General features: G+C 40.4%; 1 protein-coding gene across 2 annotated transcripts; it reads left to right on the top strand.

Annotated features, from left to right (window-relative positions):
- Positions 1-30,811: 30,811 nt before the first annotated feature.
- On the top strand, positions 30,812-54,491 carry angpt2b (angiopoietin 2b). Of its 2 annotated transcripts, XM_022194093.2 has the most exons (9): positions 30,813-31,682; positions 36,896-37,051; positions 37,760-37,881; positions 39,928-40,160; positions 40,474-40,598; positions 44,957-45,058; positions 50,070-50,236; positions 53,030-53,160; positions 53,395-54,491. In XM_022194093.2, the coding sequence occupies exons 1-9, from the start codon at positions 31,371-31,373 to the stop codon at positions 53,553-53,555; spliced, it is 1,509 nt and encodes a 502-aa protein (XP_022049785.1). In that variant the 5' UTR covers positions 30,813-31,370; the 3' UTR covers positions 53,556-54,491. The 2 variants fall into 2 exon arrangements, with proteins under 2 accessions (XP_051812037.1, XP_022049785.1); XM_051956077.1 differs by lacking the exon at positions 53,030-53,160 and having other exon boundaries at positions 30,812-31,682; positions 53,395-53,598.
- Positions 54,492-70,563: the final 16,072 nt, after the last annotated feature.

The following is a 70,563-nucleotide window of genomic DNA, read 5'->3' as shown; positions in this document are numbered from 1 at the left end:
TTGTTGTCTTTCTCATTATAAATGATTCCCCAGCCTCCTCAAACTTTGAAAACAGACAAGGAAAACATTGGCCTCTCATGATTCTCTCAGTCCCTCAAAATCGCTCTCTCTCTTTTCCTCTGCCTCCTTCTCCCTGCTCATGTTTAAAATCTCAGCGGACTATGGCTTAACTCTTATTTTTCTAAAAGCAAGCAATCACCACAATCTTGCTTTCCATGACTTCTAGCTTACGGAGACATGTGTGCCACCCATATTCAACCAGTTCTCACCTCAAGACAACCAAACTGTCATCATCTGGCTTCCACGCACATGAACAACTATGCACGTTTACACACACATGCATTTAAGCAGCACCTAATTGAAATATTATGAGTGGCCAGGGAGGTTTTTGGTTCTGGCTGATATTCAGTTCTCTGCTCTCACTTTTCCTGAGAAAATATCTGTTTTCACACAGGCAGGGCATGTCCGCTCCCCTCTCTAATAAGACGCCTGAGAGAATGGTATTCATCATTTCAGTCCCATGCAAAGACAGCAGGACACATACAAGCACACAACCGCAGCGTGATGATGACAGACAGGGTAAATATTATTCTAGAGTGCAGGTGTGAGGAGTTGCGGTGACGTGATAACAGAGGAGGTCATTAGGAGCTCCGGCAGGATTTGAGGCCGACCCTGAAGTCTTTAAGTGTTTCTGGCCCTCCATTAGAAAGGCATAGTTTACAGACAGGGACGAGACAGGCTGATGATACACAGGCAGAGGATGTTAGTTTATCTGCTAGGAAACATATTCATTTGGGTCATTCTCTCAAAGAACGCTCCAATCAGGCAGAGGTCAAAACTTCCCTGACATGTAAATTAATTGAGGAACTGAGCAGATGAAGGGATTTCGCTGTGGACAGTCAGTCGAGAAGCTGAGCGTTCAGTTCATTTGAAGATGTGTGAGAAAGAGATAAACGTCCGCATACGATCAGACTTTCTCGCCTCTTGAAAAGTCCTTATCTGCCTTCCCACTGCAAAAACCACTTTCAAAGCACCCATCCTGAAGTGTGTTTGCAGAGTGCACTGTCAGTAAAAGGTGAGATCTGGCTTCTCAACCGAGTCTGGTACCTGAGTTGAACCTGATGTAGTGGCAAGACCCAGCTCTACTGCAAGGACTGGCCCAGAGTCACGGGCTTGACAAAGCGATGACTGCTGCAGAGATTAAAAAAAACACACCGCTTAGCAGCCGCTGACCCCAGGCTGAGCTGGGCGAGGGGGTTTCCAGGCAACAAAGCATGGCACACATCGGACCAAAGCCCAGAACTGCACACCAGCCACTAAAGATAAGGGATAAGAGGCATCAAAGAGAGTCTCATGCAGCAGATTCTCACTGTTGCTTTTATAATGTTTGCATTGGCTTGCACATAGAAATAATTCATGACATGACATTATTATGGTAGCTTGATATTACCGTTGTATCCTCCACACTTTTCCCAGCCTCTTGCGTATTTGATTTAAGCATTTGGGCGATGCAATGCCGTTTTCAGCGGACGTAATTGGTGGAATATACTGGCCTGTGGAGGTGGTCTGGCATGAAGCGATGCGGTCTTTAAATCCTATTTCAGCTGGTGTGAGATTTCCAAACTTCAAACATCATAAATAAAAACCAGTAAATCCAGGTTATCGCAATAAATGTGTTGCAGATGTAAACTGGAAACAAGCAGATGATGCTTATTTAAGGGTTTTAGGCTTTTAAGGGATTATTCTGGAACATGTGTTGCACATTTTGTGATGCTGCACTTTGACACTTTGAGAAATGTTCTTGCTCATTTTATAGCCAGTAGACTGATATGGCTCTAACACAGTCTCATAGCTAGCTTTTCAATTGCTTACAAATTTCAGCACCTTTGAAGCTCACTAATTAACACTTTTTAGAGGTGCAGCTACTGTAGGTATATTTTTATCCGTGGGCAGATCAAAGCTGGCTGTTTTCTCCTGCCCTCAGACTTTTTGCATGTAGCGTCATATTTCTTATGTAGATATGATAATGAACTATCTCTTGGCAAAAAATGTTGCACTCATTCACTTAACTCGAAAGAACTATTATCTGATCACATTTTTTTGAAGTAATGTTGCTCAGTGTGTTTCCTTTTCTTTGCCCTTGCACATCCAACATTGTTTTGTCAAAGCTCAGGATTCGAAATGTGAAATAATTTATCAGGCGTCTGTTTGCCTTACATATATGTGTTACTTTATTGGAGAGAATCTAAATTCAGTAACAGTAAGCTGACCTAAACTCTCCTCTGCCCTGCTTCTGGCATGAAGGAGCACTAACACCCCGCTGCTCAACGTCTACACCATTTCCTACAGTCCATCCAAAAACAAGTCCGGGGATACAGGTTGGGGGGCTATTTGGAGCTGCTGTGCTCCCCCTTGGAGAAATGAATGAAGAATGTTGTGTTAGGCTGACAACTGTGCACCACAGAAGCAGTCATTTCATTTATGGAATGCAAAATAAATCAAAATAAATCCACAATGGAGCGCTGGCCAATATTTTCTCACAAAGTCCTGCACCCAAAATGAGCCAAGACAGCCGAACAATGGTCATATATAGTCTAGCTCTGTGCCCCTTGGATGATCCAAGAGAATAACTTAAAGGGATGTATCAGGATTCAGCTGCATCTGCTCACTTTCAAAAATTATGCATGAGGCGCAGAAAGGGGGCATTGTGTTGTCCCGCACAGCTGGTGCATTTTTCTTTCATTTGACATTTGGCGTGTATTGTCTTTATTTATAACAATATTCTGTAAAGCTGTTTAAATGGGAGAATTAATTGTTGTGCAGATGGTGATTAATGCAATGTTAATGTGGTAATGTGGTGATGTGACACAAAGTTAACCTCCCACATTTGGGCTCTGAGAAAGTTTTCGTGTGGTAACTTGGCATATTTTTTTACAAAGGCACCTTACATCTGTCATTTCATTTCTGTCTCACTTGCTCATACACACATTTGTATGCACGCACATGCACAGATAAAATCACGGAGAAGTACATAAATAAGCAGCAAAGTAAAAGAAGCAGTAAAAACAAAGGAGAAGAAAAGAAAAAAAGCTCCTTTCCACCAACTTTAAAATGATTTTAAGCCGCTTTTGCTTCTGAAATGAGACCACTTTATTCAAATAATTAGTCCACGGAGGAAAGCGACAGAGTTGTGTGACAATCGGTGTACATTTGTCTTTCTGTTATTCTGTGAATCTTTCTGTTTGTTTGTGCACAACATTACTCAAAAATGGACAAATGGATTTGGATGAAATTTTCAGGGATGGTCAGAAATGACACAGAGACCACCTTATTAGATTTTGGCAGTGATGCGGCTTATAGGCTTGATCCATGGATTTGTTAAAGATTTCTGTATCATTGCGAGATGGTACGGCGTCACTGTAACTATGACAAGTGAACAGTATGTCCGAATATTAAGATCACAAGATTCAGTATCCGTACATAACGTACACATGGACAATACACGCTTGTGCCAAAGTGTTCAAGGTCATTTTTTTATTGAAGATTTCATCCATCCGAAATGATAAAAAGACTGAGCAGCTTTGGAGGAGTACTGTGCTTTCTGTGTTTTTCTTGTTAAAGCTGCACTAAACAATATTGGTATGTAAACAGTGGAGAATTGATATGTGTAATTGCTTGGTGTCACTTGTTGTGACACATCCACAAAAACAAACAAACAAACAAATAAATAAATCAACTAATTTTGCAATCTGCTCTGCTTGGAGGCATTTTTGCATATTTTAGAACTTGTTTTTGGTTTTATGGACTGCAGCTTTCCTGTTTTGGTTTGATTTCTACGGAGCCCCCTAGGGGACATCCTTCATGTTGTATTTTCTCTCCTTCGTGTTTGTGTATTATTCCTCCGCGTTTATTTTTTAAGGAACACTTTTGTCATTTTTGCTGTTGACAAGTTGTTTTTCAAACACGGACTTCGTCTTTGGCCCGAGCAGGCCTGGCAGACCGGCTGATCATCACCCTGGAACATTACACGCCAAACGGTAAAAGGAGCGCTCGTTTTTGTTCAGTGGGACCGCGCGCGGGGCGGTGCACTTTTTATACAATCAGAGAAACAGTCGTGGTTTGGTCAGTAGAAACGGTGAACAAAAACGAGTGCTCCTTTTAGTAATGCTAGCCCATGCAACGTGTGGTAGCTTCATGCTAGAGTGCAATCCGAAGCAGTCCAACTGCTATAAATACAGAAAGGGCTAATGTGGCTTCAGAGCAATAGACGAAGCACTGTGGTATTCATTAAAATAATTATTTACCGTTTGGCGTGTAATGTTCCAGGGTGATGATCAGCCGGTCTGCCAGGCCTGCTCGGGCCAAAGACGAAGTCCGTGTTTGAACACAAAGTCCGTGTCTAAAGACGAAGTCCGTGTTTGAACACAAAGCCCGTGTTTAAAGACGAAGTCCGTGTTTGAACATGAAGTCCGTGTTTGAAAAACAACTTTTCAACAGCAAAAATGACAAAAGTGTTCCTTAAAAAATAAACGTGGAGGAATAAAACACAAACACGAAGGAGAGAAAATACAACATGAAGGATGTCCCCTAGGGGCTCCGTAGATTTCACAATTTGCATCAATCTCATTTACAGATGTTTTCAAAAGAAAAAGTTAGTTACCAGCTAGTGGACATAAAGGATTACTCAGCTGCTACAAACCTTTAGGATTCTCAAGAGCTGTTACAGGACAACCCAGAGCTAAGAGAATGTGTACATGGCTTGCATTTTCTTTCTAAACTAACATTTATGTTGCTCTATGTTTCTTGGATGAAATGAGCTACTGTTTGCCAACTTAGTTGTAAAACTAAAAAGATCATAACATAAGAATATGTTGTGGATTGTTGTGGATCACTGCCCCCAACTGAGGGAGCTGCTCAGTGCAGCTGTAAACTGGTGGTACACAAAACATGTCATTGTGAATGTAATGGGATCAATTTTACATCTATGAAAGCGGAGAAAGGGGGACAAACAGAAAAGCAAAACAGGCCAGATCCACTGCGAGCCTGTTAGTCCACACATAAATAAATAAATAAAAAATTACTGATTTGAGCAGGAAACTCTTCTATAAAGCTCTGTAAATGTATCACTGCTTCATATAATGTGACGAATCACACATAAAATAAACTACAAACAAGTGTTGGTTTCTGCGTTAAAGTTGTAGAATATAAACTTGTCAAATAGTCAAGATATATCACACTTACACTTATTATTACATCTGGCTGCCATGCACATGCAGATTATTACCAATTTAAGCAGTTAAAGAGAGCTGTAATTAAATCTTAACGTTGCTGTGACATTCCCACATCAACTCTGAATTGCATTAGGCAAAGAATAAAGGAGAATGTTTTTTTCATGCAGCAGATGCAATCTGTCATTCTCCCTTTGGCATTTATCTTCACTTTTTTTATATATGTTGCTACGACAAAACAAGTTAAAGATGGAAGTTGCGTGATGTGCTTGGAGTGACAGGTATAAACCTAGATACCAAAACATAATTTGGAGGACACACAGAACACTTGACAAGAAAATATGTTTATTATCACTTTGAAGCCAACCCTGACACAATGAATATATAATCCCTGCTAAGTTTCAGGACCTCAGCTGAGCTCTGGGCTCCCTGCATCATTCAATTCCCTCAACCCCCAACCTCTAACAGAACATGCATCTTTAATCCAAGCACATTTGCTGCAACAAGAAATGACTCAACTATATTTCAACTGCGCTAATAAATATTTTACGATGGATCAAATCATTATGTGTGATGCAAAACAGGTTGCACGTAAAGACAAACCCACAGGGAATTTTCAGCTCACTCTGCATTTCCTCTCTGCCCTGTGTTTAGCATCTTTCAGCTAAAAGATCTGGTTTCGTGCCCCACAGCTTCACGATTTCGGTTTACTCTGTCAGCTCTCGACAACTTAGTTTCTTTCTGCAACTGTTGACAATTGACAGGCGACATGAAAAGTCTTGTTATCCACCACATGCTGTCTGCCTAGCAATAAGTTGGAGAGACCTAATGCAGGTGGCCTTGGGCTGCACGATTATGGATGAAATGATAATCACGAATAATTTAATAAATATGATCAACATCACAATTATTTATCATGATTATTCAATAATGTTAATAGCACTTTCACATTAAAAAAAACAGAGCACTACTTTCAATCACTGAATGTGCTACGTTCCTTCTAATTGTAGCCCACCTATCCTTATGTTATATAGGAAAGGGCTCTGAGATCTTTTCAGTTATACTCTTGTATGAACAGTCTTACCTGACTCTCTTGGATCTATGTAGCAATCACAACACTTCAATTCCTAAGCTAAAACATTCAGTGCAATGTGCAGAATAAACTAGTTTATGGACCATTTTATGGTCCATAAAATAATCCCTGTGGGTTTTATTTTTATAGTTTATGGACCATGGGGCGGCATGGCTCAGTGGGTAGAGTGGCCGTCTTGCAACCGAAGGGTTGCCGGTTCGATCCTCGCCCCGTCGTGTTCGAGGTGTCCCTGAGCAAGACACCTAACCCTGAATTGCTCCTGATGGGGTCGTGGTTAGCACCTTGCATGGCAGCTTCCACCCTCAGTGTGTGAATGTGTGTGTGAATGGGTGAATGTGATGTATCATGTAAAGCGCTTTGGGTACCTTGCAGGTATAGTAAAGCGCTATATAAATACAGACCATTTACCATTTAAATCAATAACTGTAGCAGAAATAGTCAAACTACAACAAATCCCACTTTAATTAAACCCAGAGTCATGGGAATGAATGCAAACAAAGCCACAATTCAGCTTCACATCAACCCAACTTCATCATAATAATGCCAATACTGAAAGAATCAGAATAACATTTTTTTTCTTTCTCTCTCACTGCCTGTGTCACTTCCCCATTCACAGTTCAAAGGTCACAGGTCAAAGAACAAACAAGATCACAACTAAATATTTTAAATATGAAATAAAATATTCACAATCAAACATTTTAACCATGAACTTCATAATGTTAGTCACAATGAAATGTATGGATTTTAACAACTGTTTACTAAACTATTTATTGTTGACTATTTAATATTTATTTATTCAAATGTACTTCTTATCCCTAATTTTATTAAGCCTTATTCCAACACTACTACACCATAAAGTTTGAAATTTTTAGCCTGGCTACATAATGTACAGCATTTTTCGTCAAAATATGACTTAAAAGTGTATTTTTTCAACCCGAAATTAGTGCATTTTTCAACAGGCTAATGAAATTATTACTAAAATACCTCACTTGCATATTCAGACTCTATATCTGCCTCTACATATCTCACATGGAGGCTATTTTAGATGCTAAGTGAGTGTGCACAGAGAAGCCTCAAGTTTCCACACCAAGTTACTGCAGTGCCATCTATACTAGAAGAGTGAAAAAAAGGTGTTCTAATGTAAGATTTACCCAATCTGAAACCAAGTAATTCTCTCTACATGTACAATTTTCTGAGTGGAGTTTTGTATAAGTGGAGAATGTTTTTTTTAAACATCAATGTCACAGTCAATTTTGTTCATTAAACTTTTTGAAGCATGAAAAGGAAAATCGTAATTAAGATTTGATTGATTGTGCAGCCCTAGGTGGCCAAAAACATAACTCCAAATGAGTGTTAAAGTTGTTATGTGTTAGCTAGGTGTATAAAGAGGCAACTTTTTGTCAGTGGTTGCTTATAAGGTGGCACCAGTTAAGTGTTAAGCTCTTCTTTTAAATTATATTTATAACCTCCCTCTAGTCTGCAATATTCAGTAAATGCAGTTTTGAATTGATGTTAACAGTTAAGTTGAATTGAATGAACAACTTAGCATGCTGTTGTTAATGGTTTTGTTGGATTCTAAACCATGGAGAGAAGTCCTAAAAAAGGCCATACACAAATCTAAAAGCTCATAAAATGATTTTTTTTGGTCCATATTCAGTTCCATTTTTGTTAACTGTCTGAAAACATCAGGAAAGGATCAAATTACCTGTAAGCCTAAATGTGAATAGATGTTTAAGGCAACCTGGCCAATGACCTACGCACTCCCCTCAACCAGAATAAGGACAGAAGGTTCTGGTTTAGTCTCTTGGACCCGCTACAACTACTCTGGTGCGTTCGATCCAACTCATAAATTAAAAGCGATTACTTTGTGATGCGTGATATAAAGCACCGCTGACAAATAGGGCACAGTTGGAGAACATCAATTTCAAAAATCAAATATTACGCATTGAACTTACAAGCACCTATGCACGCACATTTTCACACACACACACACACACACACACACACACACACACACACACACACACACACACACACACACACACACACACACACACACACACACACACACAAAGCACACCTGGTTAAAGACATAAATTCACCTTCAGACTTTCAATGAGTTGAAACAGAACCCATGCTGGCATTGTCTGACATTTAATTTCTAAGCAGACGCATTAAAACTGGATAGCAACCAACATTTCCCAAACACACACACACACACACACACACACACACATACACGTTTGTACTTCTATCTTAGTGAGGACATCCATAGGCATAATGCATTTCCTAGAGCCTTACCCTAACCTTAACTATCACAACTGATTGCCTAAACTTAATCCTTGCCCTAATCCTAACCAAACCTCAATTCATACCTGTTCTCTAAAAACAAGTCTTCACCCTCAAACATGGCTGTTTCAAAGTGAGGACCGGCCAAAATGTCCTCACTCTGTAAAACTGTCCTCGTTTTGATAGTTAAATGTAGAAAATGGTACTCACCATTTAGCAAGTACAAGAACACACACACACACACGCACACACACAAATGCACACACACAAATGTCATTTGTGGGGACCCAAATGAGGTCCCCCACAAATGACATTTCTTTTGGTTTTCCTATGGTTGTGGGGACATTAGGTCCCCACAACAATAGCAGCACCTGATCTCACACACACACAGACACACACACACACACACACACTCTCTACAGCAATTTGCATTCAGCTTCTTGAGTGACACCAGATGCTACATGACCAGCTTAATATCAAGCAGTATTTAAGTTTTTGATGAGTTTTTTCCTGGGGTTTAAGTTAATGAAAGCTCCAACATGCTCCACACAAATTGAGCAAAGGGTCATCTCAGGCAACACATAACTTGTTCCTTGTTGTTATTGTTTCGATCCAAACCACTGTAGAGTATTAATAAGAAGAGCTGACTGGTTTAACTTTTAAAAGCATGTAGGATGTCTTTCTGTAGGAACACAGTGAGTTAGGATGAACATATGGCTTGCTGCATCTTCTCTGTTTTTCATCTATCTCTCCTTGCCTATCTCTATGAAACAGCCCAGCTGCAAAGTTCCCACCATCTTTCCCTCCTCCTCCGCTCATCCAGACTCCACTGTGAAAGATTCTCCCCTCATCCCTCAGGCTGATCTTGTACGATAAGACTTCTTAGTTTCAAGCTTTAACCGTAACCTATGACTTTGTGTCCTCTCATACCCCGAGCAACTTCTTCTTCTTCTTCCTTTGGACTCAGTGAACTCTTCCTCTCTCCATTCCTACTTTTCTTCATTTGTGTTATCTCCCCTCTTCTGCCTCATGTCCAGCTTCATCCATCTCTATATCTTCCACTCTTTCATTCCTTGTCACTCCTCCCTCCTCTCCCAATAACGCGCAGCCTTCAGAGCTCTCACACTGCACATTTGTCAATGACATTTTTTGACAGAGTTGCCATGTCTTTCCCTCTCGTACTGCATGGTTGATTGAAACCCTCTGTGGCCAGTGATCCATATTGCTGACAACGTTTTACTTCAACACCTCCACCTGAGTTGATATTTCCTCCATATAACCTGGGTGGCCAAGAATGCAGCAGTAAAGTCCTGCTGTATGTGGGTCAGTGGACCCAGCATTGCATAATGAGGGTAAAGTAATCAAAAGTTGTGTAATGAAGTCAAAAGGCTTTCTGAATTAACAAAGTATGGAAAGCAGCTGAGACAAAGGTAAAACTGTGAGCCACGGCAGTGTGAAAATACAATTTCCTTGTGTGCTTGATAGCAAACAACCACAAAATTGTAACATGAATTTTTCTTCAAACAAAAAAACCCCAAGCTTTACTTGCTTGGGGGATTTCCAAAGGAGGATTTCCATAGAATAAAAAATGTTTAATATGATGGAGGCAAAATCAATATTGAATCAGTGCTGATAAGAGACAAGACAGTTAATAACACGTTTGATAGAAGAGCAGGGGGCAATTTCATGGCACAGGCCATAATGAGCTGGAATTAGCGGACACATTTATGCGTAATTGCATATTTCAGCGTACCATTACTTGCTTTAAAAGGAAATTTTATCTCCTTTTATTTATCTACCGCTAAATGTGAACCGACTTGGATTCAACCTGTGACCAGTAATCGTATTCAGTGGCTGGAGCTAAAATTGCCGGTTTGGATCATGCAAGTCTGAACAGCCCAGCGTTGTGTTTTAATATTGTTTGGTTCCTCCACCTGATGTCAAGGGCACTATTCAGAGCCACTATTGTACCAGGAGACCATCCGAGGAATAAATGAAGAGGGAAAAAAAGAAAAGCTTAAAAAACGCAGAACCACACACAGCCCCCATTTTGTCAGTCAGCGCAGTCGTGAGTGGTTATCAGTATTGGAGGGATCTCAAGCCCTCCCTCATCACCATCAATCTGTCTAAATGACTCCTCTCTCTGCTCCGTCTCTCTTCCACCACTGCCGTGCTGCTGCTCGTCCATTTTATCCTCACATTTTATCTCCCTCCAGGTCATATCAGCATCCCCCTCCCTTTCTTTAATCCCTTCGTTTACAACCACTTATCTGCATGCTTTTTCCCATTTTCTTCACCCTTTTGCCACTCCGTCACTTCTCTCAACCCTTTTTTTTTTTTTGCTGTATCCCTCTACTTTTTCATGTTTCATGTTCATGCCTTCCCCCTCACCCTCTCCCCTCCTCCTTTGATGAAACCCCATGACTAAGTGAGCGCCGGCGTGATGGATAGCCTAATGGGAACAGATGAAACATTAAAAACCATAATTCACGGTGGGCATAATGTTCCGAAAGATTTCAGCGAGATCCGCTTGAGATGGTGCTGCATGTGTGTCTGTGTCAGATTGTGAGATTATGTCTATGCACTCAGCTATGAAAGGGGTTTCAGTCTCCGCTAAGTGTTTATTTGTATGTGCAGACACGTTGGTTTCTTAATACCGTGTGAAAATCTCACCTATATGCTTTCTTTGGAGATTTGGTTCAGCCCGCCTTTGAAAAATTGCATATTGACGATCATCATTTTCTCTTTCACAAATGCTTTTGGATGTAGCACAGCAGTAAACGCTCCATCTCAGTGAGGCGGAAATTTGCCATCCTGCACCTCTCACCGTATCTCATTACATTTAGATAAAGTGTGATATATGTTTTGTTTTCTACCTGTCTCACAGGCTGTCTGGCTCTGGTCTCCAAGCACTTACCATTTTAATAGAAGTGAACAATGTCAAGCAACAGATAGATGAGCATGTAGCCGCAGTTATCCTTAGTTAAACTACATGTCCTTCCCTTTTTCAGCTAATATTTGTCTCGGAAAAAACATCACTTCTGATTAACCAGCATTGTTGTACTGCAGTTTGTCATCCCGCACAACTGAATGAAGCTGCTGGAGTTGTTCTGCTGAAAGGTGATCAGCTTTACAGATAGCTATAATCATGAGCACCTGGTTTCAAATGGGGCGGGAAATTTCTAAAGACACATATTTGTATTTCAAACATTTTCCCCCTCATTTTTACACATTTAACCTCTTGGATTAGGTAAAAGCAGCCACAAAAAGGCTCATAGCATCCCTGATACCATAGCAATCCACTCCTGCCTGCAGGTGCAAAAGAGCTGCTGACTGAGTTTACTCTGAGCAGCAGGCATGGAAATAAATTACTATACGACCGATTTGTGGATCTTTGCCACTTCTCTCAGTTGGTCTGATTCACTGCTGTGCTGTTTTCCTGTCTTGTCTGTCCATGTGCTCTCAGTATTCGCTCTTTGTGCCACAGTGTTTTCAGTTATGAATTATTTTTTCACCTTGTGATGTTGTAGTATTCTACTTGATTAGCAAATAAAAGTTAGGAGGGCAGGTTGGCAATGTTAGCTGACTTAGGCTCACAAATTGGTTGGGCACTTTAGAGATAGTGCAGCTTTAGTTAATGTAAAGTTTGCTTGGAAATAGCTGACCAAGGAGGTTCATTCAGCATACATTAACCTGTGTTTGTGAATTGTCTGTTTTCAGTTAGTAGTCACAGTTTTGCTGAATGACATGTTTCTGACCCTTCTAAATAATCATTGTCTTTGTGTCGACCGACACAGGATAATATTTTTGACAGGTTCAACAGGTCCTTGCAGTCTGTATTAGTAAACATTTTACCATTTTTTCCGCAAAAAATCTAAGATTTTTTCATTCTTATTTTTGACGGAAAAATGGTAAAATGTTTACTAATACAGACTGCAAGGATTGTATAATGCTACACTCAATTTTCGAATAGATAGATAGATAGATAGATAGATAGATATGGATGTTTTTCTTCTTTATATTAAATTACAGCTATGCCCAGCCATTTTTTGCACTGGGGAAGCAAGTCATTTTACACAATGTAAATATAAATATTACGTCATAGATTTTTCAGCGTCATTCAATTTTTGCACAGTCCATTTTTTGTACAATATATATTTATATTTTGCACATTCTCTAAGTCTTTAGTCCTGCAAAACGTTTTTGTTTAATTTTAGTTTAATAACTCTACATGTCATTTTTAAATGGCTGAGAGTTGTTTCAGCATTCTGTTGACATAATGTATATATTTCATTCCAGCAAATTTTAAGGTAAGATAATCAGCCTGTCAGATATGTTATACAGTCAAGCTTGCAATGCTGAAAAAAACTTTATTTTTTCTCAACTTCACTTGCGGTACAATATGCAACATCTAACAGCAAAGCAAAGGCAAACTCACAAATTCACATTAACATGCCCACACAGAAATACCTCTATCATTTTCAGTTATCTGAAAAGTTTCACACTAATGAGCTCCAATTAGTGACTATGTTCCCACCTCCATAACCGGACACTAGCAGCCTAAACTAAGTGTGCACATGTCCATGTACACACACACACACACACACACACACACACACACACACAAACTCAAAAAACACGAGAGTTACCCCCAGGGTGAAAAAGAGCAAAGTGGAAAACTGCACCCAGGTGCCGGTTGTCAGGAAAAGGAAACGGACTACTGAGTGTGTGCGGGGTCAGAGGTCATATTATGTGTTCCATGTGAAACATAATGTAAGTACATACATGCAAAGCCATATGTAGGGTTTGTTAGACTGTTGACATGTTTCTCTGCCTTTCTCTCAAACACACGCAGACATTAATACCGATCATATTACAAAGAACATGTGTGCTCTCCTGCAGTATCTTGACACTGCGGCCATCCTGAAACAAGTCACTTTTAATAACACTCAAAGCACACAAACCGATTGAAGCCTGCATACCTGTGAGTAGATATTTTTCTTTAGCTTAGAAGGTAGCAACAATTGGGCTATTGGGCACCAGGGTGGACTTCCTGATCGTCAGCACACAACAAAAAGCAGCATGAAAACAGCTAGAGAAAAGCAGCTGCTTCCAATATGTGTTTCATCCATAAAATGTTCTGTATTACCTAATCTCACTGCAAAACAAGAGAGGTGCCTCCTAATCATGCACACACTCTACCCTGCTCACCCACTGCAGTCTGAATTCACATATGAAGCACATTACAGGCCTTTATAGTAGAATCATGTGTGGAATTGCTGCAGCTTGTCTAACTGGAGGGGAGGGGTGGGGGGGTAAAGAATGGAAACAGGAATGTTTAAGGTGCAAAGGTGACATGAAACGCAACTGGATGAAGCAGGGCCTACTGAGGGCCTACGGTTTGTTGTCTGTCTGTGACACCATCATTTGTTACATGTGCATTAGCTCATTCACTGCAATAATCACACCCTTACCAGGCATCAAACGCAACGCTGTGAAAATTCTGCACAAGTCATCATTGGGCAGGAAGCAACAGTGGTAAAAACACACCACATTAGAGTGTTCATCTGCCGACTTCTGTAATTAATTGCGCCCAGGCATCGAACAGGTTCTTGTAGTGTTTTACAAGAGACAGCTTGCTATGAATAATGGTCTCTGGATTGTGCATCAGGCAGCTCTCGCATAGCAGACTGTATGTGTCACAGATGGATAGAAAGAGCGATGTAAACGGTGAAATTTATAAAGGGAGAGCTGCAGGAGAGAGCGACGTCAGGAGGTTTTTCACCCTGGAGAAGTGGATCAAACGGGGGAATGGAAGAGGAAGGTCGATGAGAGACAGACGTGGATCTGGACCTGCTTTGCTTAATGTTCCTGTTTTTACGAGGGCTGTTAAATTGTCTATGCAGAGTGGTTACATTCTCACAACTCTCTACCTGCCTACTTTTAACATTCAACTGTGAGCTGGAGTTGGATTGAAAAGCTGTTATTTCGCAAGTGCTCATTTGTCAACGCCATTATTGTTTTAAGTCTGCATCAACCTCAATCAATTACACATAACTGCTTCTTTCAAAAAATGCTGTACAGTTGAGTTTTATGGTCAATAATAGATTTTTCTTGCCAGTGCATGAATTTCCTCTTTGGAATAGTCCAGTTGCTTTGATAGGCAGGTCAGCAGAGGTAAAACTCTCCTGTATCGGGAAAGAGGAACACCAACCGCTCTGTTTGTTTAGTCTCCATGGAAATGAATACATATCATTGTGCACACAATCAAAAGGGTCCGCGGGTGAATCACTCTCTGTGACATTTGAGTTTCAATTCAGTCTCCAGCTCTGAATGTGGAGCTTTGTTTTTGCTGGACCTGACAGTTTGTGATTATGTCCCCTTCAACCACCTTTAGCACCAGGGATTTGAGCTACAATTGAGTGAACACATCAGGGACTTGATTTAGCTGCACCACATGTCTTAAATGAACATCAACCAGAAAGACCTCTCTCACTCTCTGGCTTGTTGGACGCGGTTCATTCGAGTTCACATTATTTCCAGTTGAAATTAGCGGAGCTAAACTTTGTTTTCTCTTCAGAACAGCTCCCCTGGGCTCGCTGTTGCCTAGTTGCCTTGTTCTCTCAGAAACAGCATCATGGGAGGCCGCAGAGCAACGCTAGCATCATCATCATTGTTATCACACTTACTATTAACCCACTGCAAGCAGTAAAAGGCTAGCCTGAGGTGGGCACTTCTCCGATTTCTCCTGTTTGGCAGTCGGAACGAACAGATCTTAAACAGATGGGCATTAGTGAGTGACAACCAGCGCAGATGAGAGTGGATAAGGGTGTTAGGTGTTTCAGACAGAATTTTAAAAGGAGGAACTTTTAAGGGGAATCTGGGGCAGTTCTGTTCTCCCTCTCTGGTCTTTCCACCCTGCCCAGGAGGAAGGTTTAGATTGCTGTGTGGAGTGATGGGTCCCACTGCGCAAGGCTGTACCATAGGCCGGATACTCCCCACCACTCTGCTAGAATAACAAAATCGCATTCGGACATCCTTCAGCATAGCAAGTTGGGATTCAACAAAACAAAATAAAAATAATTTACACAATGTTTTGTCTCCTTTTAATGCAAGGAATGATTTTTTTTTTTCCTACTACAGTTTCTGTCACTTTCATTGTTCCCAAGGGACAGGGCTGGGTGACAAGCAGTGCAGATGAGAAAGAAACCCAGTCGCTCGATCCAGACCAGAGGGGAGGGGAGGCTGAATGTCACCTTCAAATCCAGCAGGCGGATTGATTCAGGGCCTTCGGGGAGCAGCGGGAAATACCTTGGCCTGACAGGAGACACTAAACTAAACAAGCAGTGTTCCCCTGGGAAAGCGCTTAACTGCAGAACGCTGTGACTTATGGGCCGGTGGCAATTCCTTTTTACACCAAACGCTGTTATATATGGCAGAAAATGTGTTTGTGTTTGAATGTACATTTCTATAAACAAAGCACTTAACCTGTGTGAAATGTTTCCTGATGTTTCACATTTTCTGAGGCAAACCTAAAAATAGTACAGTTGATGTGAAAATATCTCAACATAGGTTTTTAATGTAGCACACAATTCACCACTGAATCTGGTTATTGTATTTGTGATACATGTTGCAGAGTGTGTCGCAGTTTTTCAAGACGCGGTATCACCTGTATTTTTAATTCCACATCATTTTAAGTCTGCAACCACGTAATCACAAAAAAATGCACCGTATGTGTGAAACAGCTGAGAAAGGGGGCATCTCTTGAGTGTTTGCTCCATATGTATTCCGCTATGTATCTGATTTCATAGATATAAATAATGTGAGATACTATACACTGTGTTTAAGAATAGGATGTAGGCTGAGTTTATGGGCAGATATTTGCTTTATGAAAGAATATTGGACAGCAGTCAAATTCCTCTCAGCACACACCAACAACCACTTTCACTTAAACTCATATCCAGTTGCGTAACTGAAAGCAGACTCTGTTGAATATTAAATATTTACCCCCCGTGCTGTGATTGAACACTGGAAACAGTCTGATGATGCATAGCGTATTCCTTGACATACAACAGACCTGAGGCACTTCAATTGTTCAAGCCATCTCCATAAATAATCATATCGATGCATTGCTCTCCGACTTGACTTGCTTAGATCGCTGCTTGGTTTGTTTCTGCTCGGTTTCCGCGCTATGCCAAAAAGATCTAATCCCGTTTTCCCATTTGTTGTCTGCCTTTAGATGAAAAACTAAGTGCAATAAAATACAAGAGTGCTCTTTTTTATTCTCCAGAAAGAGGCCACAAAGGGAATAAGGTTGTGAGTTCTCCCTCAGGATATTGCGTTGTCAGTGAGTTTGCACGAGATCATTACTCTGTTGCATCGTTACCCAATACACTTGCTGTATCCATTTCACCCCGTACAAGCTGAGTCTCACATGTGAAATGTTTAGCACATAAAAACAGCAGCATGCTTGTATTTGTGTATAAATCATCTCAGCAGGAACACCACTCTTTTTTCAATCACTTTGTATCGAAGGTTCCCAATTTTTGCAATTCTGGAACCACGATGAACATAAGGTGACTTGTGATATTATCATCACTGACAATGAGAGAAACTGCAGAGAAGTCTTCCTCCTGTGAAAGGTAGTTGGAATTAATTTAATTCAATTAACAAACAAGTCAATTTAATGTCTCGCCTGTGCAGAAGGAAAACTGCATCAATAGTTTGAGGCTGTAGAAAAGCGTTCTTTGCTTCCTGGGGAGAACATGACACACTGACAGCTCTGCATGTGAAATCAGCATTATCATCTATGCAATGAGGATAATTTCCTAATGAAAATCAATCTATCGTGTCGTGTTCACAAGGTGGGCACTGCACGCATAACCGGGATGGATATGTCTCGATGCATACCGCTATAGATCCGAGTCATTGGTATGCTGAGTGATGTGGCCACACACTGGGCTTTAAAGCTGCTGGGTCATTAACCGTCCACACAACAGTGGCAGTGTGGAATGCTCATCATGCTTGGGAGATAAGGGTCCAGAGAGTCTACAGTGCATGGAAAGTATGTGTGAGAGTAAGACTCTCGTACTGTACACTGGTTTCCTAATGCAACACGGGAAAAAGCAATACAAAGAGAGAGGCCAAACTGAGTAAGGAAGAAAAAAGGTTGAATTTGAAAGTCTAATATTGGCTTGTTCCTCTTTGGGAGTATTGATCACAGGAAGCAAACAAACAGCCTTCATGTCGGATGTGTGACGGGGCAACTTCCCCTCTTGTTATCCTCGGAGACTCGCGTTTTCGCTTGTTTGAGTCGTGATGCTTGATCACTGTCACAGGAGAGTATTGAAAAGAAGCAGGATGTATTGAAAGTGAGTTTGGGGCCCTGCTGTGAGTTTGTTCATTCAGACTAATGGATGATGGATAATGGATGATCTGTGTTGTACTGTGGATTGAATCTTTGATAGCGCTGCAGGAGATTAGGTCGGGAGGGCATTTATGATGCATTAAAGAATAGCAGCGATATGAATGAAAATATAATTGTGTAGTTGAGGGGAAAGAGAAAAGGGACAAAGAGACAAGTTTGGCCAACAATGCAACAGAGAGAGAGGGAGAGAGACAGAGATTTGGAACATCCAACACAGTGAAAAGAACAAACGGTAGATGCCAGTAAACTATGCTGTTTTTTGTGATTTTTTGTACGACATACTAAACTATGGCTTTTTTTTCACATTTTGGACGACATACTAAATTATGACTTTTTGGTGATATTTTGGACGACATACTAAACTATGACTTTTTGGTGATATTTTAGACGCCATACAATACTATGATTGTTTTTGTGATATTTTGAAAGACATACTAACCTATGATGCTTTTTTCCACATTTCGGACGACATATGAGACTATGACGTTTTTGTACAACATTCTAACCTGTGATGTTTTTTTCCACATTCTGTATGACATACTGAACCATGTATTTTTTACCACACAAAACATGATAGTTTTTAGTGACGGACTTTTACCTGGAATTGAACCTGTGTCTCTGACACGGTCCGGTTTATGAGACCCTTTCAACCAGCTGAGTTACCCAGGCACGTTGTTTTTGTTTATTGGATGACATACTAAACTATGACCTTTTTTGGGACATTCTGGACGACATGCTAAACTATGATGTTTTTTGTGATATTTTGGATGACATACTAACGTATGACCTTTTTTTCCACATTTTGGACGACACACTAAACTATGACTTTTTTTGTGATATTTTGGACGACATATTAAACTATGACTTTTTGATGATATTTTGGATGACATACTAAACTATGACGTTTTTTTTTTCCACATTTTGGACAACATACTAAACTATGACGTTTTTATCACATTTTGGACAACATACTAAACTATGACATTTTTTGTGATATTTTGGATGACATACTAAACTGTGACATTTTTTGTGATATTCTGGATGACATAATACACTATGACATTTTTGACGACATAATAAACTATGACGTTTTTGTCCTCATTCTAAATGACACACTAAACTGTGATGACATACTAAACTATGATGCTTTTTTCTACATTTCAGAGGACATACTAGACTATGACATGTGATGTTTTTTTTTTTTCCACATTCTGGATGACATACTGAACTATGGAGTTCTTACCACACGAAACTCTGTAGTTTTTAGTGAAGGGCTTTTACCTGGAACTGAATGTGCATCTCTGACACAGTCTTGTTTATGAGTCATCCTTTCAACCAGTTGAGCTACCTGGGTGCGTTGTCATTTCTTGGATGGCATACTAAACTATGACGTTTTTTGTGACATTTTGGAAGACATGCTAAACTATGATGTTTTTTGTGATATTTTGGACGACATACTAAACTATGACGTTTTTTTTCCACATTTTGGACGCCATGCTAAACTATGACGTTTTTTTTCCGCATTTTGGACGCCATACTTTACTATGATTGTTTTTGTGATATTTTGGACGGCATACTAAACCATGACATTTTTGTGATATTTTGGACAACATACTAAACTATAAGGGTTTTTTTCCCCACATTTTGGACGGCATACTAAAATATGACTTTTTTCCCACATTTTGGATGACATAATAAACTGACTTTTTGATGATATTTTGCATGACATACTAAACTATGATGTTTATTGTGATATTTTGGGCAACATACTAATCTATGATGCGTTTTTCACATTTTGGACGGCATACTAAAATCTGACTTTTTTTGTGATATCTTGGACGATGTACTAAACCATGACATTTTTGTGATATTTTTGATGACATACTAAACTATGACTTTTTTCCCACATTTTAAATGACATACTAAATGATGACGTTTTTTCCACATTTTGGACGACATACAAAACTATGATGTTTTTTTCTGCATTTTGGACACCATATGGTAGCCTAGCCATGCTAGACAACCTATGGCAACGAATTTAATTCTCTTCCAGGGTCGGTCTTGCTACCCTCGGTAAGCCTCGAGGTTGGATGCTCCTAAAACTGGCCGACGAATCACCATGAAGTGTAGAGTCAGAAACCGGGTGTAACTAAGTGATGACAGAGGCGCGACGATTCTGACAGAGACAACCGGGAAACAACTGGCCTAGCCACGCTAGCCAACCCACGGCAACGAATTGAAATTCTTAACGACAACAGTCATTGAGCTCCATTAGCATGGACTCTGAATAATCTTTCTGTTAACATGTCTGAAATATACTTGAGCTTCACCCATTGACTGTATAACTAAGGCTTCCCCGAACTCCAGCATCCTCTTGTTTCCGGCGCTCGAGGAACTACGTCAGCCTATTCGTTGCGCTGATTGGTTGTATACCTACCCAGTTGCTGCAGAGTGATTTAAAAGACAACCTTTTAGCCCGCCTCCCTCCCTGTCGAGAGTTCCTAGACCCTTCCGTCTTCAGACCTGGGTCTAGCGCGGCTAGGCTAATACTATGGATGTTTTTGCTATATTTTGGACAACATACTAAAGTATGACATTTTTGTGATGTTCTGAAAGACATACTAAACTATGACGCTTTTTTCCACATTTTGGACGACATACTAGACGATGACATTTTTGTCACATTTGTACAACATTCTAACCAGTGATGTTTTTTTTCCACATTCTGGATGACATACTGAACTATGGAGTTTTTAACCACACAAAACTCTGTAGTTTTTAATGCAGGGCTTTTACCTGGAACTGAGCCTGCGTCTCTGACACAGTCCTGTTTATGAATCACCCTTTCAACCAGTTGAGCTACCTGGGCACGTTGTCTTCACTTCTTGGATGACATACTAAACTATAACATTTTTTTTTTCACATTTTGGACACACATACATACTTACCCAGCCAGCCAGATACCGAAGCGAATGCAGTATCCCCGCTGACGTACACGTCAGGCATGGTTGACTATGACGTTTTTTGTGATATTTTGGACGACATACTAAACTATGATGTTTTTTTTCCACATTTTGGACGGCATACTAAACTATGACTTTTTCTCCACATTTTGGATGACATACTAAACTATGACTTTTGGATGATATTTTCCATGACATACTAAACTCAATTCAATTCAATTCAATTTTATTTATATAGCGTCAATTATAGTCAACTCGTCTCAAGACGCTTTACAGAACCCAAATGCCTGACCCCCAGAGCAAGCCCAAAGGCGACAGTGGCAAGGAAAAACACCCTTTTAACAGGGAAGAAACCTCGAGCAGAACCCGGCTCTATATAGGGGGGACCCATCTGCCTGCTGGCCGGGCGGGTTGAGAAGGACAGAAGAGGGCAAGGGGGAGGGATGGGAGAAGAGGGAGGGGTGGGAAAGCAAGGAAAACACAACACACATTTGGATACATGCATGACAGGATATGTGACACAGACAAACTATGATGTCTTTTGTGATAATTTGGACGACATACTAAACTATGACGTTTTTTTGTGATATTTTGGATGACATACTAAACCATGACATTTTTGTGATATTTTGGACGGCATACAAAACTATGACTTTTTTTCGCATTTTGGACGCCATAATATACTATGATTGTTTTTGTGATATTTTGTACAACATACTAAACTACGACATTTTTTGTGATATTTTGGATGACATACTAAACTATGATGTTTTTTTGTGATATATCAGATGACATACTAAACCATGACATTTTTGTGATATTTTGGACAACATACTAAACTATGACTTTTTTTCCACATTTTGGACGACATACAAAACTATGACTTCTTTTCCACATTTTGGATGACATACAAAACTATGACGGTTTTTTTTCCCACAATTTGGACGCCATACTATACTATGATTGTTTTTGTGATATTTTGGACAACAGACTAAACTATGACATTTTTATGATATTTTGGAAGACATACTAAACTGTGATTGTTTTTGTGATATTTTGGATGACATACTAAACTATGACATTTTTGTGATATTTTGGACGGCATACTAAACTATGACTTTTTTTTCACATTTTAAATGACATACAAAACTGTGACGCTTCTTTCACATTTTGGACGACATACAAAACTATGACTTTTTTTCGCATTTTGGACGCCATAATATACTATGATTGTTTTTGTGATATTTTGTACAACATACTAAACTACGACATTTTTTGTGATATTTTGGATGACATACTAAACTATGATGTTTTTTGTGATATATCAGATGACATACTAAACCATGACATTTTTGTGATATTTTGGACAACATACTAAACTATGACTTTTTTTCCACATTTTGGACGACATACAAAACTATGACTTCTTTTCCACATTTTGGATGACATACAAAACTATGTCGTTTTTTTTCCCCACAATTTGGACGCCATACTATACTATGATTGTTTTTGTGATATTTTGGACAACAGACTAAACTATGACATTTTTGTGATATTTTGGAAGACATACTAAACTGTGATTGTTTTTGTGATATTTTGGATGACATACTAAACTATGACATTTTTGTGATATTTTGGAAGACATACTAAACTGTGATTGTTTTTGTGATATTTTGGATGACATACTAAACTATGACGCTTTTTTCACATTTTGAACGACATACTAAATTATGACGTTTTTTTCACATTTTGGACAATATACTCAACTGATGTTTTTTGTGATATTTTGGATGACATACTAAATTATGACTTTTTTTCCACATTTTGGACGACATACAAAACCATGACTTTTTTCCCACATTTTGGACGCCATACTATGCTATGAGTGTTTTTGTGATATTTTGGACGACATACTAAACTATGACGTTTTTTTCCACATATTAAATGACATACTAAACTATGAATTTTTTTCCACATTTTGGACGACATACAAAACTATGACTTTTTTTCCACATTTTGGATGACATACAAAACTCTGACTTTTTTTCCACATTTTGGATGACATACTAAACTATGACGTATTTTGTGATATTTTGGATGACATACTAAACTGTGACTTTTTTTCCCACATTTTGGACGCCATACTATGCTATGAGTGTTTTTGTGATATTTTGGACGACATACGAAACTATGACATTTTTGTGATATTTTGGACAGCATACTAAACTATGACTTCTTTTTCGCAGCCATACTATACTGTGATTGTTTTTGTGATATTTTGGATGACATACTAAACCATGACATTTTTTAATCACATTTTGTACAATATTCTGACCTGTGATGTTTTTTTTCCACATTCACATACCGAACCATGGAGTTTTTAACCACAGGAAACTCTGTAGTTTTTAACAAAGGGCTTTTACCTGGAATTGAACCTGCATGTCTGACACAGTCCTGTTTATGAATCACCCTTTCAAGCAGTTGAGCTACCTGGGCATGCTGTGTTCACTTCTTGGATGACATAATAAACTGTAACATTTTTTTCCCCATTTTGTGCAATATTCTATCGTGTGATGTCTATTTCCACATTCTGGATGACATACTGAACTGTGGAGTTTTTAACCACACACTATACTCTGGAGTTTTCAATGAAGGGCTTTTACCTGGAATTGAACCTTCATCTCTGACACAGTCCTGTTTACGAATCACCCTTGCAACCAGTTGAGCTACCTTGGCACTTTGTTTTTTCTTCTTGCATGACATACTAAACTATGACGTTTTTTTGTGATATTTTGGACGACATACTAAAATATGACTTTTTTTCCACATTTTGGACAACATACAAAACTATGACTTTTTTTTCCACATTTTGGACGCCATACTTTGATTGTTTTTGTGATATTTTGGATTACATACTAAACTATGACGTTTTTTTTCCTCATTTTAAATGACATACTAAACTTTGATGTTTTTTGTGCGACATACTAAATCATGACTTTTTTTCTACATTTTGCACAATATTCTAACCTGTGATGTTTTTTTTTTCTCACATTCAGGATGACATACTGAACCATGGAGTACTTTAACCACACAAAACTCTGAAGTTTTTAATGAAGGGCGTTTACCTGGAATTGAACCTATGTCTCTGACGCAGTCCTGTCTATGAATCACCCTTGCAACCAGTTGAGCTACTTGGGCACGCTGTGTTTGCTTCTTGGATGACATAGTAAACTATAACATTTTTTTTATACATTTTGGACAACAGACTAAACTATGACATTTTTGTGATATTTTGAAAGACATACTAAACTATGATTGTTTTTGTGATATTTTGGACGACATACTAAATTATGACTTTTTTTCCACATTTTGGCTGACATACAAAACCATGACGTTTTTTTTCCCACATTATGGACGCCATACTATACTATGATTGTTTTTGTGATATTTTGGACAACATACTAAACCATGACATTTTTGTGATATTTTGGACGGCATACTAAACTATAATGTTTTTTCCACATTTTAGACGACATACAAAACGATGACTTTTTTTTGCATTTTAGATGCCATACTATACTATGATTGCTTCTGTGATATTTTTGGACAACATTCTAAACCATGACATTTTTTTCCCCATTTTGTACAATATTCTGAGCTGTGATGTCTGTTTTCACATTCTGGATGACTTACTGAATTGTGGAGTTTTTAACCACACCATAATCTGTAGTTTCAATGAAGGGCTTTTACCTGGAATTGAACCTGCGTCTCTGACACAGTCCTGTTTATGAATCACCTTTGCAACCAGTTGAGCTACCTGGGAGCTTTGCTTTCACTTCTTGGATGACATCCTAAACTATGACGATTTTGTGATGTTTTGGATGAGATACTAAACCATGACCTTTTCGTGATATTTTGGACGACATACTAAACTGTGACGTTTTTTCCACATTTTTAATGACATACTAAACTATGACATGTTGTTTGTGATATTTTGGACGACATACTAAACTATGACATGTTTTTTGTGATATTTTGAAAGACATGCTAAACTATGATGTTTTTTGTGATATTTTGGATGACATACTAAACTATAACATTTTTTTCCCCATTTTGTACAACATTCTAACATGTGGTGTCTGTTTCCACATTCTGGATAACATATTGAACTGCAGAGTTTTTGACCACACCATGCTAGATTTTAATGAAGGACTTCTATCTGGAATTGAACCTACGCCTCTGACACAGCACTGTTGATGAAGCATCCTTACAACCAGTTGAGCTACCTGGGAACTTTGCTTTTATTTTTCGGATGACATACTAAACTATGAGGTTTTTTGTGATATTTTGGACGACATACTAAACTATGACATTTTTTTCCACATTTTAAATGACATACTAAACCATGAAGTTTTTTGTGATATTTTGGATAACATACTAAACTATGACTTTTTTCCACATTTTAAATGACATACTAAACCATGACATTTTTGTGATATTTTGGACGACATACTAAAATATGACTTTTTTTCCAAATTTTGGACGCCATACTATGATTGTTTTTGTGATATTTTGGACAACATACTAAACTATGACATTTTTTCCACCACTCTAACACATGATGTCTTTTTCTACATTCTGGATAACTTACTGAATTGTGGAGTTTTTAACCACACCATAATCTATAGTTTCAATGAAGGGCTTTTATCTGGAATTGAACCTACGTCTCTGACACAGTCCTGTTTATGAATCACCCTTGCAACCAGTTGAGCTACCTGGGAGCTTTGCTTTCACTTCTTGGATGACATACTAAACTATGACGTGTTTTTTGTGATGTTTTGGACGACATACTAAACTGTGACATTTTTTGTGATATTTTGCATGACATACTAAACCATGACATTTTTGTGATATTTTGGATAACATACTAAACTATGACTTTTTTCCCACACACTTAATTAATTCTTCAATGTTAGATCTGATTAATCTCTCTCTAGTAACAGGCTATGTACCACAGGCTTTTAAGGTTGCTGTCATCAAACCTTTGCTTAAAAAGCCCACTTTAGATCCAGATGTGTTAGCTAACTATAGACCGATATCCAACCTACCATTTCTCTCTAAAATTCTGGAAAGAACAGTTGCAAATCAATTGTGTGAACACCTACAAAGGAATAATTTGTTTGAAATGTTTCAGTCAGGCTTCAGAGTGCATCATAGCACAGAAACAGCTCTAGTGAAAGTTACTAATGACCTTCTCATAGCATCAGATAATGGACTAGTCTCTATACTTGTTTTGTTAGATCTTAGTGCAGCGTTTGACACAATCGACCACAACATTTTATTACAGCGTCTAGAATATTCAATTGGCATTAAAGGGACAGCACTGGATTGGTTTAAATCCTACTTATCAGATAGGTTCCAGTTTGTGCATGTCAACAATAACTCTTCTGAGCAGACTAAAGTTAATCACGGAGTTCCTCAGGGTTCTGTCTTAGGACCGATACTTTTCACATTATACATGCTTCCTTTAGGCAATATTATTAGGAAGCATTGTATTAACTTCCATTGTTATGCAGATGACACACAATTGTATTTATCTATGAAGCCAGATGAAACTGATCAGTTAGCTAGACTGCAAGATTGTCTTAAGGACATTAAAACCTGGATGACTTTTAACTTCCTACTGCTAAATTCAGACAAAACTGAAGTCATTGTATTTGGCCCCAAACATCTTAGAAACTCGCTTTCAAAGCAAATAGTTACTCTGGATGGCATCACATTGGCCTCCAGTACTACTGTGAGGAATCTTGGAGTTATTTTTGACCAGGACATGTCCTTTAACTCACACATAAAGCAAATCTGTAGGACTTCCTTTTTTCACCTGCGTAATATTGTAAAAATCAGGAACATTCTGTCTCAGAGTGATGCAGAAAAATTAGTTCATGCTTTTGTTACTTCCAGGCTTGACTATTGCAATTCCTTATTATCGGGTTGTCCAAATAGCTCTCTCAAACATCTACAGTTGATCCAAAACGCTGCTGCGAGAGTACTGACAGGAGTTAGCAAAAGAGATCATATTTCCCCTATACTTGCTTCTCTTCACTGGCTTCCTGTTAAATCCAGAATAGAATTTAAAATCCTTCTTCTGACATATAAAGCTCTTAATAACCAATCTCCATCATATCTTAAAGATCTGATAGTACCTTATTATCCTAGTAGAACTCTTCGCTCTCAAACTGCAGGCTTACTTGTTGTTCCTAGAATTTCTAAAAGTAGAATGGGAGGCAGAGCCTTCAGTTATCAGGCGCCTCTCCTGTGGAACCTGCTCCCAGTTTGGGTTCGGGAGGCAGACACCCTCTCTATTTTTAAGACCAGGCTTAAAGCGTTCCTTTTTGACAAATCTTATAGTTGGGGCTGACTGGGTGACCCACAGAGGTTCGGCTTGTGTCTTCATTGTACAGCTGACCCCCTCTTGGACGTCCCTTCGTTCTGCCCCTAGTCATGCTGCTATAGGCCTAGGCTGCTGGGGGACTTTTCTTGACGCACTGAGCCCTTCTCTATCTACCTTTACATTTAATATGTATACCGTTATTGCAGTACATTCACTCTGTTTCCCCCTGTGCTATTTCTCCGAGTGTCCCTGGTCCCAGAGCTGGATGCTTCAGATCTGCGGTCGATGTTCCACCAGCTGGTCCAGTCTCCACCATGTCCACTGTGGGATGCTGCTACTGACCTTCCACCAGCCCTCTGCTTCCAATTCCCTTTTTCCACGAGTCAACTCTGCATCGCCTTCAATATACTGTTATGCTAACTTACATACTGTTTGAATTTTACTGCTAGTTATATAAGGAGTATGTTTAATGTCAGAGCCGTACATCATAAGAGTAAACTATGAGTCAGTTTTCAATGTTAGCTTATACTTTGTCTGTGTCACATATCCTGTCATGCATGTATTCAAATGTGTGTTGTGTTTTCCTTGCTTTCTCACCCCTCCCTCTTCTCCCATCCCTCCCCCTTGCCCTCTTCTGTCCTTCTCAACCCGCCCGGCCAGCAGGCAGATGGGTCCCCCCTATTTGAGCCGGGTTCTGCTCGAGGTTTCTTCCCTGTTAAAAGGGTGTTTTTCCTTGCCACTGTCGCCTTTGGGCTTGCTCTGGGGGTCAGGCATATGGGTTCTGTAAAGCGTCTTGAGACGATTTGACTGTAATTGACGCTATATAAATAAAATTGAATTGAATTGAATTGAATTTTGGACAGCATACTAAACTATGACATTTTTTGTGATATTTTGGATGACATACTAAACTATGACTTTTTTTGTGATATTTTGGACAACATACTAAACTATGACATTTTTTGTGATATTTTGGATGACATACTAAACTATGACTTTTTTTGTGATATTTTGGATGACATACTAAACTATGACGTTTTTTTTCGCATTTTGGAAACCATGCTATACTATGATTGTTTTTGTGATATTTTGGACAACATACTAAACTATGACATTTTTTGTGATGTTTTGGATGACATACTAAACTATGACGTTTTTTGTGATGTTTTGGATGACATACTAAACTATAACATTTTTTCACATTTTGGATGACATACTAAACTATGACGTTTTTTGTGATATTTTGGATGATATACTAAACCATGACATTTTTTTCCAAATTTTAAATGACATACTAAACTATGACTTTTTTTTGTGATACTTTGGACGACATACTAAACCATGACATTTTTGTGACATATTGGATAACATACTAAACTATGACTTTTTTTCCACATTTTGGACGACATACAAAACTAGAAAAGCACTCAGAGAGTGCAGACCTCCACCAAGGATACAGGAAACCCATGCAGTGAAGGATCATGAGCTGGAATCAAACCTGCATCTCTGACACAGTTCTGTTTACGAATCACCTTCTTAACCAATTGAGCTATCTGGACAGCTTACTCCAATTTGTTGGACGACATACTAACCTATGATGTTTTTGTCATATTTTGGCCCACATACTAAAACATACTAAAAAATTCAAAGTGATCCAGAATCCAGGATCCTTTCCAGATTGCCACTAAAATTAAATCAGCTCTTCCTCTTACCATAGTCTACATCCCCTCAAAATTTCATCTGAATCTGCCCAGGCGTTTTTGAGTTATCTTGCTAACAGACAGACAGACAGACACACAGACGCCAGGTGTCACATAACCTCCTTGTTGGAGGGCACTATGACGTTTTATTCCGCATTTTGGACGCCATACTATACTATGATTGTTTTTGTGATATTTTGGACGACATACTAAACTATGACATTTTTGTTATATTTTGTACAACATTCTAACCTGTGATGTTTTTTACACATTCTGGATGACATACTGAACTATGACGTTTTTTTCCACATTTTAAATGACATACTAAACTATGACGTCTTTTGTGATATTTTGGACGACAATGACATTTTTGTGATATTTTGGACGACCTACTAAACTATGACTTTTTTTCTACATTTTGGACGCCATACTATATTATGATTGTTTTTGTGATATTTTGGATTACATACTAAACTATGATGTTTTTGTGATATTTTTGAAAGACATACTAAACTATGACACTATTTTCAGATTTTGGATGACATACTAAACTATGAATTTTTTCCACATTTTTGGTTGACATACTAAACTATGACTTTTGATGATATTTTGCATGACATACTAAACTATGACGTTTTTTTTTTTTCATGTTTTGGACGACATACTCCTCCACTTAACAAGGTAAAAAAAAAAATAACAACTCGATTTCTCCTGGAGAAGGTGTTAAAAGAAAGTGACCCAGAGCTGTACAAAAATTTAACTAGCCCTGATCCACCTTTCTACCAAGTTCACTTAGATTTGGCTTGATAATTTCTGTACAATTCTGATTACAGTCCAATAGAACAAACACATGGCACTGACAAACATAACTTTGTCTCAGTGAGGGGTGATTCCCTAAATCGTAGTGCAGAATTGCAGTCTAAGGATACACAGCAGTTGTGTGTGTTCAGGCTTATGTTAAAAGCAGTTGACACTGACAGTCTTGGCAGAATCGTGAGTTTTCTATGATCTATTGCACCCTGATGCACTGCAGTCCACAGATACAAGTCAAAAGCACTACTGGATTATTAAAGACACCCAGGGCACAAACATATCCACAAATTTTATCTTCTTTCGAAAAATGGAAACATATGCACTCAAGGTGCAGCAACGTTTTTCGTGGATTTTACCTGGATATATTGACCAAATCTGTACAGCGTGGCAAAAAACCACGACACACCTGGCCATCAGGAGAAAACAGCAACAGAAAGTAAAACACTCTGTGCACTGCAGTATTTCAAGACCGGAAATTCTTGTTGATCTTTATTTTGGTACCTAGTTCTTTATCAGAACACAGATCAAACACCAAGAATTTGACACACTGAATTACACCTTGTATTGTACGATTTTGGCATGTTTTACTTAATGCTGGTCATTCCAATAAGGAAAATTTAAATTTGAGACAACACAGGGATAGAAAGTGGGAAATCAAAATGAAAGAGAATGTCAGTAAAAATTGGCTAAGAAAGTTCCTGATTTTGCTCTTGTGGTGAGCTGAGTGTGTTCATGCAGCTTCCCCTTCAAAACCCGGCAAACAGAAGTACCAAAGTAGGGAGGGAGAAAGTAAAAGAGGGAAGGGTGGTTGAGCGATTATGTGCTAAGGAGGTGTGTGTGTGTGTTTGTACAGAGGCATGCCACTCTCTCCTCTCTCTCTCTCTCTCTCTCTCTCTCTGTACTTTAAGAGCTTTATTGCTTCAGCCAACATCCTGAAGCAGGCGACTCTCCACTCCACCCCTCCTTTCCCCTCTCCTCCAGACCAATGCATGGACTCCAACAGCTTGAAAAGACGACAGTGAGGAAGGCAACTTTTCAGAAGAGAGAGATAGATGGTGGGAGGGAAGTCTGTTGTTGGCTTCCTGGGCTGAGCTGCATGCGCTGGCCGAGTGTTGGAGTTACAATAGGAAACAATCCCCTTTTTCCTGTGTGCGTGTTTTCTATCCGCCCTGACGAACAACAGCGGGAGCACGAACTGGGCAGAAGAACACTTCTGGATGCAGCACCAAAGAGGAAGACCAGCCAAAAGAGGGGAAGTGGAAGTGATAAAACAGAAACTGGATCTGCAGGAGTTGGACTGAGAAGCCAGGAGGAAGTCTTCAGGGATGTTTTAGTGAAGGGGCAGAAAAAGATCCAGAGGACGAAAGGTGAATTTCCCCAGACCCACTTGTCAGTTCAGCTGGGTGGTGCAGACCTCCATCTTCCCCTCTCCTCCCTCCCTCCCCTTTCCCTCTTTTTCCCCTGACATGGGCCGTCTGCCGGCCCTGACCCTCGCCTACCTGGCCTACCTGCTGGCCACCGCGACTGGCTCTGAGCGCCAACAGCACCGTGTGCAGCACGGCCCCTGCAGCTACACCTTCATCCTCCCTGAGGTGGAGCACTGCCATCCCTTAAAGGACTTCCAGGTCACCAATACCCTCCAGAGGGACTCCCCACCTGAGGGTGATATGAGCCAAACCAAGCAAAGCAAGGCCCCGAAGGAGAGGTCTTCCTGGCAGGAAAGGAAGCTGGAGAGTCTGGAGAATGCCATGGAGAATAACACTCAGTGGCTGCAGAAGGTAAGGTCTCTGAACTGCTGACGAAACTGGCCTCTTCCTCCTGTCACACTCTCTTTATCTTGTCCTTTTTCACATCACATTTTTGCCTGCAGAGCTTCAAACAAAATGCTGCAAAACAAAGATGGGACGTCCGCGGAGTATACTACCCAATAACATCCGCTGACAAGCCTTCATTATTGATAAGTTCAGTGCTTAGCTGGAATTTCCATGGATGCTTACTGTATGCATTTCTGGCACCATGTCAAAGCCTAGTGTATGAGTGTATGTCTGTGCGTAAGACCACTGGGATGTCAGAACTCCCTGTTGCATGCAAGATGAGAAACACAAGATGAAAAACGTTTGCTAATATCAGGTCATGCCAAATGTGTCTCACACACTTAAACCTACTAAATCAGTATACCCCCCACCCCCCCACAAGCAACAAGAACACAGAAATGTCTCTTATGACTCATGCTTTTGTTCAAAGTCAACTCAAAGCTCTCCAGAATCAGTTTACATAAAAAATATATATCTTCTTTGCTGAATTTAAAAAAAAAAAGAATATCTGCGAGAGGCACATTTCAGCATGTCTCCTCACTGGACAGTTCAGCCTTTGCAGCTGCATTTAGGCTGGATTATGAGTGACTAAAATGAAAAGATGCGATCAAAAGTGGCTTCACAATGGAGTTTCTATTGCTAAGGTCATCTGGGCACAGAATCAGTGTTGGGCCATTGTCTAGGACAGACTGACTGACACGTCACCCCTCTCCACCCGTCTCTCTATTCTTGTCTGCATCGCTCACAGAATATTTATGGTATACACTAATCCTCGGGCTGATTATAAGCATTTGTGTTGAGTGTTTAGATTGGCTGACTGAGAGCAAACATGCTGATTATGCTTCAGGATTTGAAAATGGGGTATTATGAATGCCAAAGCTCTTCCTGTGCTCCTGTCACTTCACACTCTCTTTCACACACACACTCACACACATTCAGCACAAATTCTTCTCTTTTTTGGGTTCCCTCCTTCCTTTCCCTGCTGACAGTTCTTCTTTATCCATCTCCGTCATTTCTATCTGCACCGTTCTGCACCTCTGGGATGATAAATGTGTCTTATCGACCATAAGATCTCAGAACCATTGTCTATCCTGCTCACGCTCACCTGACACGCCGTCAGAAAGACACATATGAAAACACACACTTGTCTCCCCTGTGTGCACTCTATCTGATGCTCAGTGTATGAACAAGAGGCCTTGCTTCCATAGAAAACATCCCATGAGGCCATGCCATGAGCATATTCGGGCGTTTGAGAGATGGAGAGAAACACAACAGAGTGAGAGTGCACAACCTTTTCCTCATGTATGTTATTCATATACTCTTGAAAACTAAATTGTGGAATACAAATCACCACACACTGCCCTCCTCTTTTTCTGTGCAGCGTGTAGCCTCTCACCTTCACTTTCTTCATGAGAGATGTGACATGTGCTTAAATCCCCCACCCCCTGTTTGAAAGCCCCCCACATCTACAGAAAAAGCTCCACTGACACATACCTTGCTCTCTTGCCAGCTTCCTCTACAAAGCGTCTGGAATGAACACAAAGATCCAACCTTTCAACAAGTAACCCCCACCAGGCCGACGTGATGCATAAATGATCGCACTGTAGGTGGTATTTCCACATAAACACAGCGTGACCCCAGAGAGCCTCTTTTAGATATGCACTAGGGGAACCTGACCTTTGACCCCAGATGGCAAAGCCCCTGTCAGCGCCTTGTGGAGCTCATTAGACCTATCTGCATACGGCATGTGTGTGTGTGTGTGTGTGTGTGCGTGTGTGTGTGTGTGTGTGTGTGTGTGTGTGTGTGTGTGTGTGTGTGCGCGCCGGTGTTTCTGTGAAACTTTGTACGGTCTCACTCAAAGCTCCCTGGGGACACTACGACCCTCTCTGTGAGCTTTCCCCCCAAACCCCCTTGAAAGAGAAAACACACCCACACACATCCAGAATTAGGAGCGCACACACTAATCCACCATGTTCCTCAGAGGAATCTTCAAGTGGACCACTGCAACAGAACTGTATTAATGCTCCAAATTCCTTCTTTGGTATTTCCATGAAGAAAATAGTGTTTGTTTTCTTTCGGACTAACCCCCAACATAACCCCCCATCTAGTCCCCTTCGCCTTCTGTGACCCAGAGGAGCGGACGAAAGGGACGTGAGCGTGCTTTTCTTAGTACTTTTAAGAGGCAGCGCAGATTATGCTAATGCAGAAATATTGCACAGAGATCAAGGTAGCTTGGCTACCCTTACTGACCTGTTTTTTTTTTTGTTTTTTTTTTTTTGTTTCTACACGATTTCATTAAGCCAATACTTAAATCAAGCCCAATCATACAACTCAAAATATCCATTTCCTTTCCCAAGCATTCACTCATGGGCTTTGACTTCAAAACATCTTCCAGCACATATCAAAATTACAGCAAAGCCTATTTTCTTACTTTAATACCTATAATGGCAACTAGCTTTGTAGCTAGTTTTGATTTAATTTTGTAACAGTCTGTATGTAATATGAAAGATTTGAACCAAATTTTATTTGTGGTGATTATAGCAATTAAAAATGACATTGAAACAAGTCTAAAAGGCTGTGTCTATGCTAGTTTCTCTCTACATCTGTACTGTGTTCTGAGCTAAATTGTTAGTGCAGTGTCCACATCTAAACACACTGATGTTTAGCAGGTATAAAGCTTACTCTGTTCATTATCATAGTTTCGCATGCAAGCATGCTGACAATGGCAAAACTGCTTTAAACACAAAGTCTATCTAAGAGTAATGGGTATGGCATTAGTGTGGTCATAAACCAAAGCATTAGACAAAGTGAAATTTTGATTTGATGGTGGAACCCCATGAAAAGAAAATGGATGACTGAGGGTATTAGTGTTCATCCTGAAGGCCACATAACTGCCCACAGTAAATATAAAAGCAATTGATCCAGTAATATGTCCAGAGTCAACGCTACAAAGAGTAATCTCATGGAACGACGAGAGGAAAAGTGATGATATCTTTATCAAGATAAATCCTCAAAATATTTAATAGTGCAAAATAGGATGCTGTTCCCTCAAGTAGATGCTGAGATACTTTATCAGCTATCCCTACTTCTGATAAAATACAAATCACTTTTGAGTGTCTTAAAGGACCATGAAAACGTCATGATGAATCCTCCACTTGTTTTAAGATACTTCAGTTCAGACGAATTGACAGTGACAACTCAGAAAAAGAAAAAAAAGAAAGAAAACATGTCCTGGTTATATCCCTCCGAACAAAGTGTGAAGCATAGACACACACTTCCGCAGAAGTAGTTCCACTGAAAGTAGTCCACAGTGAGATCTATTGAGACTAATCATCTCTGGAAAGAGATGCTGTCCTTGTTTTTTTGTTGTTGTTTTTTTTTACACACAATTTCACTTTCATTCATTGTACTGGGGTAAACACAGAAATACAAATAGAACCAGAGCTACCCTTGTGGTTAAACAGGATGAAGCAAACAGCAGTAACAGAGAAAATGCTGCATGTTTCTTTGAAGCCCTTAAGGTCAAGAATAGATTATCTGGATGTTCACAGTGTTGCAGTGGCACATCCATCAACTCACCATTTTAATCGCAATCATACGCATCCTGATGTGCCTCCGTCCATCATTATCACTTGCCAGAACACCCAGCAGATATGTTTCCCCTATCCTCTGTAATTCTAACTGAGAACAAATGTGTCTATTGGCTCAATAATTAAGATATCAAGTGATATAACTCCTATGATTTCTCAGCACTGATCCCTCCTCAGTCCCTGTTAGACACAATAAAACAGAATTATGTTACATCCCAAAAGTGATTTATCTGGCTGCACATTGCAGCGTGTGACAAAGCTGCAATTAATGCAATTGGCAGGGGGAGATGGAGTATATCAAGGCCTCTGGATTGAGCTCCAGCACAAAGGCTGTAATACGAAGACTTCGGACATGCGGCTGATAGCAGCTTGAATGCATAAGGCTGATTACGATGCAAGGATCTTTGGTTCTTCCTTTGGTGTTGGCTTTAATCCGCTTAGTAATCTCTTCATAACCTTCGTTATGGAAGGATTTTTTTTTTCTGCAGTCTCAGTTTGTCCTAAAGTAGCAAAATATGAAAGATGGATTTGTGGAGCAAGCAGGAAGAATCGGGACACTTTAAAAGAGGCGGTTGTAAAGAAAGTTCAAGAGAATCTGAGAGACAAAGAAAAAGATTACTCAGAGGCAAACAATTTAATTGCAGATTCATCTCTATTAGCCCACTTGGATGAATGTTTTCTTTTTAGACTTCATAAAAAAATAGAAAAAGACACCCTCCCTTTTCTGTGGCAATGCATTATCATAACCTCATTTCTCTCTGAAATGTTTACTTTTGTCGAAGACAATAACTAAACCAAAAATTGTCGTCTGATTTGAATTCTCTTCGATTTTTGCAGCTAGCCTCTCATTAGCTGGATAATTTTGAGTGCTTCCTCCTTAGAGACTTCATTTTCCAGTTGTGTGGTCTCTTCAGAAAAGCCATAAATATTAATGTTCTCTGGTTCGATATTCTGTTTCGCTTTATTGCAAAAGACGCAGACCATTGCCCATTAAACGTCAAACTAAATTCTACCGTTTACAGCAGGAAAAGTGGAATTTGACTTCCAGATGCCGTTTTCTGAAACAGACCACATTAATAAGAGAATCTATTTATTGAAGCAAGATGGATGCCATCCTATTTTTACTCCTGGTATGATAGGTTTTTGCCCATGCTTCTTTTTCTGGGTCTGTGATTGATTACAGTGTGCGGGCAACGATCTCTGAAGTCCTGCACATGAATATCATGATGTCAAACTCGTGGTATATACTTTCACTGCTCTCTCTGAACCCCCACTGAAATGCCTATATATTTCATCATTCTATTAATGTAAGGGGTCACTATTTGCCTGAGGTAAAGCTGCAGATGGGTGGATAGATTGGTGGCGGGACACTACAAGTGCCCAAGGGAAGCTAAATTCCACGATTTCATCACAGTGGCTGAGAAGATTGAGGTGAAGAAGACAGATCACTTGAAGGTTGCCTCTTTCACACTGCATGAAGCTGTCAGCCAACGTATAGGGACAGGCCTCTAAAATACGATTATCACCACAACGGAGGTAGGAAATCTGACATGCTGGATAAAAACTCTCTGCTTGTTCTCCCTCCAGCTGGAGAACTTCATCCAGGAGAATGTGCGCTCTGGGATGGAGGAAATAAAGAGAACGGCGGTGCACACGCAGACAGCTGCCATGCTGGAGATGGGAACCAACCTCCTCAGTCAATCTGCAGAGCAGACTCGCAAACTGACAGACGTCGAGACACAGGTGAGCTGAACAGGAAGTATCCGACCGCACCTGATGGAACTTGTGCGCAGCCAATCCAAATGAACAACTGTGGGGTCACACTAATGCAAAAACAAATGATATCATTTGCAAAATACTTGGTGAATAGCTAATTAAACGCAAATCAGATGTTTCCTGTTGAGGAGCCATGCCCAAAGGTGGCGGCAAACGCTTTCAAACAGCTGGTATTCGGTTCTGCAGGCTCTGATTGACACAATGAGCCGAGCTTGGCATCTGACGACAAGCCAATTAAAACATAAAGCTCAGTAGCACAACACAGATGTGTCTTCAATCATGCCACAGAGTTTGTTATTACAGATTGAGCTGTTTTGGTCCTCGTGCTTACTTTTTCTCTTATCAAAGTCGATATGAAAACGGCAAACCTGTACAAATATCCAAGCGCCTTTGTTCAAGCTTTGTGTTTCATGTGCAACTTCAAAACATGTCACAGGTGCGTATGAGATCATTCTCGCTCAAGTTTTGATTACGAGATCAAAGAATTCAAATTATCAGCTTTGTGATGTGTTTTGCGACACTATTTATCCCCAAGGGTCCTTTCTATGAATGCCTCTTGCAAGCACCCCCTTTTATTTTATCGTCTCACATCACTCTCCTCAATCATTTACCTTTTGCCTTATCCCAGGCAACACTGAGAGAGTTATTATTCTTTTTTTTTTCATCAATCTGTAGGTGTTAAACCAGACAAGTCGCCTGGAGATCCAGCTGCTGGAGTACTCGCTCTTTACCAACCGGCTGGAGAAACATATTCTCCTGCAGACTCAGGAGATCTCACGCCTCGGTGATAAAAACAGGTGAGCACACACACCTTTTGGAAAACTATTCAGTCAAGAACATTTTTGAGCACTGCAAGACTTTTCTTGAGTGCTGTGCCATTACTTTTTGTTCTGTTATGTCCATTTAAATGCTGGTATGACAAGTTACGATAAAGATGATTTACATGGTCAGGTTTGGAGATCACAAAGTGGGGTTATGCAGTCACTGCTGTGGTTGCTTTTACTCTTCACTTCCCAGAAATCTCCTATTTGTCTAAATCTGTGCCTTCTATAATGCTGTTTTTGTTCGTAAAACTGTGCTATTTTATTTGCCTGCTTTGCTTTTGGCTTTTTGCTTTTACTTGACTAATGAAATGAGCTGGTGTGACCACTGTGGGAAACATAAAATGTGCCTCCTGCTTTTGCACCACAGAATGCTTTCTCAGGAAAAAGCCACTTCACACTGGGTGGCAGAACATAAAGGCCCTCCAAAGTGTCACATAGTGTGTATATGTACATGCATGAAATTGCAAAAGAATATGTTGAACACTTTCAACAAACAGGGTACTTAATGACAATATACTGCGTATTGTACAAGCGTGTGTGTGTTTGCCAGTGAATGGGCAGTGCGCGTTAGGAGGGGTTTCCCATTCTTCTCTCTAGGAACAGAGGGTCAAGTAAGGGCCAGGGACGGGTTAAGGACTGGGCTCTGCCTGGTGTGAAGGGAAACCAGTGTTGGCTATCTTTGCATCTGGTTGTTTATCATTTCATCCATTTGTACCAAGTGTAGACTGAGGGAGGACACGGTGCCCCGGCAGCAACACCTGCTACACATCTGGCTCTGCTTGGCTCCGCTCTGCCCTTTTAGCCCTCGTCCTTCAAATTGCTGACATGATTCTGACATGTAAATAAACGAATACATCTTGACGAGGGTAAACTCAATGACGGGATGCAAGATATTAGGAATACAACAGCCAGGCGACTGCGCAATAAGAGGGAAATTAGGGTTGTCGGTGGCTGCTGAGCCTTTAGGGCATGGAGCCAGTTTTTGAACTGCAGCCAAACTAAAAAGGGCAGAGAGACATATTTGTTTTCATAGGCATTACATGTAAAATACTATTTCCAGGAAGTGCACCGCACCAAAAGAAAGAAAGACAGCAGACTAATAGAAATATACTGAATAATTGCAATAATAATAAATAGCACAACATCGTAAGCATAGCAATTTAATAGCCCTGGATGCAATGTGATACAAATTGCCATACTTGTTCTGTCTACTCCCCTAACTATTCAAACATTACTGAGCTGGTTTGATGCCATGCACTACACTTTGTCTGTTCCTTAAAGTAAAATACGCACAACACAAAACGTTTTGTTAGCTTCTCTTTGTCACTTTTATTGAATGTTTTCCCCACAAAGCTAATATGAAATGGAAGTGATGTAAGAAATGATTTGGATTGATCCCGGTCTCTCTCTCCGGGCCACATGCTCAGCTGCTGCCGACAGTGTTAGATTGGGGATCTATCTTTGAGTGTTGTGGCTGTGTGTGCATCGAGCTCAGAAGTAGCTTGTTCAATCTGGGTGGCTGGATTGTTTCAATAAATAACTGCTGCAGAGTCGTTAGTCAAAGCCATAAAGATCAAGCTGCGGGAATTTATGATCTTCATTTGGAGGTGGGGGTGTGCCACTTGTGCAGACACAAAGACACACACACGCACACACACACACACACACGCTGTCAAGTTGTTGCCTTGTAGCTGTGATCGAGCAGCTTGGCATGCAGGGCCATCTGTGAGCGCTGCCGTGGTACAGGTGTTTATACGATGTTAGCCCAATGAGACTGTTGCGCCGATGTCTATTAGTCATCCTCATGTAAATGAGCAGGTTTGTGCAATCTCCACTGTGAAAGGTAAATGCTGAATGGATGGATTCTGCACCTGTGCCCAGTTTTTTTTTTTAATATTCTCCTCCTTTCAGTGATACACTTTCATGCCTTTGAGTTGTTGTTTTTTTTTCCTTTTCCAGCCCAGTGCAGTGTAAAAATGAGAAAATGAATCTTAGCTTCTTTTTTTTTTTCTTTGACAGTTTTTTGGAACAGAGGCTCTTAGCGCTGGAAGCTCAGTATGGGAAGGAGCTTCAGGGTTTGCGGGGTGAAAAGCAACAGCTTCAAGAGCTTCTGGAGAGGCAGAGTCGACTGGTCAGTCAGCTTCAGGGTGAACTGGGCAGCTCGACACTCAACAGCACTCTACTGCAGAGACAGCAGGCTGTGCTCACAGACACAGTACAGCAGCTGCTTTCGATGGTTAATCACTGCAATGGTAAGGCTGAGTGAGTTTCAATCAGGAAATTGTACTGTAAACATCATTTATTATAAAACAAAAGATTACATAAGGGAGGAATGCTAAGAATAAACATCAGTATATTAACATAAAGATGTTCTACAAAAAACACATAACCCAGAGCAGCTTGTAATTCAAATCACAAACACACTACGTACATGTTTACCCTGCAGACACCATGCGCTTAAACTAGAGCTTAACACTGCAAGAGAACTCACATATGGGTTTGGGATTTTGTGTGCAAAACCCGTAAGGTTGCCATCTGTAAACACATGCTTACATGTTTCTGCAGAAATCTCCAATATGCCCAAGGTGGAGCCACTTAGTTTCAGAGACTGTGCGGAGATCCTGCGATCTGGAGTGAAGGAAAGCGGAATATACAGCATACGCCTGCACAACTCCACCCAGACTGTCAAGGTAGTAAGGCTTTAAAGGCCACTGGCCTTTACTTGCAAATATCTCCTAACTGACTATGACATTAAACTTTTTTTTGTCCATTTGTCTCACAGCATTTAACGGTGCAGTCATTTTCACTTGTATTAACTTTACAGGCTTTTCCCAGCCTGTGTAAAATCTCACACATACACTGCATAATGAAAGTCAGCAGGCTTATCATCATTTTCTGTACCACTATAAATACTGGGAAGACAAACTAGTCTGATGTCATGCTAATTTGCTGGAGCTTTGGTATAGAGGTTGATGGTGGTGCCGTGCTGTGTTACGGAGAGCCAAAATAATAAGCAACAGGAGCATTGTGCCCTGCAGGCTTCATGGTGAGCGAGTGTGCGCTGCTGAATGCAGAGTCGGAGAAGCCTGGGAGGTACCTCCAATGATCTGAAGTAGCTCGCCCTTGCTAACTCAACCATGGCAGCCACCAGCAGGCTGTCCTTTCTTTGAATCACATCTGGCCTTCTTGCGAGGATCTTCACACTCAGAGCTTAGCAGGGAGAAAAAAGAAAGCGCACAGTGAAATAGTTTTTTTTCTTTTTTGTTATTCATTACTTTCAGTCTAGTTTGCTGTTGGCACATTCTCTGACTGCCTCTGTTTTCCCCGTGTTCTTCCTCTTCATTTCCTGTGGGCACGGCGGCCAGGTGTTAGGCAGCGATGCCATGTGTTTCCTGCCAACTGGGGCCAATGTACGTTTCCACTGACACAAGTTAGTGCTCCCCAAATCATTGCTGCTTTCAATCTATGCCATCTAAATCCAATGTGGCTGGCGAGCTGGGTGGCTGCATAAAAGTGGGGCAGATACAAATTGCCCTATTTTCAAAGCAGAGAGCCGCCTGTCTCGGTTGGACCTCAGACAAAAGGCACACACATGTGCACATAATGCAGAATACTGGCTATATGAGACAGTTACCTTTTCATTTTTCCATTTGTGTACCTTGAAATCACCAAGGTTGTGAATAATGATGATGATTACACTCCAAATAATTCATAGTCTGGATCAGGATACATTTTTCACAACTCTGGTATGCATACTTTCGAGAGCTGCATAAGCACAGGGCTTATAAAGTTAAACACATTAGTGGTTTCCTGTAAACACACATTGAGTAATGTATTTCATCCCCAGATAGTCCCTTGAAAGCAGTAACCTTGGCATTGTCTGTTTTTTTTAAAATCGTAGTAATACTTAAATTGTTTGCATTTATTTGTAATGGATTTGGCCCTACAATGCCTTCTTCTTAGCTAATGAGTGAATTCGGAGTATTAAATATGAATCTGGTCTAAATCAAAGTAACGACCACGTTTGGGAATCGACTTTAACTGAGAATTCTACTTCAAGCGGCTGCTTTTGTGTTCAGTGTGATGCATTTAAGGCCAGAACATTGGCATACTGTGCCAGAGGATAATCGCAGCATATTGCCAGTCTGCTCTGTTTTTCGGGGTGAAAGAACTGAATGCCTTTTGACCTTGATTTAGCTTTTCTATTCTGGGAAAGTGCTGAAAACTCTCATTTCATTTCTATCGGAAAATAGCCAGTTGTGATGTGGAAAGAGAGCTCTTTGGATTCTGTCAGCATATCAGCATCAATGCAGCACGACCCTGTTTGGGCGATAATATTAAAGCAACTGGCCAGGAAAATCAATTTTGTTTCATCAGTAATTATCCATGTTCCAGGTTGCAAAGGTTATGTCAGTGAAAAATCTGAGGTGACAACATTGGATAGAGATTCAAAAATAGTGTCGAAGGAAACCGACAAAGGCCAACTGCTTAGCCTTGAGGTATGCTGAATACATCTGTTGAATTAAGAAGGATCTCACTAACATACAGCATCTAATCTTACCACCCACGGGACAAACATACACAACTATTGAATCACCGTACCTAAAGGAGGCTGGAATTTGTCCACTCAAACACCTTGAATATCTAAAATAAGTCCCTCAACAAGTCTAGATTTCAAAATCTGTCACTAAGTGAATAAGTACAATTCCTTCCTATTTGTTCTCCCAAACAAATCCACACATGGTGAAATGTGCAGCCAAGTAAGAAAGAAAACAGTCTGTGTAACCATAACCTCAGAAGCCTCCTCCTCAACCCCCACTCGAGGGACAAGAGAACATGCTCAGATGTTAGTTTTTCCGTCCCACCTGGGTCATATCATTGCGTGACACCCTGAAATGTAGGGTTCTCCCCATGTTTCTGAGGCTTTCAAGGCATCCTTCAAATAACAGGAGGACTGCAGTGTGTTTTATTTCTTCCTGTCATTTCTTGCCACTTTAATTTCCATTTTCCTCTTGTAGACCGCTCTGGTTCTGGAAGGTGAAAGATTTTGAAACTAATCCCTGTTTACTCATACATACAGTCTGGTTCAATGCCAGACTGCTCAAAATGGAAAAATAGTAATAATAATGTTGAAGGTTTAATAAAATAAAATAAAAAAAATAATAAGTCTTGGTAGCACCATATGGTACTGGCACCAAAACATATCAGGTGTTTTAATTTGTTTTAGAGGTCTAACAATATGTTTTTTGATTATTTTTTTAGAACTAACTGAACTGACTGATAGCTGATATTTAGAACTGATATGTTTGTTTGCAGTAAAAATGCAAGTTTTGTTGTTATAATTTAGAAATTCCAACATGAAATATGTTTGTTTATTTGTTTTAGATATGTTTCATTAAAAGATGATTTTTCAACAGTTGTCCTTCAGAGTTGATAGGCTGTGACTGGCGACCAAGTGCCTGAAACACAAACATGCCAAAAACTGCAGTTCCTTAAATGACCATTTGAGGCTGGCTCCAAAAGCAAGTCATTCCCCATCGACGCCCATGCTAAAATGTCCAACTTTAAAGCAGAAATAAACATGTTTAAAGTCTGGTATAAAACACAGATTTGGTCTTTATAGCTAATTCACCAACACATGACAACTGCACAGGGTAGGAGACGAAGTATTTTATTGACCTCACTTGTTTTAATTACAAGAAGGCTTAAAGGTATGCCTGATTAAAAATGTGGCTGCTTTGAGTGACAGGTTGGAGCCATCACACTCCATGGCTGAGAGATATTTGCATATATCCACCTCAGCGTTAGTCTGGCTCCACCTCTTTGCTCATTTTTGTATTAGTCAGGAGTTAGGAAAAGTCAGGTAGTAACCACTTTCAAATTAATTTATTGTTATGGCAATTTGTTAAAAAAATAATAAAATTAAAAAATAGACTGGTAATTGGAAAAGTGCTGAATACTGGATCAGATGATCACACAGGCTAGTCAACACTTAATTTGTCCATCCATCCATCCTCTATACACTGCTTTATCCTCACTAGGGTCGTGGGGGGTGCTGGAGCCTATCCCAGCTGACTCGGGCGAAGGCAGGGGACACCCAGGACAGGTCGCCAGTCTGTCGCAGGGCCACATACACAGACGAACAATCACACTTGCATTCACACCTATGGGCAATTTAGAGTACCCAGTTAACCTCAGCATATTTTTGGACTGTGGGAGGAAGCCGGAGTGCCCGGAGAAAACCCACGCATGCACAGGGAGAACATGCAAACTCCATGCAGAAAGATCCCAGGCCCATCCCGGGATTCGAACCAGGAATCTTCTTGCTGCAAGGCGAAAGTGCTAACCACTACGCCACTGAGCAGCCCACACTTAATTTGTATTTTTGTTAAATTGGACATCAGCCAGAAATGCGAGTTTGAAATAGAACATTTTTTCAATGTCAAGTTTTGTCAGGTGCATCACTATTTTTTAAAGGAACACTAAAGCAAATGTTTACATGTAATAGCATGGGAAAAGATGATCATCCTCAACTCTTCAGTTCTCCTCAGATCTGCTGAGAATTTTAGTGTCTTTCAGCTGATGGCTTTGGTTTTACAGTTTAGTTCCACTGCCTTCTGACAACCTCATTTCCAGGCACAGAGGACTGCTGTGTTCAGTGAAAAAGCTCCAGTGTATCCTCTCTGTGCTGCCTGCCCAACAACAATCAGCAACAGCCCTGTTAACACAGTGGAACATTTAGCTGCGAAAGAGCTAGATTGTTCTCTGGTGGAGGAACATACTGGTTTGACGTTCACAAGGTGGCATCAAATCAGGTTCCATTCTCTTCTGAATAAAGCAAAATGATTGAGGAACATGTATGTGGTATAAAGTAGTAATGTCAATCAGCTCCTATTGCTTAAAGGTTTTATATTTAAGATGAGAAAATATTATAGAATCCAACCAAGCATTCAGTGCCTGAACAGTTTTTGATACAGGTGCAGTACTCAAAATGTGATGATTTCTGTAAAAGGAATAAAATCTTGTTGTATATGTCTTTTATGTGCAGGTGTTCTGTGACATGGCGACCAGAGGTGGGGGTTGGACGGTGCTGCAGCATCGGAGAAACGGCTCCGTGGACTTCCATCGTGGGTGGAGAGACTACAAAACGGTGGGTTCTGTTTTGCACCACAATCGGCACAGGTCGTATGGATCAGTACTGCAGCACCGGACAGGAGGTTTCAATAATTATCCGCGGGTGCTTTGGCAAGAAGAGGCGTGGGAGACAGGCTAGCCTGTGATCTCAGGTGACCTGCGATTGTTGCGTTTGGCCGCCCTCGTGTTCTCTACCACCCCCCATGTTATTGCACCTGCTCTCGCTCCCTCTCCCTGTCATACTCCCACACATCCACACACACAGTCATGCACAAACACACGCATGTCATGTACTCCAGGGCCTCACAGAGCACCAACTGTTTGCATCCAGCCTCAAGATCCCAGCAGCTTTCCTGCACAGGGACGTACGCATGTTGATGAAAGTAACAACATTTCCAAATGTAATCCCCACAAAAATAAACTGGATGCAATGCAATCATGCACTAGAGACAGTAAAGTCGCTCCAGCGCTTTGGCCACTTCAACACCTTTGTCTTTTATATAGTTTTGGAATTTAAATAATGTTTTTTTTTTCAATCTCATCCTAAAAAATTCTCAAAAGAAAATAATAATAATAATAATTACACAACAGAAAAACAGAAACAGAGAGAAAAAAACAGCAATTCTGCTTTTTTGACTGTCAAATTATACAGAGAACAAATGAACGAGGCTGGTTTGGGTTTTTGATTGAACCGAGTAGCAATTTGTCCCTCACCCATGCCAACAAATCAATTGCCACGGCGAGGACTGGAAATAAACTGCAGAGAGGACTGTGACTGCAAACAGAGGGAGAAAGGGTGAGACCCAAAAAAAGAGCTTTAAAAACTCTTTCAAGGACAATATTTTTACAAGTGGATGATAAATATTTGGCTCCGGCTGGGGCGTGGGAGCACAGGGGCCCTGTAGATGGCAGATAACGTATGTACTAAAATGCTTCAGTGCCCCGGTCCACACTCCATATTCTCAGAGGCTGTGGTAAGAGTTGATCAAATGGTGCACTCGGGCCTGCCGGTCAGATGATAAATGCTCCACGGACCTTAAAACATATTTGCTCTCACTTAAGACCAATAACGAGCGGAGAGTCTGGCAGCTGGACTAAGTGACTCACAAGGAGAAAATGTGCCCTTTGGTTGAAATGGATAATGAATTTAATACCGGAATATTAACCATTCTGCATTGAAAAGGAGGCGATACAAGTAATGTCTTGTTGTTTATATGATTACTAACTGACAACACGTTCTTAGATTAATTTGGCCTTTTGACAATGTCTCATATTTCATGGTGTCAAGCAAACAATTGCTGCAATTGATTTGATTTTTAGTTTCAGCTTCCTCAGCAAATGGCAGTTTAATCATACATTTGGCTGTATGCCTACATATTATCTGAGTTTTTACTTGGGAAAGTAGTAGTATTGGGTTAAACACTCTTGTAAGCTGTCATGACTCGTAAGACACAATCCCCAAGAAAGGCTGAGTGGTTTGTATCTGTGCTTCTAATTTGTAACTTAGATTACATAAATACAGATCAAGGTTTTTCCTGGCTCAGAATCAGTCTTTGGGGACCAGCTGTGCACCACAGTTAGCATGATTGGTTTGTGCACAGTAAAGGCAGTGAATCTGTTTCAACTGATTTGACTGATAACTAAACATTTTTCTTTCATTTTCGACCATTTGATAAACAGATACGGTCTATTGTGCTTGAGGAAATGAAACTTTAATTTATAATATGTGTTTTTTTACATTTCTGTTTGGTTTTTTTATTCTTATTTTGGTGCTGGCAATTTTCCTTTGGCGCTTGCTAAAGCTTGTTTGGCAAGTGCCAGGAATTCCTCTATGCAAGAAAACATCTTGCAGATTTGCAGATACAAACCGCTCCTCATTTAGACATGAATCTCGAATCTTTCGCTCTCTGCATTTGTTGATTTGCATGAATCAGCATGGGAGCAAAATAATGCATACAAATAAATGGAAAATCGCAAATGCATTTGAACGAAAAAGTCTAAATTGATATGCAAATAAAACTAATATTAATACAAACTTTTTAAAAGTGTTTTGACAGATATGAAGTACAACCTGGGATGCCCAGAAGGCAAAAATAACGACACAAGGACAGGCAGGAGGGCCAAACAGAGCAAGGCCAAATTAAGGTAGAATTGAGATCAAATTAAAACAAGATGATAAACCATGCAAAAATAATAAACAGCATGTCAGTTTTAATAGACACAGGGGAAAAAAATAAAAAGGCATTAAAGCCTTAATAAACAATACAGTAGATGACATCACATGGAAGCAAGTGTAGTGAGTGATTTAAATAATTGTGCAAGCATCATCTCCTCAGGTAGGTCATTCCAAAGCTGAGGGACCCTGAAGGCAAAAATATTTCTGCATTAGGCTCCACTTTGGAACGGGGCCCAACCTGAAGACCTAAGGCTGCGAGGTGGCTCATCGTTTTAATTGAAAATAATTAATAAAAGACTGAATACTTCCTGAAAAAAAGGATCTTGTTTAAAGACATATAACTGAAATAGTTTTGGCTGTTGAAGTTATAGTGGATATTTTACATTCAAATGTAATTTATCAGTTTACAATAGTTTCTATAAATTAGTTATTTATTGCCACGCTCAGATATATTTTCAAGTCAAATTTTATGCAAATGCATGCAAACTAAAATAACCACATTTCCTCAAGTGTGGTAATTCCCTTAGTGTATTTTTTTTTTGCCATAAATTTCTGTCTGATATGAATAATTTATTATTAGTATCTGCTGATACAGAGCCCCAGTCTGATACAATTTTCCTTAAATAATACACTTTAAATTGATTAAAGTTGAAAATATAGAATATCTCAGTCAGGGCTTAAACCTGCAGAACTCTTGTCTCCCCCTTTTGGCAGTGGCAGTAATTGCAAAACACTGCTCATGTCATATGCCTCTCTGTCAATAACTCTCTTTTTTAGTCTGTGACCATTTTACTGAACACAGAGGTTTTTTTAATCCACAGCATCGGAAACTTTTCTTAAAATATTCACCATACGATCCTCAGTACTCTTAGCTCCTGTAACTTACTCTGCCTTTGTGTCTTTAGTTGCTTCCTTCTTCACACCCCTAAAACCAATCATTGCTTGTAATGAAAAAATAATATCTACTGGTTTTCCACAGACACCAAATTTAAAACTTTAAGTTACTGCAATATACAGATTTCCCTCAAACTGGCAGTCTTAATCTGCATCATGTGAACTCATGATGACATTCATTTATATGTAAAAGTCCCACGCTCTAGTCTTAACTGTGCCACTGAATATTTTAGTCAACTTTGAAGTTATCTTTTTTATGTAGGAAACCAGGTCAAATTATTATAGTTACTGTATATAATTTACATCTTATGAACGGGAGTATTACAATTCATTTCATTATTTCATTTAAAAGCATCATATTAAAGTCACAGCTATAAATATGTACAAAATACATCTCCTTGACATGTGAACGCAGCATCAGTGGTGGGGTTATCGGGTGTTTCAGCATCAGACATTCTCAGCCAGGCGACACGGCCAGAGACCGATCAGACTCCAATTTAGATCTCAACAGCAGCCACCCATGAATCTGCCCTCTTGATGCAAAGCCACCTAGTGCTGTTCACTGCGTCTTCAGTTGTGAACTGAACGGCCCTCTTCCTAAGTTGATAACTTTGATTTAAAGCTTCTACAGTGCACCTCTGTGGGTTCACAGTGGGATTTTCAGCCTCTGCCCCAGGACTTCTGTACCAGTTCCTGGTACTTTGCGTGTTTCTTTTCTTTAGATTCCTCACTGGGCTCCACAGAGGGCACTCTGACTTCCAGCTGTCGTGGCCTCAGAGGTGATAATCATGTCTGCCCGTGGTGATGTTAACACTTGAGTTGCTTGTCTAGACCTCGCGCAGGAGGCCTCTTATTGCTTTTGACTGTAGAAGGTATTTCTCTCCAGCTTTGACAAAGTAATAGGTTTCTTTGGGGAGATATGGTGCTGCATTGGTTATGTCCTGGTCTTAGTCCTAACAATAGCAGACTTCCCCAGAGGTCTTTAGAGCAGCTGTTGAGATCTTCATAGGATCCTCTCTTATAGCAGAGAGAGACAAATCACGTCTCGCTCATCAGATGATATCAGAAATCATCTAAATTGACAGCTCTCCGTCTCTCCTGTGGAATGCTGAGCTTACTGGATGTGCATTTCACATTCTGAGAGATCAGCACTGAACTCCAGATCTAAAAATATTATTTGTTGGCTTTTACAATGCACAGCGCTGGGAATTGAAATGCAGTCAGTTAAGGTGAGATCATTCACTGAGTGACATTCTGTCTGGCCTGCAATGATTTTATGATGAACAGTTGGGCACAGTGAGGTTGTAGTGATGATGCATTTTTAATTTTAGGCTGAAGGAAAATCTGCTCTTTTACTTAATCTTGCTTGTTGGTCCACACTTTGGTAAAGATCTGGGAACTCCAGATGTCAAGTCATCTGATTCTCATCATTTCCATACATATCAAACCATTCCTTGCACAGAAGCATTTGTATTCGTTATATTTTGCATGTATCTTTAAGTTGCATACTCATAAATTTCCCCCTTAACATGTATTCTTACCTATGTTTGTGTACAGTGTAGTGATCATTGTTGTCATCCATTGTCAACAGTAAGGACTGCTGATGAGAATTTATGTTCAGGTTCAATTCCAAAGTACAAACAAGCAGTGGATCAGTTACCAGTTGTTATTTTAGCTTTTATTTTATTTAAGTGTTGTGCGTCCAGATGGAGAATTGGTAGGATACTAAAGCAAATTAAAGTCTCTGCTGAGTAGCCTTTAGCTTTGGGAGTGGAGTGTTTCACTTCCTAAACTCAGTGGACTGTCATAGTCCATCAGAATGATAAATGTGACTTCTTAAATTGAGGTTCATTTTCATATTAACTCCAAAAATACTTGGCAGGTCGCTGGTAAAATCATCCCTCTTGTTAGGATATTTTCTCATTCTATTGTTTCCTTGTCTTTGTGTGTAATCCAGGGCTTCGGAGAGCCGTCTGGGGAACACTGGCTGGGGAATGACATCATCCACAAGCTGACCAGCTCCCAGGAATACAGTCTGCATGTCCAGCTAAAAGACAGAGAGGGGAATGAAGCCTTCTCACATTATGATCGCTTCTACATAGACGGAGAGGAGAACAACTACAGGTAACCTGACAGCATGAAATATTCTTTAGTTTATGACTGAATATGTATTTTGGCTCAGAAAGATCAAAATTATTCAATAATCCAGTTAACAAAAGTAATTTGTAAATGATGGCATGAGATATGACAGCATGCTAAAGTAAAATGCCTGTTATCCACTCAGGTCTAGAATTGAATTCTTTCTTTCACTTTGTCAGAAATATGACATGAATAAGATTATAATGAAGGCGTTTTATTTCAAAATTCAATGTAAGTGTTTTATTAAGCGCTTTCTATTGTGAAAGGCATAATTGCAATGCAGTAACACCCTTTCAGTCGTTGCCTTCCCTCTGGGTGCAAGGCTCACAGATTAGAAAACCGTTATCAGCGGTTCGAATTCCTCTCCATTTTCTCATTTTCTAAGCTTTCTTTTCCTCAAGTGCTTAAGTTAAGGCACCACTTGCACCATTTTTAAGAGTGTCATTCAAAATGATGAGCTAGGTGGAGGGCGCGCAGCCACTTTCATCTGCCACCATTTTTCTTTTCACATCACCACGGCTACTGCTGCCCTAGAAATTCCCCAAGGGGAGCCACATCCACTGGAGTATAGCAGGAATGCTCGGCAATACCTGCCCCTGGCAGGAACTGACAACTCAAACAAAGCTCCCCGGTAACCCTGCAATCACTAACAAGATTATGCGTGGGTGTGCTGAAGCCATGTTTTCCCTCAAACAGACAGAAATAACAGATAAACCAAAATAGTTCAGGTTGGATTTCAAATAAGTTTACTGGAATTCACCCTTGTTTGGTCGACGTTTATGGAGATTGATGCTCTGAGAGATGACAAATCATAATCGCATGTGGGTGGATGCTTCCAAGATCCCTAATAGTGCAGCAAATTGCATTTGCCTGAATTTCTTCCACATAATTAGCGTGATAAAACGTAGTGTTTCACAGTTTTGCTGTAGGCTACACTGTGTGAGGTGAAGCACCTGAATGAATATAATCACCTCTGCAGCTTGCTACATCTGAGATCATATTCGGTGTAACCAGTTCAATATGTACTAGCATCACTAGCACACTGAAGACGCTGGCTTCTTCTGTGTGTTTATATTAAAACCCCCAAGCCGGATGTATGGTGCTGTGCAGCAAGTCAGCCAGAGCAGTTCTTTTCCTCAGCTGCATCCAGTGCGATCCCTCGAGTAGCATGAAGGTCTTCACCTAAAACTCAGTAACAAGATTCATACATTAATCATCGACATGACAGACCGCCTTCCCCTTTGAGGTAGCCAAGAATAGCTGTTCTTATAGTAAAGAGGGTAGTGGACATTCCTTTAATGTAACAGTATCTCTGTCGTTAAAGCATAAAATAACAATATGAAGAGGCAGTCACCTTGAAAAAGGTTAGCCTGTGGTCTGCGGTGTTGGTGGAACAGCTCAGTTTATACATCTGGAAATCATGGCAGATGCAAATGTTTATGGAAGCTAGAAGAGATCCCAAAATCCTCCTAGGCCGCTCTTTTCCAGTAGGATATCCTGTAACCTGCTGTTGCAATTTGGTCTAATTAGTCTCTAATTTGCTTCACCACTCCATCATGAAAAGAAAAGTTAACTCGTCGAACAAAACATCCCCCTCATGCGTTATTCCACTCTCTCTTTGCTATTCCATCATTATTCCCGTCCCCGGCACTGTCATTTCACACTCCCCTCCTTCCTCTCCTCCTCTTGATGCGCTTGTCCTGCCCTGTGAACTTACAAATTCAAGAGGAGGATTCTTCATTTAGTCATCACAGGCAGCGTGCCCCTGGCTGCACAGGGAGGTCACATAACTCAGGGGAGAGCACGGCACTAACTAGATAGACTGACAGGACAGTGGAGAGGCCAGACAGCAGGACTGACCCCCTCGTCCACTCGCTTCAAACAATTGCCGACGCACACATGGATGGACAAATAAAAGCGGACACACACACACACACAGCACACACAGCTGGATTGCTGTACAAAAATAATTCAGCGAATCAATTTAACTTGGGCAGAGATTTCTTTTAGACCGGGTTGTTACACAAAGCACAGCGTGGAGGAAAAATAATGGCACGTTCTTTAGCTTAGTTTTTTTCATTGACGTTAAGCAACAATGGGAACCTGGGTGAGGGAGTACCTTGTATAGTGCAAATACTGAAAAGGCTGTGGTATCCTGCAGTGATTTAAAAGCGTATATAGCTTTATATTTGTTGCTTTTTTCTCTTTATTATATTAGTGGAAAAATGCATGCAGGGTTATATGAATTTAATTCTATAATAGACTTAGACTTAAATCCTAAAGTACACCCTTCAGTGCAGATTGTAAATGACAAGTTGGAGCTGCAGAGAAGAGGAGCATTGGATTATGCCCATTTGAGATGCTGTTATTTGCTTGGTTTGTTGAAATTAAATTCTAAAAGCCAAATATGCCTACGGGCGCTGACAAATCAAACAAAGAGTGGAAAATTAAAAGTGAACAGCAAAAAGCAGCATGCATGCCTCTACCAAACTCATCCCTTTGCCATCCTGTGATATTAAGCAATCACAGGCCGGCTGGTTTCGTAAACATGCTTGTGTTGTGTTCAGTTTACCAAGATAACATTAGATGATTTTAGAAACAGTGAGCTTAAAACAGTTTTCAGGGAGTATCCACTCATTGCCATTTGCAGCTGCCAACAAGTTGCCCAACGCAGCTTTAAATAATGAATGAAAGTGCCTGCGGCTGAGCTTTTTTCTTTCTCTCTCTCTCTCTCTCTCTCTCTCTCTCTCTCTCTCTCTCTCTCTCTTTTCTACCTAGCCTTCATGCTGAGGGCTTCAGTGGCACAGCTGGAAAAACCAGCAGCCTCACCCACACTGGCAGCCAGTTCAGCACCAAGGACAGAGACAATGACCGCTGCACCTGCAAGTGTGCACAGCTCGCGTCCGGAGGTGCGCTCATCTCCCCCCACGTCCCAATCTGTCTTTCCTTATAACCCATCTTGTTAAACATTTCTGTCCTCCTCCTTGTAAATGTCCTGAAGTGCATTTCATTTTCCCTCTGCACCAATATAAAGTTACTGCTGACTTACAGCTGTACATTTGGATGTTACATTTCATGAGCTTGAATTCAATTAATTTTGACTTTTTCCTTGAACTCTCTCTGGCACGCTTCTTCCCCTGCAGGATGGTGGTTTGAGGCCTGCGGTCCCTCCAACCTGAATGGCATATATTACCCCGCCTCATCCAATGTGGTTCGTTACAATGGTATCAAGTGGTACTACTGGAAGGGTCCAAATCTGATGGCTACCATGACGACGATGATGATCCGTCCGGCCAACTTCTGATGGCGCGGCTCGCCCTTGATGTAATCACAGACAAATGTAATGAGCAATATCCAGGAAGAGATGTACTTTAGGAGGAAACTCGAAGCAGACTGTGGTGCTTTCAGCCTCTGGATATCCTGCTTTAGCAATTGCCCGGGAACATATGGAGACTCTCAGCAAATGACTGTGGTTTCAGTGAATTCCTGAGTGAGGAACTCCACGAACCAAATCTATTCATAAAGGTACCCAGGCTATGTATTAATAAGGATTGTTCAGCCATGAGCGGCAGAAGATGAAGGGAGCTTTGCTGCAGACAAAATATTACAAATCAAATCATGCAATTACCAAAGCAGTTACTCAACCCAAAAAACATGAATTAAACTTCAGAAACTGTATTGCAAGAACTGTTTTAATATTAAGATTCTGTTGTGCGCTTCTTCATTTGCTGTGAAATATTTTTCAGGCAACATATCTAAACTGAAAACACGCTCCAACAGCCGTTAGCCTTCAAGAAAGCCAACAAATTAAAAGAAAATATGCTTTTAAAGTTATTTAATTTCACACTGACTGCTTTATCGACTTGGATTTTGGTGTTTGATATGTTTACTTGTTTGTTTAAAAGTGTAGCGCAGTCCACACACAATACAGCATAAGATAACCTGCACTTGCTTCAGTGGTTTACCATTGTTCATAAAACAGCACCATAAACAGCAGCAACAATAACCGACTTTGCCCTTTGCTGTATCATCCAAAGGGCTTTTCAAGATGAAATATCCCCAGTTCTTTGCAGTCACACCTTTCATAAAACTTTATTTGTGAGATTTCACTCATAAAAGTATATCATACACTCTCACTTGTGTGATTTACTTTCAAAAATGGGACATTTGTAATACCATCTGGAAACAAAGCTGTAAATTCACTTCTGACTTTGTTAAAACAATAAAATCATATATAGTCTTTGGTGCCTGTAACCCACAGTGCCAGGTGCGTGCCTCCATGTTGAGCTTTGTAAACTTCTACAAACAACACATGCTGGACTCAGGAACATCAGACGAGGACCGCCCTGCACCACTGATCTGATGAATCATCCAATAACAATGATCCCTGTGGTACCCATTAGAGAGCGGATGGGCTTCACCCCAGCAAACAGTCACCTGCATCCGCTGGCGTATCCTGAGGACGGCGGCCTGTGCTAAGTGGAAGATGATACTCAGGGATGTCGGCCAGCCGTATTAACATTGTCTGCTCATTCTTGAGCTTCATTTACTGAAGGACAGGCAGAGAGAACACTTAAACATCTCATTTTCTTTGCCTAATGTGGCTCCCAAAAGTGATTCATTTCTGACAGTTGCAAATTAAATACAACTGGAAAAAATGAGACATTAAGCATAATGAACTGTGAGCCAGATCTTGGTGTTCTGACATGTCCTGATTATTCCAGTCAATGTCAGAGGTGCTTAGGAGAAAGGAAAATATATGTTTACTTTCTGCTCACAGATAAATATATATTAAAACAAAATAGGAAATCAATGATTTAAAAAAAACAAAAAACAATAGCTTTTCTGTGTTTGGCATCACTGAACCTGCAAAAGACTCGCCATGGCTCAACTGCCTTTGATTTACTAGTCTATTAGGAAATATGCAGGATCTGCTCAAGACAGTAAAACTACTCAAAGGGATAACAGCACTGCTACTGTGCCTGACCATATCTTAAATGTGTGTGTGTGTGTGTATATATATGATGCCGGCACGCTAGGATCTAAGATGAAACTACAAATAGCATTACAAGTGGATCCAGTGCCAGCAACTATGGATATACGGCTGCGTATAAGGTTAGTTGTGACGATAGACCTGAGCAACATAACAAGCTGTACAAGCAGCGTGCACACATACACACACATGCACATGCGCTGCTTGCATGCAGTGACCCCATTGCTTAACAAGTTTATTACGACCTCCAAGGGCTGGACAGGCGATAGATCACAGCAGGGGAGGCCAGAGGTGAATCCATCAAAGCAGCTTTAATAAAGACCACTTGATTTGGCCTGCTGGCTCAACAGATGAAATGGTTGTGTTCAGGTCCAGTGAAGCAGACCAGAGTCTGCTTCCCTACTTGTCCAGTTCCACTTTATTAGATGAGTTATTTGTAGGCAGCGGAATGAGGAAATAGTAACGAAAGAAATGTTTTACAATATCATCAATATTTGCAATTATATACACTAGTTGTCACAGTGGGGAATTCCAAGCAAAACAAAGACAAGTTTATGTTGCCAGGTTTTATACTAGGTCACCTTTACACTAGTGTTTCTAATGTGTTCTTTCCAATATATCCATGACAGTGGTGAGGAGAGCCATGGTACATGTGCAGTATGCCTTGTACATGCACCATGGGACAATAGATAAAAGTTCAAAAATGCTCCTATAGACTGTACATAATATACACACTTAGCCCTACATTAAAACTGCTGACGGATTAAGTGAACAATATTACCTGCAAAGGATGGGATATATGTGGCAGCAGATCAACAGTCTGTCTTTGAAGTTTATGTGTTTGAAGCAGGAAAAATAACAATCTGAGTAACTTTTTAACAAAAGTCAAATTGTGGTGACTAGACTGCTGGTCCAGAACATCACCAAAATGTTGGATCTTGTGGGATGTTCCTCATGTGTGGTGATTAGTAGCCACCAACAGTGGCTCGAAGAAGGTGAACCAGCAACAGCCTTATGGATTCCCAAATGTCGCTGAAGCACATGTGTGGTCCAATCTGAGAGAAGAGGTTCTGTAGCATTAATGCTGGCTATAATAGATAGGTATCAGAACACACAGTATATATGTGGCTGTGTAGTCACAGACAGGTCAGGGTTCCAATGCTGAACCCTGTCCACTGCAAAAATTGCCTACAATGAACACATGAGCATCAGAACTGGAATGATGGAAGAAGATGGTCTGATCTTTGGCATCATGCTGGAGGCTGGGTGTATATATGTCTATCACCTGAGGTAGAGATGGTAGCAGGATGGACAAGGCAATCTAGCAGTGACAGCATGTTTTTCTTAGTAATGTTCTACTTGGAAACCTTGCTGACATTTGTGTGGATTCTACTTTGACAGATAGCACCTACCTAAACATTGTTGCAAACGACGTAAATCTGTTTATGGCAACAGTATTCCCTGGTGGCAGTGGTTTCTTTCAGCAGGGTAATGCTCCCTGCCATAACGCAAGAATTGTTCACGAATGGTTTGAGGATGTTTAAGGTATTAACTTGGCCTTAAAACTCCCAAGATGTCAATCCAGTCAGCGTCCATGGATATACTGGAAAAATCCAATCTATGCAGACCCCACTTCGCAACTTCCAGGACTTAAAAGATCTGCTGTGAATGTGTTGCTGTCTCAGACTGCAGGACACTTTCAGAGGTGATGGGTCAGAGCTGTTTTGGCAGCAAAAGAGGGGATCTGCACAATATTAGGCAGATGGTTTCAATTTTGTTGCTCATTGGTGTATATGCAGTCTGTGGGGGCTTCAAATGCTCCAAATAACTGTGGATAACTCAAAAAATAAATAAATTTAATGCTTGACGACCACTCCCTCACTGACACATTCAGATGCCATCAGATGAATGAAAGGAGTGTCTGAAAGGGGCTTAAGAGATTATCCCAAAAACAGAATGTGTACAATGGACTCTTAGGAACAAAGATTGGTCTTTTATCTTTATTAGCTCCTCATGCACAGCGTAAACATTTCTACAATCTAATACATAAGCTCTTCTTTGGCAGATCCATCATTATAAATCCACACTGTTTGAACAAGCCGTGTTGAAACACACTCTTCTTGAATGTCAGCTGTCAAACACAGTGGATGTGACATACAAGTACAGAATAGTGCTAAATTGCTGTAAATTGTTTACCTGAGGCAATTTTACATGCTCATACTTAGCAGTGCAACTCTAAGAAATCTGTGTTTTTGTCCATCTCGAACAGCCAGTGTACCAGCTGTGCAGATGCTCGCTGTAAACCAGCTCGCAATGAGGTCATAGTTCAGCATCTGACTGATCTCAGAACTCACCAGGCCCTCCAGTTCTCTGCTTTAATCTCCTATCTGGGTGATGGAAGCCCTCTGGCAATTTTCACGTCTAACTGTGTCTTTTCTGACTTTGCATGTTATCACTCTACATCATAAATTTGCCTCAGTTGCAATGTACGCATGTGGTAGACTACTTCTTGGCCCGGGCAAGTGATTTCAGATAATCTCTTCTCATTGTCTGTTAACTTAACAAGATGAAAGTTTCATATAATAGCATGAAGTTACTGTGCGTTCCCAAGTAACAATGCCCCACAGAGTCCCTCGTGATTTTTGAGGCATTACTGTGTCATTAGGTCTGTGCTTTTTTATGATAAGCTAATGTAGTTTACTGTGGACAGATACAGGGCTAATTGTCTTATAAATCCAGCAATACAGGAGTATACTACAGTTCCTTCCTAATAAAAAACAAAACAAAAACAAAAACAAATGTTCACCAAGTGTTGGATTGTTCACCCAGCAATACAAAGCATGAACTGGAGTTAGACCGTCCTGAGACAGGTTATTATTACCACACCGATGATGCATTGTAGCAATAGGAATCCTGCTTAGAAGAGGAACTACAAGTGTAGACATTTGGATTGTTTGGGTGGGGAGCCAATGGTGCAAAGCTACCATCTGTGGGATTGTGACTGAACACCTGTATGTCAAGATCCCACCTCGACGTGACAATGCTGTTGTATCACAGAACTTATTGGAGAACTGGACAACAACTGGACAACAAATCTTCTCTCTAAAATCACTGAATAGGAGTATTTTCCAAAATGTTGAACCACAGCTTTAAATTCAAAACGTGTAATTCAAAATGATGAATTTGAAACCCTACGTCAAAACCAGAAAAAAAAAAAATTAAGTAGAATCACTGCTTTGAAGCAGTCCGCCCGCCAGCCAAGGGATTGTTTCCACCCATGTCTGCACAGACATGACCTTTACTCTTTTGGATGTGAAACATCTGATGTCAAATGTTAGACATTTGTGTAAAAAAAAGTGTGTCATAATTAGTGTAGGAATTTTTGAGTTATGTCCAGAAAAGTGTTTCACCTTTGACCTATCTGCCAAATCAGTATCAGTTCATTCTTGAATCCAAGTAAATATTTATGCCAAATGTAATAAAATTCCCTTCCAGGAGGGCCCTGATTTGTCGTTTTCACAAAAATTGGAAAGGCGGATGAACAACCTGAAAACATAGTGCCTCTGGCCTCTGCTATCACCACTACAGAGTAACAATAACAAAATGTGAATTCTCAGTATGAGCTGTTCTTTTGCTGGCTTTCTTTCCTTTTATTTTTCTCTCCTGTTGTAAATTGTATCAACAACACAATTTCTGTTGGATCATTATGCCCATAAAGTACCTCAGTTCAACTAATCTAAAAGAGACTGAGATAGAGAAGAAAAAAAAAAAAACACGTGTTTGTGGGACAGAGGAGCGGGGTGGCATGAATACATCCTACATGTTGGCCTGCTGTGTATATTAACCCATGTGAATACAACATAACCTGGGCAGTTTCTGCTCCACTGGTGCTTAAAAACTTGCATGAGGATTTATCGTCCAACCAGGTCAGACAGCTAGATGCACAAGAGAAGGGAGAGAAATGTACCGACTGCAATGGAGAGAGGAGAAAATAGGGAGTCAGAGCCAAGTGCTCGTAAGTCCTTGTCTCTCTCTTCTGCTCCAGTGTCTTTGATTCATAAGGAGTATGATGGCTGGCCAGGGCAGGGGATAGGTATGGCATTTTGGCAGGAGGAGGAAAGGAGGGAGGGCCGGGAACAAATTTGTAATCTTCGTCCTTGCTGTGTGGTTTACTGTGTCAGCATGCAGCCCATTAAACAGTGGTCATCGAAAAAGCAATACCATCCGTATATCAAGCTGCCACGTGAGATACATCAGCTGCTATGTCTCTTGGGTTTTTCTTTATAGAAAGAGAAAAGGCAAAGCAGCCAGTTGTCATGTTTTGTTTGAAAGGGTGAAGAAGGAAGTAAAAAAAAAGAAAAAGAAAAAGTACCTCCCCTGGCCACGTGGGGGCACTGGTGGCATCCTTTTCTCCTTTCTCTCGCCTGCTCGGTGGAGTGTCAAGTGATGTGGATCTGGCTGTTGCTTGCTCTTTCTGTTTTCCCCCTCCACCACAGGTCTGGATTATATAACTGTGCATTCATTAACACATCTTCTGCCATGTGCTCCTTTCCCAGCAGATGGTTAACTGAAGGCTACAGAGGACATTAAGGAGGAGGAAAGACTACCTCAGGAAAATCACATTAGAAAACCTCATAAGGAAGAACACTTTAAATCAACCGGTGACTTTGAAAAGGGTAAAAATACACGTTCAATAAAGACTTTGGTAACTTTCATGCCGCTCTAAAAAAGAAGTAAGACAACGCTCTGCTGTCATGAAGTGGGAGCGTCGTCACGGGTAGCAAAATCATAGCTGGCTGGCGCATATTTGAGGAATACAGCTGAATATATATAGAGATATTGTTTTTTGTTTTAAAACAAACACACCATCTCTTGGGTGGAATCCAATTATCAGTTGAAAACCTGACTCCAGTAGAACTGTATGCCATTTATTTTGTTATACCAGCTTGCAGGATATCTCTCCCTTCTGTTTTCCTTATGATTCATGTCTATCTTTCTCACAATATTACGCTCACTTCATACCTCACTTTATTTCAAACAGCTTGCCTTCCCATACTGAGTGATGTGTAAATAAGACATAAGGCAGGCAGGCAGAGTTGAGAGGCTCGCTTGTTGTTCAGCTAACTGCTGGAATGGGCAAGACGTGAGATTTGAATATGGTATGATCATTACAGACGCGCTGGTTCCAGTATATGACAATCAGCCATCACAACGGGGAATTTATGCATTACCCAGTTTACTGAGGATGGCAGCGCGAGTTAAACAGAAAGAAACATCTTGATGGCAGAGGCAATTCCAGGGGGAAAAAAATGCATCATTGACAAAAGGGGTCAGAGGAGAGTGGCAAGATGTGTTCACGCAAGATGACAGGCCGCAAATTTAAACTGAATTTGTGCGGCAGTGACATGCACAATGATGCCTCAGCATAAGCAAATGTACTGCACTCTCGTGACTTCGAGGCTGCTAGATAAAGCTACAATGTGCAAGTAAACTCCAATAACAAGAAAAAGTGCCACCTCATTCATACAAATCCTATCGCATGGCGCCAACTGCGCGTTTGAACTCCACAGATTACTGCTGACCAAGTTCACTCGTTTATCACCGCGGTCTCTGCTTTTTCAAACGGATGCTTCCAGCAGCATAATGTGCCATCAGATGCATTAATGTAGCCCTGAGATATCTGCAGGAACTGTGTGATGCTATCAAATCAGCATGGGCCAAGATCCCCGTGGAAAGTTTCCAGCATCTGGTTGAGACAGTGCTTCAAGGAATTCAGGGCTGTGTTATGTGCAGCAGCCTGCTCTCTCTCTCCCTCCTCCCTCTGCCTGCTGCACACCTGAGTGCAATTGGCACTCAGGTGGGAGAGGAGGAGGCGATAAGAGGAACAGGGAGTGGAGAGATGGGGGACACTGCACATGGCACAGACACCCGGTCAGGTAGGAAGGAGTCCCCCCTCTCAAGCAGGTTTTTACCTCATGCATGTCTCGGTGCTGGGGTTTTGTTGTTTTCTTTTGTTGTGTTAGTTTGGGCTGAGGATTTTCCGGCAGTTCTGTTATTCATCTTCTGTTTATTTTAGATTTAGTTGCTCTGTTTAGGTAGTTTAGGGGGAGACACTCGGAGCGACGGCCCTCTGTCTTGGCCCAGCGTCTTCCAGTTTTTGTTCTTTTCAGCCGGGGTCTCCGGCTCTCTTTTGTTTCCTTTTTGGTTCTGTGTTTCTGTTGCTGATCACTCTGGGCTAACCCAAATAAAGCTTGTGGGTTTAATTGTAACATCTTGGTGTGGCGTCCTTCTTCATATGTTCCACCCTCCTACCCCCCTACTTTGTATGGGGGCCATAACAGCTGTTCCGAGGAAAAACACAGTCCTGTGTCCTGTCCTTTAAGAGAAACATCTTCATCTTATGAAAAGAACAAAACCAACAACAATTCCACTATTAAATAGAGTCTGTACAGCCAGGAGCCATATATATCTTATCATGCCATACATCTTCACTGTTCATTCCATAAACTATTAAAAAGCCATTGTTGCGCTGGCTGACGTGTGTTCACCATGTGAACAACCATAGGGGAATGGAGAAAAAAGATGATATTCAGCATTATAAAAGTAACTTTGTACAAAAAAGTAAATGTAAAATGTATCGTAAAAGAGCATTTCTTCTTATTTCAGTGACAGAAATTGAGTCAATTTTATAAAGAGACAACACTCTGTTTTGGGAAATACTTACTTGCATACCATCTGCATTTGAAAAGAATGTTAATAAAATGCATTTGCTACTCTTGTTTGAGTGATATTGGGGGGGAAAAAAAACAAAAAAAAAAACTACAAGGCCAAGCTGTTGTTAGAGCTCCTCAGCATACTTAAGAATGTTTAAAAGCACGTTTACACTTTTAAAAAAATGAATATATCTGTATTTCTCTGCAGAGAAGGATTAATTTACTGTCGATTTCAGTCTTTTAATGAGAAAAATGGTTAATATTGCCTGATTCGCCAGAGCTGAGTAGAAATGAAAATCTGTCTAGTCCTGCCTACCATTTCCATTTGTTCCACTGGTGCAGCTGACATTTAGCAGCCTTGTCTTGCTCTGTGTATATGTATTGCATTATTTATTTTTTCCCAGCCTGCATTCTATGTTACATGGCAGATTGGTTATCGTCAGCTCTATGATTCCTCTTCTCCTCCCTGCTGCTCTGGGTGCTGTGAACTCCTTGTAGCTACTCTACACGTCCTGCACTTTGACTCACAGGTGTTGGCATCATTTGAAGCTAGCTTGTAAGGCTACAGTCAATACAATTCGTTGCTCTATATTAGCTTCAAGGTAATTTTGCGTCCAAGCTGAGTACCACATATGGCTTAGCAAAGGCTGGTTAGCCTTATTTTCTTGATTAGAGAGCATAGTGAAATACAAAATGTGTCTTTTTGGATGTTTTAATGTCCTTTATGCTCTTGTTATTGTATTCTGATCCCATTTCATTTGATCTGCCAGTTGTTCCCACTCTTTGCGGATATCATGTCTGAACAAAATCGTGTGGGGTGTCAGGGCACTTTTTGTGACAGCAGATTGTTTAATTTAGCTAAGGTAGGCCAGTAGCCCTCAGTAATTATGAATGCACAGCTGACCAGTCAGTAATCAACATGAAAGTTGTCCCAGCTGCTAGCTCCACACCCTTTGTCCCTGCACGTTCTCAGCCCTTTTGTACAACCGTCCTGAGGGACTGGAGCTGGAGTGGGCAGCTTGTTACACAGCGTTTTATCTTCATCACATGTCACTATTTCATTAAAAAACAGATCACCTCCAGGAGATGACAAGATTCTCTGTAAAATAGCACAACACAGAAGCACATCGGTTAAACATATTGCTGTGGAATGAAGAGGCACGAAGAAAAATTTTGTGTGCGCCTAAAATGTGTGCTGGTGAAAAAGTTATGCGCACCTGTGCAACAAATGGGAAGGTTGGAGACCCGTAAGAAGGTTGTTTTCATTCAGTCATAGGGAATTTCACTACAGTATATCCAGAAAAATAGTGTCCATGCTCTCTTGACCCATGAGTCAAATTCGAGGTGAAGATTTGATCATTTATAAGGTCCTAAAACCACTTGGAGAGCCACACTGAGAGATAACTCAAGCTGTATGTATTCACCTCAGGGATGTGTGGAGTCTTTGCAAATGCACATTCCCGTGTGTATTAATGTGTGTTTACATAAAAATACAACTGATGCATATTTTTGCACGGCTGTGTATGTGTTTGCTTGCTGATTATTCTGTGAGGGTGCATTTTCAAATTTAGGAAAATGGCAGCTTGTCTCTTGGGCAGTGTATGTGTCTGGCCAGGTCCTCCAGTATGTGGGCAGAAAACAGAGAAGCTGCTTCCTGGAGCCTTCACAGCAGCCCTGACAGTGACAAGAGTCACCGTGGAAAACATGCCACTGTGAGAGACATTTTTGCAAAGATACACAAGCTTCCTTTAGCATGAAGTATCATAAATCTCAGTCTTGTCTCCAACTTTAGTTCGACTGATGTGATTGGTATTCGCTCCATTATGTATAAAGATTTTACGTAATTAAGACAAATTTGAATTTGATGGTTGTTGCTGTCTCTCTTAAGTAGAAACTGCTTCAATCTGACTTTTAAGACAAAGCCAGTCCCTCAGACACAAATGGATATCTGCCAAAACAGGTCTTTTTCAGTTTCTCTTTGTTCGATACCTGCCCAGGCCAATCAGGACAGGTTTCTCTTCTCATAAGGCCAAATGCCAAGAGCTGCGCAATTACTGGTGTAATTGGTTTGAATTGGCTATTAGTACTCAGCTTGAGTCAGACTCCACAACACACATCAACGGACAGATGTGAATTCAATCAAACAACCTCAGTCCCTCACTAATGCACTGACTAGACTTTCTTTTTTTCCTTCTGGATTTCACAGAGATTAAAACGACAGTTTTTTGTACTTCTGATAACTTAAAAACATCTGTTTTGTTACCTCCATCGCTTGAAAAATTGAAAAGTAATTAATAGATGTGATCATGGAGGTAGAATTCAAGATTAAATACTGGTGATAGAAATTGAATGAGACATAATTCACAGTAATGAATGAAGCCTTTATTGGCGTTGTAAATTGTTTCTAGCATTGTCATCTGTTGCAAGTTAATTGTTTTCTTCTATTCCATTTGTGTGCACTGCCAATTTGTATGAGTCCCTGACATTCTTCATAACCTCTAATACCTGTAATCAGTGTTGGTTTGTTGATGGTGGTCAGAAATAGCATGTGTGTGAATTTACCACTGCCGATCATAATTGGCCTGGTTGCTCTGTTTTCATTATGTGCTCCAACCTGACTGCTCTGCATTCAAGACATTTCCAGCATCAGTGAAGGTGGCTGAACAATTCTGTAGTCTGTAAAACCCAATCTCACTTCATCAGTGCTCATTCTGCTTTCCTTTTCAAGTCTACTGTTCCATAGAATTATGCAGAATGGGCATGAATCATACAGCAAACAGCATCATTAAAATAAAAATAAAAAATCCTACAAATGAAGCAAGGTCACTTGTTAAAAAAAACCACTTGGGGTTGCCTCTTTCTTTAAAACCAGTTAAGGATGGGCAGTCTGGCAAAAAGACCAATGGATCAGAGAGTCTTTTGGGTTAGAATCCCAATCAATGTGAATCACTATTGTCCCCACAGATTTAGTTGAACTCATGATAACATGAATAGAATATGGCATATGGGTGCTTAGACCTAGTGCAAACTCCTGATTGTGAGAAGTTTCACACAAATCTCGTTGGATTTACAAAATGACAAATAAAAGCCTCTATCCTCTGTCCTAGATAGAAAGTCTTTCACTTGACTCCAGATTAAAGGGTCAACTCACAAATCTCTGCATCATGTTTTCACTCTGATTTTTTTTCTCGAAAAGTTATGATAGAAAATAGTGCTTTGATGGTTCTTTCCAAAGTTTAGGAGGCTCTATCTGCTCACTTGCCAGCTCACTGCCATTCCTAGATATCAATCAGCTGCTTCTCCAGCTGCTTGTCTCATGGGCAGACTCCAACTCCACTGTCATGGACTGCAACTGACAAAGGTCGCAGATTATCTCATTACAAATACACACTGTGGTCATGGAGTTCTCTCTCTCTTAGCATTCTTGGTCAGCTTGGCATATGAACCAGTCCTCCACCTGCTGCAGGTTCTGATTGGACTGACCCTCCAGATTGCAGCTGCCTTTCCAAAAAAGCAGAAGAAGGAATACTCTCACCAGCTGCAGAGAAAGATGGGAAATTGGAGAGCATGTAAAATACAAGAGACCCTGGAGAAATAGCTCAGTGACATCAAGGCCACCACCACACTGGGCAGATGGGAAACACAACATGGGAGTTATTGGGGCTACCTTGTTAGCAATGACTGCGATTTTAAGATAGGATAATTACGTACAGGTCATTTAACGATGCATTCTGTAAAATTTCTGGTGATGGTCCTAGGATTAAAATGACCTGGATGGCTGAGAAACTACACAAACTTCTTAAATCTTAGCTTCTGTGTGGAATTGCCATTTACATATGTGTAATCCTTGCAGTTCTAGAACTGCAGTTTTAGTCCAACCGGTGCTACATTGCAACTTTTAAAACTTAACGTTCTGCACATGGACACCATCTGCTGGAATGGAAGCTAATATTTTCTGCAATTTTGACTCGTACCACCTGCATTTAATAAAGAATATCCTTTCAGCTTTTCTCTGCAGAGTATGATTTACAAGTCCTGGAATGTCTCCATAGTCAGTTAATAATAGAAAAAAATCCCACATTGTGGTATGACAGCGTACATTGTGATTTACTGGGATATAGAAACATGCTTTGATTTGGATGTAATTTATCTTGCAAAAATAGTTTTACACCACAGGCACTGAAATAAATTCCATGCCATTTTCCCAAAAGAACCCATTCAATCCCTTCCCCTGTTAGAAAATACCTTAAAATAGCCAAAATACATCTCATTTGATCTCTGAAGCCACATGAGCATGTGCTCTTCTTCGTTCTTTCCTTTATTTATACCTTTGTTCCTTCATCCTTTTCTATTCCTATCTGTATGCCCCTCAGTTGCCATCGTTCTTTTTCTCTGCCACACACTCCCATACACATGGACACCGTGAATCACACTTGCAACTATTTTTTTCACAGTGCTTTGTAATGGCTTTGATCAATAATTGATCAAGGGAATCTTCTAACTGTTCAAAGAGTGTAAGGAGAGAGTGGAGGCAACTATTTTCACTTTCTCCCAAGATTCACGGAAAGGCGAGCGAGCCATGCCATGCAGAGCTCACACCACCACTATAGGATCAGCCGGCTCATAAACTGGTAACACAATACCATAACGCAAGATGTCTGCATGTCTGACATTACCTGAAGCTCTAAGACCTGCCAAGACATATACATTCAAGCACAGACAGCGGGCCAAGGTAACATGTCACCCACTGAGATTCTAAATGTCTTGGGAGCCGAGATCTAAAATGTCATGGCCTCGGGGTTCAGCTGCTTTCTGATGGCAATTTTGCTTGAGAAATCTGTCCGGATCCAATGACTTGCCTGCGCCGCTGCCACTTGACAGCTCTATTTTCTGGCCCATGAAAAGGACATGTCAGGTTGTCTTGCGCAGTCATTGTTCTATCTATTGTGTGTGCACGGATGCAGAAGTGACGTGGAAGGTGGATGACAAACAGCAAAAACAAACTCTCTCATTCTTTACTTTTGTTTACTCTTTCATCTGATCGTTTTATCTATGTAGCTTAGCATGGATAGAATTCAATCACCCAGTTTTTGATGTCTTCTCCGTGTTAAATATTTGTCCGCTCCTCTGAATGACTACAAAGTAACCACAAAGTGCTACAACTGGAATAGATATGTGGGTAGGGGTGAGGGTAGGTTGTATGTTTGTTAGTGCAGTGGTGCTGAGTGTTAGTCCTCACTCGTGCTATTCCAGTGTGTATTCGCTCATGCTCTCATGTGTTTTTTTGTTGTTGTTTTTTTGCAACCATTGCCCCGCAGAAAGGAATTCTGTGCATTCCTCTGCCCTATCTCCACATGGTCGGCCTCAGGGATCCTGAGAGGAAGGAGAGGATGAAGAAAAAGAAAAGAAAAACCACTGGAAAGTAGAATATCAAGCGACATTGTCCAGAAGCTGTTTACTCCATCTGCAGGCTACATGCAGTGTTTGAGTGAGTGTAAATGAATGCGTCTGAGTCCTCGTGTGTGTGTGTGTGTGTGTGTGTGTGTGTGTGTGTGTGTGTGTGTGTGTGTGTGTGTGTGTGTGTGTGTGTGTGTGTGTGTGTGTGTGTGTGTGAGTGTGTAGGTTTGCATGCTTTTGTGTTTAGTCCCCCTGCTTGCACAGGTACCAGGTGTGCTATTGCAGACTGAGCAAGAGACAATACTTGTCAGGGAGAGGGCGAACGGACTAGTGAGAAGGAGAGAGAGATAAAGAGAGAAAGGGGGCGAGAGCTGGCAGAAGGAAGTGAATGAAAAATTCATACGACTGCAGGTCCCAAAAGCCCTTCTGTCTTTGCCAGGAGTCCTCATCTTCAAACTGCTGGGCAGGGGTGGTGGGACTGTGCCAAAGAGATGCACATACGCACACACAAAGATGCAAAGGGAAGAACAGTGTCAGATGGGATGTTATCTAGGAATCAGGGGGGAAGCTGAAAAAAGAAAGAGTCAACCGCACAACAACAGTATCCCTTAACAACAACAGGATGCTCAGGACAGCATCCTAATCGTCCTCTGGATCCTTTTGTAATAACAAGCACGACAATCCACCCACAGTCTGTCATGTACTGTAAGTCAGCGTTGCGATTTCAGGTGTTTGTCTGCCAAAACAGTTTGTGTGTGCCGGAATTACATTTCTATGATTCCACCACCCTCTTTTGTAATATCCACTCAAATGAAATAGTGTAGAAAAGTGATTTGATGCAAATTAGAATAAATGAGAAGCTCCCTGCAAGTGAAAATCCCAATACAAGCATGCTAAATAAGTCAGAAGATAGGGATCTTTGTAATTATAAAGACAACATCTCGATGCATACCCGTGACACAGCCTTGAGCTGACAAACAGGAGAGGGAAAAAAAAAAGTCAAGACAGAGAGAGAAAAGGGAGAAAAGGAGCAAGAGAGAAGTAGTCTCATCTTTTTTACTCACTACTGCAGCGTTGCCATAGCCACCGCTGCATCCTTAGGATGCCAGGGCAGAGAGAGTTTGAGGAGGTAGAGCAAAGGAAGGAAGGGGGAAGAACTTTTACAGCTCTACCTCTCTCGCTGTGTGAAAGTGGGTCAACATCCACACACACACACACATCCACACACAGAATACCCCTCATCTTCCAAACTGCTCACTTCTATTCGTCTGTGTGCTGGGATCAGGGACTCTGTGAGGTGGGGTCTTGAAGAAATCTGCCTTTTCTCCAAGGACACATAAAAACAAGCAGAGAGGCAAAGACAAACATGGTGTGTTTGACAAGGATTCTCTAATGCCTGTGAGATGTGCATCAACAGTAAATCCAATCAGACTTGTCAACACACTTTTGCATGAGAATATTTAACGGATTTCATTTGATTGAGCGAGCTATTATACTGTCCATGTACTTTGAAAAAAAAAGATCAATACTTTCAGGTCCTTGTTCGGTGTTTTGAAATGACAAAAGAGTACATTTCTGTCAAGCAAAATCTTAGGTGCTGTCCTTCAATTTTGTTTTTAAAAAGCTTTCCTGCTGTCAAACAGTTTTTGTTAGATTTTTTATATGGTGGTGAATAGAGAGAAAATTCTGAATATATCTCTCATTTATCCATTACTGTTCAAAACATTGGAGTCACTGAGAAATGTCATTATTTTTGAAAGAAAAGCAATTTTTTTCAATGAAGATAGAATTAAATTAATCAGACATACAGTCTAGACATTTTTAATGTGGTAACTATTCTAGCTGGAAACAGTTGAATTTTAATGAAATATCTGCATAGGGGTACAGAGGCCCATTTCTAGCAACCATCACTCCTGTGTTCTAATCCTGCATTGTGTTAGCTAGCCGTGTTGAAAGGCTAATTGATGATTAGAAAACCCTTGTGCAATTACGTTAGCACATGAATAAAAGTGTGAGTTTTCATGGAAAACACGAAATTGCCTGGGTGACCGCAATCTGTTGAACGGTAGTGTTTGTCCATTTTCTAATAAATTGTAAGCAATGAATATAGAGCGTGCAAAGAACATATTATAGTTAAAAAGTACAGACAAAAATATTAGAAGTGACAGGAATATCTATTTTATTATGTTTTTCTTAATGATATGATCATAAATTTAAATGTATCCCATGCATTTACTATGTAATGATATACACAATAAATGCAAATACTGAGATTCACAAGTAGCCTGAACTAACTTCAGAGTACTCTGATGCATTATTGTTTCTTATTCCGCCAAGGAACGGTGGAGTTATGCAATGATTGGAGTACATTTATTTATCTGTTTGTCTGCCTGTTTGTCTGTCTGACTGTTAGCAACATTACTCAAAAATGGATTCACGGATTTAAATGAAATATTCAGGGAAGGTCAGAAATGACACAAGGACCAAGTGATTAGATTTTGGCAGTGATTCGGATTACAGTCTGGATACACAGATTTGTTAAAGATTTCTGTATCATTGCGCGATCAAAGCACGGCCTCACTGTAACTGTGACTACAAGTGAAAACAATGTCAGCCGCCTGCTGATGATCACAGGATTGTAATCCTATTAAAAATTGACTATTGCGGACTTATTGGGAATTCAGCGGAAATGATGAAAGGAACAACTGATTAAATTCTGGTGGTGTTTTCAAGTCCCATCAATTCCCGCCGCCCGCTACATATTTAGGTCATGCGATTCGGTATCCGTACGTAACGTATACATGCATAACACATGCTTGTGCTCAGCACTAGGTCATTTTGTTCGTGGATATATCTATATTAAATGGTCACATTCTATAGTGTCATGATTTCTGCCACAAATTATTTCAAGATGTCAGCCGTCAGAAATGACACAATGACTGAGCAGCCTTGGCGGAGTACTGCGTTTCTGAGTTCTTTTCTTGTTAATTTCTGCTACATTTCTATTCAAAAACATTTGAGTTTCTTTAAAAAATAAAATTAAATAAAAAATTTTAAAAAACAATAGTTACATTGTTCCATTGCAGAAAATGTACTATTGTCACCAGAAAAGCTGCAAAGTTGTTGATTGTTGTTTTTAGGGGCCATTCAGGGGAAGGATTCATCACTGTAGCAATGTAGAAAACAACTACATCTTTGTGTTTAGTGTT

The sequence above is a fragment of the Acanthochromis polyacanthus genome, chromosome 11, assembly GCF_021347895.1.
Source record: "Acanthochromis polyacanthus isolate Apoly-LR-REF ecotype Palm Island chromosome 11, KAUST_Apoly_ChrSc, whole genome shotgun sequence".
NCBI lineage: Eukaryota > Metazoa > Chordata > Actinopteri > Pomacentridae > Acanthochromis > Acanthochromis polyacanthus.
The sequence above is the reverse complement of the archived record's forward strand: the minus strand, read 5'-3'. Positions and strand labels throughout refer to the sequence as shown.

Coding starts and splice junctions, on each gene's coding strand:
- angpt2b (XM_022194093.2), top strand. CDS start 31,371: ATGGGCCGTCTGCCGGCCCTGACCCTCGCCTACCTGGCCTACCTGCTG. Junction 37,882..39,927: donor CGCCTCGGTGATAAAAACAG/GTGAGCACACAC, acceptor TTTCTTTGACAG/TTTTTTGGAACAGAGGCTCT. Junction 40,161..40,473: donor GATGGTTAATCACTGCAATG/GTAAGGCTGAGT, acceptor ATGTTTCTGCAG/AAATCTCCAATATGCCCAAG.